Raw genomic sequence first — 72,089 nt, 5'->3', positions numbered from 1 at the left:
CACGATGTTTGTAGGTAGAAATAAAAATAAAAGATCCCGCAAAAAAAAATCCCCACAATGTTTGTAGGTAGAAATAAAAGATCACCGTGATGACCAATGTCTCTCTTATAGATAGCTGTAGAGATGCAGGGAACCCTCGTGTGAAGGCAAGCGCCAGATGGGCCAGCCCAACTACACGCCAGATGGGCCAAATATTCTAAATATACATATTATAAAAAAACAATCGGCATAAAGCCTTCGAAAAAAATTAACCACACATTTAAAAAATGTTAAATATGTATAAAGAAAATGTTTCTCATGTATCCGAAAAAATTATGAAAAATACAATGAGTATAAAAAAGATCATGTATTTTAAAAAATTGACAGTGGTTTAAAAATGTCAAAATTTTATATATAAATTTTTAACCATGTATTAAAAACAATGCTAATTTTTTATTTGACAAATGTTAATAAAGCAGTTGAAAAAATGTTTAAAAGTATAGAAAAAATGTTGGCCATGCATTAAAAAAATTAGTCTTGTATTTAGAAAATATTAATCAAATATTTGAAAAAAAATAAAATGTGCAAAGAAAAAATGTTGACAATGTACTAAAAAATGTTAAACTTGTATCTTGAAAATGTCAAGCATGTACTAGGAAAATATACTGGTTATATAAAAAATGTATAATATGTACGAAAAAACTAGACCTAGAAATATAAGAATTAAAATAATGATAATCATGTATTCCAAAAAATGTGAAACTTGCATATAGAAATGTTTCTGATGTACACAGAAAATTTCGAGTGTATACTAAAAACCGAGAGAAACTAAAAATAGCTAAGTAAAAAAAGAACAAGAAAAAACAAAGAAAACCGAGAAAGAAGCAAAACAAATGAAGGAACTGAAAGTGCTAGTGATCGACTAGAGGGGGGTGAATAGGCGATTTTTATGAAAGTCTTCAAAACATGTAAGTTTCGAAGACAAACGATAGAAAAAAACCTATTATCATGCAGCGGAAGATAGACTACACTAGACAGACAATAGTCAAGCATTCAATGAAGTGAAACCACAATGACTAATAGTAGCTAGGCAGTGAGGATCAGGTACACAGTGAAGACAAATAGATAAAGCAAATAGACACTGACTTTACAAGAGCCAACTGTAAATAAATAAAGAGATGAGAAGGATAGAACCAGTGTGCGTGACGAAGACAAAGGTTTGGTAGACCAGTTCCAACTGCTGTGATAGTTGTACGTCTGGTTAGGGCGGATAGGTATTTAAACCTGAGGACACTCAGTCCCGGACACTTAGTCCTGAGCACGCAGCTCAGAACACTTAGTCCTCACCGTATTCCCCTTGAGCTAAGGTCACACAGACCTCGCGCCAATCACTCTGGTAAGTCTTCAAGGTAAACTTCCAAACCTTCACAGACTTCGTTCACCGGCGATCCATAATGATTGTTGGATGCTCAGAACGCGACGCCTAACCGGCTGGAGGATTCACAGTCCTCAAGTGTAATAAGTCTTCAGATCACACAGACAAGAAGACTTAAGTGATGCCTAACACTCTTTGGCTCTGGGTGGTTAGGGCTTTATCCTCTCAAGGAATTCTCTCTCAAAGGCTTCGAGGTGGGTTGCTCTCAAACGACAAAAGCCGTACTTTAACTCTGAGCAGCCAACCGTTTATGGTTGTAGGGGGTGGGCTATTTATAGCCACTAGGCAACCCGACCTGATTTGTCCGAAATGACCCTGGGTCACTAAGGAACTGACACGTGTTCCAATGGTCAGATTTCAAACACACACGGCAACTTTACTTGGGCTACAAGCAAAGCTGACTTGTCCAACTCTGAACAAGATTCACTCTCATAGTCTTCACTCGAAGACATAGGATTTTGGTTAAGCATCACTTCAGTCATTATGACTGGTTTTCTTGGACCCCACTTAATAGTACGATGGTTCCTGTGACTCAACAAAGAAGAAAAAGAACTACGAAAGATCTAAGTCTTCGCGCTCCTTAGTCTTCATGCGATGTCTTCTCTTGTCATAGTATTCAAGGTGAATGTCTTCACATACCACCTTTGACTTCAATGTCTTCATACATTTTTAGGGGTCATCTCTGGTAGGAAAACCGAATCAATGAGGGACTTCTACCTGTGTTATCCTGCAATTCTCACAAACACATTAGTCCCTCAACTAGGTTTGTCATCAATACTCCAAAACCAACTAGGGGTGGCACTAGATGCACTTACAATCTCCCCCTTTTTGGTGATTGATGACAAACTAGTTGAAGTTTTCAACGGGGAATATAATATGTGAAATTGTAAAGGATAAGGAATTGTCTTCATAAGTTGCAAGGGCTCTCCCTGAAGATGTGCATATAAGTAATTTACTTTTGGAATGCAAATGCACATGGCAGGTTGTACTCGTGGAGATCCTCTTCAACTTATGATGACAATTTATCATGCATGAAAGGTACGTGAAGATAATGACATGCATAATGAAAAATGGACGTCTGCAAAATGATCTGAGTGCGGAATTTATTGTCGCACATGCGGAATTTATCATCGCATCACAAAATAGCAAATAAGTAGCAGACGGCCATCGAGTTTAAGTGTTACAACTCAAAGAACCAAATGTATCAAAACGAGAGTTGTAAACACTAGGCAAAACATAAATTAACCGCCCATATGGACCCGCTTGAAGACTATCAAACTCATATGCTTCTCCCCCTTTTGTCAGTGAGGACCAAGAAGGTTTGAAGACATAGAGCATCTACTCGTTCCCATGAAGAGTAGGTGAAGCAGCAGGGTCGTCGGTGGTGTTCGGCGGTGCAGAAGAACTTGGGGCAGTGTCGAGGCGTGCAGAAGTAGGGGGCGGTGAAGTGGCATCATCTTCGTCCTCGATCACTTTGGCATTCACAGTTGTCGCAGAGGAAGAGAACTCAACTTGAAACGTTCAGAGAAGCCATCCTCTTGAAGATCATCCTCAGAACACATAACGTCAGCCCTTTCCATGTACGCCGACAGGTTTCATAGGCAACAAAGGCATTCTTGGTGGCAAGATTGCAAATGCGGTTGACATCCACCAAGAGGCTGTGCATTTGGCGCTTCAGCCAATCATGATGCCTATCCTGTTTCTGATGAAGAGCAACCAGAAGCTCTCAGTCATTGAGAACACGAGATCGCTTCTTGGGTCGTTGGGCAATAGTGCTCTCAGTGGCTTCAGTAAGGGCATGATGAGGTGCACGTGTAGTACCAGCCAGAGGATAAACACGAGTGACTGCTTCAACTCCTTCAATGTTCTAAGTGAAACTTTGATGCTCCACATTCTGAAGACTACGAGGTTCCTTGGCAGGCTCTGGATAAATGGCTTCAACGGACATATCCACATCAGGCAGAAAGATTCGATGATTGCGAGCAGATGGCTGATATGAGATAGCTGAGTGGAGTTTAATCAGCCGCATTATCCATGGAGCGTAGAACTTCAAGCCAAAAAGATCAGATCCTGATGCAGCAAGTTGGCGGATGAAGAAGTCTTGTGCATTGAAGCATTTGCCATGAAGAATATAGAAGACCAAAGTCTTCATTGCACCTTCCAGCTTTGCATGTGGAGAATGTCCTTTGATGGGCCAGAGAGTTCGCCTTATAATGTGATAGATAGTCCTTGGTAGATACTCAAGGTCTTCAACAAAGAACTCCTTAGGATATGCAGCATCTTGTGGCAAAGGCTTCATCATACTGAGCATCTGACTCATGTTCGGTTCAGACTTCTGAAAGATGCTTTCCATAGCTTCACTATGAAGTTGACATCCAAGTTCATAGAGATCTCCAGAAGTGGAAAGACCAGTGAGCTCAATGATATCAAAGGCTTTGGCTTCGTGATGAATATTTCCTGTCATCCACTCAAGGACCCAGGTCTTCGGATCTCTGTTGTAACCACGTATGTGAAGTGTGGCATAAAATTGGAGCAGCAACTCTTCGTTCCAGTGCTCTTGGTCGGTGACGAAAGGCAGCAATCCAACCTCTTTAAAGCAATCCAGAGCTTCTTCCAAATAGGGCAGACCAGCTATTGCTTTGGTGTCAAGACGCATATGTGGGAAGATGCGACCTTGATTGTACAGAATGCAGGAGTAATAGCTTCGCTGCGGATAGCTCCAGAACCGATCAGAAGATATTCGTTCCCTTGAGTAGGGGTTCTTGGAGCTATTGAAGAAGGTGTTGTCTGCTTTGAAGCCGTTGACATTGAAGGATCCAGGTGCTGATGCAGGACCTGGAAACCTGGGCAACCTTGGCATTGGCTTCTGTACCTGAGGCCTATGCTCAATATGATAGTCAAACTGAGGACCAGCAGCAGGCGCAATAACAGAAGCAGTAGCATCATTGGCTTCGCTGACTTCTGGTTCTTGGGTTGGTGTAGGCTCCACATTTGCTTCAGCCATGACAATGTCAGTGGCTTCATTGGTGTTGGTGGTGGCAGCCTCAAGATTTTCTACCTCCACTTGATGAGCTGGAGGGTCGGGCACAGACACGTTTTTCTCGAGAACAGCTTCTTCAGTAGTTGGGGGAGTAGGGACACGTTCTTCTTCTTGGGTGTCATCGGCTCATGCAACCGGAATGTCTTCAGCAGTTTTAGCCTCAGACTCGGAGACTTGAGACCTTGGTCCTTTGCGAAGCCTGCGTAACGCTGGCGACGCCTTTGGAGATGGAGTTGGCTGGGTCTCAAAGTCATCTTCTTCTTCTTGCCGAGGTGGTGTGACTTGTTGTTGTGGGTGATCAGCCCATGATGCATCCTAAGCAATTGGCGTTAGAGGACGACCAATGCTGATGAGTTCGCTGTGCGTAAGCACAGGCGATGATACCTGTTGGTGCTCGATCTGAGGAAGAACTACATCATCTTCAACATGGTCATGGTGACCAATGTCTTCAGCTGCGGTGGGATCCGCTGCTGGAGTGTCTTCAGCTTCACGAGCCTCTGTGAAAGCAGGCTCATGGACAGTCAGTTGGCGCTCTTGATGTTCAGCGACAGGGCGAACCATGGATATAGGTTCAACAATTAAGGGCTCTGTGGGAGCAGCCCGTTCCTTCTTGGTCTTTCGCTTCTTCTTGGAGGGAGCAGCAGCAGAGGCTTCAGGATGTTTCCTCTTTCTGGCTTCAGCCTCAGCAGTCCTCGTCTTCTTCAGTTCTGAAGCAGTAGACCTGGCTTTTGGCTTTGAGCCAGTCATGCTGGTTGGGAAGACAATGGGATGTGCTTCCTGCCTTGTTGCGTCGGGTTCGGCCATAGCGGGCTTCTTCTTCTGCTTTGCAGCCATCCGGGGGTCGATGCCAGGATGCCCAAGGGCCTTGCGCTTCTCGGCCTCATTGTAGGCTTGCACACACGTGTCAGCCAGGCTCTTCATGCGCTCACGAGAACCTTGAGCTTCTTCACGCTTCTTGAGAAAGGCTTCTTTGAGCTCGTGCAGCATGATCTTGAAGTTCTTGACCTCTTGCACGCTGAGCTTGGCCATATGCTTCTTGAACTGAGCTTTCTCAAAGTCAATCTTCTGCTTCAGTTCAACGATGCGCTGAGCTATAGCTAACTCTAAAGCAATGGCGCCATGGAAGGCGACACTGACGCCAATGGGAAGTTGCAGATCTTCAAAGCTGAGGTTGGGCGTGTCAAACCACTCATCGATCAAGTCGTGGATGATTGCCACGTCAAAGAGAGGCAAATTGTTGAAGATTTCTGCTTCTTCTTTGCTCTTGATCAGTTGCTCAAGAGCGTCATCTGCAAGATCTTCATCACTGGACAGATCAATGATATCGTTGCGCAAAATAGCAGCAGCAGTCAGTTCTTGGCTGGTATGTGGTAGAGGCATCTTGACTCTCGGGGGCTTGGAGATGCGTGACAGATCTTCAGATTGCACACTGTCTTCAGGAGGTGCAGTAGCCAGTGGCTTCGCCCGTGAGATTTTTGGTGCTGAGGCAGGCTTTGAAGCTTTAGGCTGCTTTGGCTTCTACAGCTTTGGAGTAGGAGCTGGGGCTTCATCAGTGTCAGCATCATCATCAGAATGATCCACTTTGGCACCTTGAACTGAGATGTGAGTGATTAGGCCATCCAGGTTGTAGAAGGGCCCAACAAGATTGGGTTCAGCTTCACGGGTGCCATCGGCACGGGGAGCAGAGGGACCAGGATTGAAGTCTAGTCCCAATGACTTCTTGTTCTGCTTCGCTGAATTCTGGGCAAACTGGAAGTTGCGCTTGAACAGATTGTTGTCACGGCACCATAGCAGTAACGATGGGTCAGCATCCGCAGGTTGTGGTCCACGGACCATGCAGGGATAGAAGCCTTGTTCAATGGCTTCATCTCTGGACCTGGGTTGAAGATTTCTGTATAGGATGTCTCCCCATGGTCGCTTGATGGCATTCTTCTCAGCATATTCCTTTGTTACAAACCTGTACTTGAACCACTGTTCTGCCCAATATCATCGAATCCATTGGATTCGTGTCTTGCGCTGATTGTAATCCTCTTCTGGATCTGTCTTGTACAGTTCTGAGAGGTCATCGGGCAGATCTCTTGACGTTTCACCTCGACGCTTTCTGCCACCCTTCCTTGCTGATTTCTTTGTAGTCATGAACTTTAAACTGAATGGCTTCAATACGTTCAAAGGCTTCAAGGGCTTTCGCTTGCTGGACAAACAGGAACTGGCTTCGGGAGAATTGATATGATACTGTAAGAATTCTGCAAATGAATGCAGACTATGAGAACCAAGGGATTCTCCCACGGACATGTACCTGTGACAGCATTAAGGTGCGAGGGAAGGGGAAGAGGTCATATGCATTCTCAGAAGATTTTGAAGATAAATCAGTTTAGAAGACATTGACCTCATCATGCGAAGACATTCACTCATAGATAAGGAGTTGGTTCCAGATTTGTACGAATCCATAGATCAGTACAAGTGAGGAATCTAACTACTTTGTGAAGCATAAGTGAATATATTAGGCATAATATGAGATGCAGTATGAAGTGGATCCAACTTGTGTGAACAGAAACTGCTTGTGGTAGAAAGTGATGAATCTATAGGATCAAAGGGGCCGTAAAAAAATAAATTTTATTTACCGCACACGGAACTGCTAGACGGAGTGGAAGAGGAGGCCGAGCAGTTCAATCGTCCGTGCCCTAACTTGACGACGGAGGACACGTACGGCGACGGCGGAGAAGACGATGTCCGCGGCCGGCGTGAAGACGGCGTCGGAGAGGTCGCGACAACTAAGCGCTTCGTCGCCGGTGTCGTCGAGGGCTAGCGGTGGCGCTAGGGTTCGTGCGAGAGTGGAAGAAAGGATAATGACTGTGGTAAGGCGTGTATTTATAGGGACAGGGACGGCACAACGTTATTACACAGGTGCCCCTAGCGATTCACATCTGAAGAACATGTGGCCATCATGCAACATATCGGAGGTTGTTCCACGTTCCCACGCACGCCTGGATTGTCGGGTGGTCGTTCCCACTTCTCCGGGTTTCAGGTGAAGGAATCAGCATTGAAAACGGACTTAATGTTTGTCTCTGTATCTTCTGCTGACAAGGACGCAGAGAAGATATTCGACAGTTTCAATAGAATGCATATGATTTGGAGAGATAGAGTTTGAGATAGAAAGCATAGAGAGGTTAGGGTCCGATCACATTCACTTAGTTCAAAAGATTCAACAAGAAGACATAGCTATAAGTGAATGCTGTAGAGGACAGAACACTAGTATATATATATGATCAACATAATGAAGATAATCATGAAGACATGTTGAGATTGAAGCCAAACCAAATGTGAAGACACAGCAAATGTAACACCATGGGTAAAACACTTCAAACAGATGAATTTTGTGGTGACGTTACCCACCGTATAGGAAGTATTAGACCCAGACACGGCGCACAATTATCGTGGCGCTCCGAAGTCAAATTCCACATTAATGTATTCACACTTAGAATGTATGTCTTCATTGATTGAAGATATACTTTACTTCGTGTGTTGCACATCTAAGTCATCAATATGCATAAGTGTTAGGATGTGTGCCTGATCACAGGACGTTTGAGGATTCCAAGATATTTAGCTCACACCGTAACTTGCAAAATCTCTTCTCATCCAAGGGCTTGGTGAAGATATCTGCCAATTGCTCTTTAGTGTTGATGTGTATGATATCAATATCTTCCTTCACAACATGATCTCTGAGAAAGTGATGACGAATTTCAATATGCTTTGTCTTCGAGTGCTGAACTGGGTTGTTGGTGATCTTGATGGCGCTTTCGTTGTCGCAGTAGAGTGGCACTTGCTTCAGATGAGTGCCATAGTCTTTGAGTGTTTGCTTCATCCACAGAAGCTGAGCGCAGCAAGATCCAGCAGCAATGTATTCAGATTCAGCAGTGGAGAGAGATACACAGTTTTGCTTCTTTGAAGACCAACATACAAGTGATCGTCCCAGAAAATGACATGTGCCTGATGTAGACTTGCGATCCACCTTGTCACCAGCATAATCAGCATCCAAGAATCCAACCAGATCAAACTCTGAGCCCTTTGGATACCATAATCCTAGAGTTGAGGTGTAAGCCAAATATCGAAGAATTCGCTTCACAGCTAAGTGATGCGATTCCTTTGGTGCCGCTTGGAATCGAGCACACATGCAAACACTAAGCATAATATCTGGCCTAGATGCACATAGATAAAGTAAAGAACCAATCATGGAGCGGTATACCTTTTGATCGAACTCTTTACCATTGTCGTCGGGACCCAGATGATGTTTGGCTGGCGTTGGCGTCGTGAAGCCTTTGCAGTCTTACATACCAAACTTCTTCAGGCAATCTTTGAGATACTTCTGTTGAGATATAAAGATGTTGTTGCGTTGCTGATGTATTTGAAGACCAAGGAAGAACTTCAGCTCACCCATCATGGACATCTGATATTGCTCTTGCATCATATATCCAAACTCTTCACTGTATTTCTGATTGGTGCAGCCGAAGATAATGTCATCCACATATATTTGGCACACAAACAGTTCACCGTCATATGTCTTCGTGAAGAGAGTGGGGTCGAGGGAACTAGATTTGAAGCCTTTGCTCTTCAGGAAGTCTTTGAGTGTGTCATACCAAGCCCGAGGGGCTTGTTTGAGGCCATACAGTGCCTTGTTGAGCTTGTATACCATGTCAGGATGTTTTGGATCTTCAAAGCCAGGCGGTTGTGCAACATACACTTCTTCTTCAATCTTGCCATTGAGAAAAGCGCTCTTCACATCCATTTGATATAGAAGTATGTTATGATGATTTGCATAGGCCAGCAGTATGCGTATGGCTTCAAGTCTAGCCACAGGAGCAAATGTTTCATCGAAGTCAATCCCTTCAACTTGAGTGTATCCTTGAGCAACGAGACGAGCTTTGTTTCTGACAACTTGACCATGCTCATCTTGCTTGTTGCGATATATCCATTTGGTGCCTATTATATTGTGCTTCCAAGGATCAGGACGCTTAACCAGTTCCCATACATTATTCAGCTCAAACTGTTGAAGCTCTTCTTGCATAGCTTGAATCCATTCAGGTTCCATGAAGGCTTCTTCAACTTTCTTGGGTTCTGTTATTGAGACGAATGTGAAGTGCCCACAGAAATTTGCTAGCTGTGTTGCCCTTGAACGAGTGAGTGGACCTGGTGCGTTGATGCTATCGATTATTCTCTCAATCTGCACTTCATTTGCAACACGAGGATGTACATGACGAAGATTTTGCTCTTGCTGATCATTGTCATTGTTACAGGGATTGTCTTCAGGCTGAGCATTATCTTCAGGTTGATCAGGTGCATAGATGATAAGTTCTTCTTCGGGTTGAGCTTCAGAAGGTATGATTTCTCCAGTTCCCATAAGTTTGATTGATTCACTGGATGGAACTTCATCTAGCACATTTGGCAAGTGCTCTCTTTGTGAGCTGTTAGTTTTATTGAACCGCACACCCACTGTTTCAACCACTTTGTAATGAAAGATATTGAAGACTCTGTAGGACTGCGAATCCTTTCCATATCCAAGCATAAAACCCTCATGTGCTTTTGGTGCAAACTTTGAAGTGTGATGTGGATTCTTGATCCAGCACTTGGCGCCAAATACTCTGAAGTAACTGACATTTGGCTTCTTGCCAGTAAGGAGCTCATAGGATGTCTTGTTCAGAAACTTGTGAAGATAAACACGGTTGATGATATGGCATGCAGTGTCAATGGCTTCAGGCCAGAATTTTCTTGGAGTCTTGTATTCATCAAGCATCGTCCGAGCCATCTCAATAAGTGTTCTGTTCTTGCGTTCGACGACGCCATTCTGCTGTGGCGTGTACGGAGCTGAGAATTCGTGTGTGATGCCCAAAGTATCAAGATATGTATCTAGGCCAGTGTTCTTGAATTCAGTGCCATTGTCACTTCTGATGTGCTTTATCTTGGCGCCATAGTTGTTCATTGCTCGATTGGCGAAGCGTCTGAAGACATCCTGCACTTCAGTCTTGTAAAGGATTATATGCACCCAAGTATATCTTGAATAATCATCAACAATGACAAAGCCATAGAGACAAGCAGTAGTAGTAAGAGTTGAGTAATGAGTGGGACCAAAAAGATCCATGTGTAGCAGTTCGAAGGGTTGAGTCGTGGTCATGATTGTCTTCGAGGGATGCTTGGCCCTCGTCATCTTTCCTGCTTCACAGGCACCGCATAAGTGATCCTTCTTGAACTTGATGCCCTCGATTCCTATGACATGCTTCTTCCTTGTAAGGGTGTGGAGGTTCCTCATGCCAGCATGCCCTAGCCTTCGATGCCAGAGCCAGCATTCAGAAGCTTTTACTAGAAGACATACTACAAGTTGTGGTCCTGCTGAGAAATCTACAACATACAAATCATCTTTTCGATACCCTTCAAACACTAGAGACTTGTCAGATTCCATTAGTGCAAGGCAACGATATTTTCCAAACATCACAATCATGTTTATATCACAAAGCATTGAGACAGACATTAAGTTGAAACCAAGGGATTCAACAAGCATGACTTTATCCATGTGTTGATCCTTTGAGATTGCAACTCTACCTAGACCCAATACTTGCTTTTACCAGTGTCAAAAAATGTGATGTGACTTTTGTCTGATGGACGTCAAGTTGAGTCCATGAGAAGGCTTCGCTTGCCAGTCATGTGATTTGTACACCCACTATCAATAATCCATTCTGAAGCAGCTGGTGTTGTACCCTACAGTGCAGTTAGGGGGATAGGCTTCATGAAGAGAATTGTGAAGCAAAAACATTTGACGAACCAGTGGATTATTAAAGCTTAGATCGAGATTAGGACTGATAGGGCAAGTTGCAAGTGATTCGAAAACAAAGTACATAGTAAGACCATTTTGGGCATTTGATCTTGCACCCTACAAGATGTTTAAGGTCCCCAGCAATAGTGTCAGACGATTTTGGTTTTCGGCTGGAGACCTTTCCCTGCAAAAGAGAGTTAAGCTTTCTTAGCCACCCACATCTTCATGGGTGGCTTCGAAGCAATAAGTCTAAGTGCAGCATCTGAGAACTTTGGCTTTGGAGCCCTAGCAAAAAGTCTTGCAGGTGGACAATAGTATTCATAAGAATAAGCAGAATAGTTCTTGGTCTTATGAACATGGCAGTTTGATGAACCGCGCTCATATTCATAGGCGTGAGTATGGCTTCCCTGCAAAACATTTGCGTTAGTATGACTCAGGTGAGTCCTCTGTCTGTATGAAGCCTTTGGACCGTATGAAGCCTGTGGTCTGGGGTTTGTCTTCTTCACCTGTGGTGTCATGATGACATTCACAGGAAGATTCTCCAAATACCTTTTCGGCACCCAGATCTTCTTCATAGGCGGTCCATTCTGCAGTTAGTACCAATGTACCTGGCAAACACTTCACCATTCTGATTCTTAAATAGTTTATAGTTTGCATCAAAGGATTCATCAATAACAATGGGGTTAGCACAAGTGAAGCCAGATAGAGTGGATGGATCTACTGAAGGTTCCTTTGTAGCAACCCATGTGGTTTTGGGGTACTGCTCAGGTTTCCAGTAAGAGCCATCAGCATTCATTTTCCTTACGAACCCAACACCCTCTTTCCTAGGGTTTCGGTTCAGGATCTGCCTTTTGAGGACATCACATAGTGTCTGATGCCCTTTGAGACTTTTGTACATCCCTGTTTCAAGCAGTGTCTTCAACCTAGCATTCTCATCAGCAATAGCAGTGGTGTCCTCAGCAGAGGGGTTAGTTTCCACATCAACAGTTGAAGATATTGCAACAGTAGCAGCAGTAGAACATTCAGCACCAGAAGTAGCGTTATCACGCTCAATACATTTAAGACATGGTGGTTTAAATCCTTCCTGAGCTGAACTGATCTGTTCGGTGCAAAGTGACTCGTTTTCTTTTTGAAGATCTTCATGAGCCGCTCTCAATTTTTCAAGATCTTGCTTCCTTTGAAGATAATCATAGGAAAGCCTTTCATGAGCTGTTGAGAGCGTTTCATGACGACTTTCAAGTTCCTCATACTTAACATGAAGATTTTTTATGTCTTCAATTAAGGACTGAGATTGAGTCATTTCAGCGTCTAACAGATCATCACTTTCGTCTAACAGTTTTTGAATGTGTTCCATGGTTTTCTGTTATTTAGTTGCAATTTTAGCAAGTGTTTTGTAGCTGGGTCTGGAACCACAATCAGAGTCATCATCACTAGATGTTTGATAGTGAGTAGTGCGTGTGTTTACCTTGGCACCACGTGCCATGAAGCAGTAGGAAGGAGCGGAGTAGTCCTTGTCATTTGCATCGGTGTCGGTGATGAAGTCATTTTCTTCAGTGTTGAAGATGGAATTGGCAACGTATGCTGTAGCTAGACTTGCAATGCCAGAATCGGACTCCTCCTCAGACTCCACCTCCGCCTCCTCAGAAGCGGACTCATCCTCAGAGTCCATTTCCTTGCCAACAAACGCACGTGCCTTACCAGATGAGCTCTTCTTGTGTGATGAAGACTTGTAGGAAGACTTGGAGGAAGACTTGGAAGAAGATTTTAAGTATTTATTCTTCTTCTTGTTGTCAGAGTCATACTCCTTGCTCTTCTTCTTGTTGTTGTTCTCATTGTCCCACTGTGGACACTCAGAGATGTAGTGGCCATGTTTCTTGCACTTGTGACATGTTCTCTTCTTGTAGTCATGAGCAGAAGGTTCATCATTCCTTGAGCTTGATCGTGATGACTTTCCGAGGCCTTTCTTCTTGGTGAATTTTTGGAACTTCTTCACAAGCATAGCAAGCTCCCTTCCAATGTCTTCAGGATCATCAGAACTGCTGTCAGATTCTTCTTCAGATGAGGAGACAGCCTTTGCCTTCAGGGCACGAGTTCGCCCATAGTTGGGACCGTAGATGTCTCTTTTCTCAGAAAGCTGAAACTCGTGTGTGTTGAGCCTCTCAAGTATGTCAGACGGATCGAGTGTCTTGAAATCAGGACGTTCTTGAATCATCAGGGCTAGGGTGTCAAACGAACTGTCAAGTGATCTCAGGAGTGTCTTGACGACTTCATGCTTGGTGATCTCAGTAGCGCCGAGGGCTTGAAGTTCATTTGTGATGTCAGTGAGTCGATCAAACGTGAGCTCGACATTCTCATTGTCATTTCTCTTGAAGCGGTTGAAGAGGTTGCGAAGGACACTGATTCTCTGATCTCTCTGGGTTGAGACGCCTTCGTTGACCTTGGATAGCCAGTCCTAGACTAGCTTAGATGTTTCCAAGGCACTCACGCGGCCATACTGTCCTTTGGTCAGATGACCACAGATGATATTCTTGGCAGTAGAGTCCAGTTGAACGAACTTCTTGACATCAGCGGCAGTGACACCTTCTCCAGCCTAGGGAACACCGTTCTTGACGACATACCATAGGTCAACATCAATGGCTTCAAGATGCATGCGCATCTTATTCTTCTAGTAGGGATATTCAGTTCCATCGAAGACGGGGCACGCAGCGGAGACTTTAATTATCCCTACACTCGACATAGCTAAAACTCCAGGTGGTTAAACCGAATCACACAGAACAAGGGAGTACCTTGCTCTGATACCAATTGAAAGTGCTAGTGATCGACTAAAGGGGGGTGAATAGGCGATTTTTATGAAAGTCTTCAAAACATGTAAGTTTCAAAGACAAACGATAGAAATAAACCTATTATCATGCAGCGGAAGATAGACTACACTAGACAGACAATAGTCAAGCATTCAATGAAGTGAAACCACAATGACTAATAGTAGCTAGGCAATAAGGATCAGGTACACAGTGAAGACAAATAGATAAAGCAAATAGACACTGACTTTACAAGAGCCAACTGTAAATAAATAAAGAGATGAGAAGGATAGAACCAGTGTGCGTGACGAAGACAAAGGTTTGGTAGACCAGTTCCAACTGATGTGACAGTTGTACGTCTGGTTAGGGCGGATAGGTATTTAAACCTGAGGACACTTAGTCCCGGACACTTAGTCCTGAGCACGCAGCTCAGAACACTTAGTCCTCACTGTATTCCCCTTGAGCTAAGGTCACACAGACCTCGCCCAATCACTCTGGTAAGTCTTCAAGGTAAACTTCCAAACCTTCACAGACTTCGTTCACCGGCGATCCATAATGATTGTTGGATGCTCAGAACGCGACGCCTAACCGGCTGGAGGATTCACAGTCCTCAAGTGTAATAAGTCTTCAGATCACACAGACAAGAAGACTTAAGTGATGCCTAACACTCTTTGGCTCTGGGTGGTTAGGGCTTTATCCTCTCAAGGAATTCTCTCTCAAAGGCTTCGAGGTGGGTTGCTCTCAAACGACAAAAGCCGTACTTTAACTCTGAGCAGCCAACCGTTTATGGTTGTAGGGGGTGGGCTATTTATAGCCACTAGGCAACCCGACCTGATTTGTCCGAAATGACCCTGGGTCACTAAGGAACTGACACGTGTTCCAATGGTCAGATTTCAAACACACACGGCAACTTTACTTGGGCTACAAGCAAAGCTGACTTGTCCAACTCTGAACAAGATTCACTCTCATAGTCTTCACTCGAAGACATAGGATTTTGGTTAAGCATCACTTCAGTCATTATGACTGGTTTTCTTGGACCCCACTTAATAGTACGATGGTTCCTGTGACTCAACAAAGAAGAAAAAGAACTACGAAAGATCTAAGTCTTCGCGCTCCTTAGTCTTCATGCGATGTCTTCTCTTTTCATAGTATTGAAGGTGAATGTCTTCACATACCACCTTTGACTTCAATGTCTTCATACATTTTTAGGGGTCATCTCTGGTAGGAAAACCGAATAATTGAGGGACTTCTACCTGTGTTATCCTGCAATTCTCACAAACACATTAGTCCCTCAACTAGGTTTGTCGTCAATACTCCAAAACCAACTAGGGGTGGCCCTAGATGCACTTACAGGAACAAAGAACAAAAAGAAAGGAAACCAAAGAGATAAGAAAACAAAAAATAAAACCAAAGAAAACCAATGAAAAAGAATGGAAAACAGTGAAAGCAAGAAAGAAAAACAAATGAATGTTGGGTTTCATAGTAATTTCAAAAAAAAATCCGACGTGCACGCAAGATCATGGTGATGCATAGCAACGAGAGGGGAGAGTGTGATCTACGTACCCTTGTAGATCGACAACGGAAGCGTTTGGTTGATGTAGTCATACGTCTCCACGGCCCGACCGATCAAGCGCCGAAACTACGGCACCTCCGAGTTCTAGCACACGTTCAGCTCGATGACGATCCCTGGACTCCGATCCAGCAAAGTGTCGGGGAAGAGTTTCGTCAGCACGACGGCGTGGTGACGATCTTGATGCACTACCGTTGCAGGGCTTCGCCTAAGCACCGCTACAATATTATCGAGGACTATGGTGGAAGGGGGCACCGCACACGGCTAAGAATATGATCACGTGGATCAACTTGTGTGTCTAGGGGTGCCCCCTGCCCCCGTATATAAAGGAGCAAGGGGAGGAGGCCGGCCGGCCCTATAGGCGCGCCAAGGAGGAGTCCTCCTCCTAGTAGGAGTAGGACTCCTACTAGGAGGGGGAAGGAAGTGGGGAGGGAGAGGGAAAGGGGGGGGCCTAGTCCAATTCGGACCGGGGGGGAGGAGGCGCGCGGCCCACCTCTGGCTGCCCCTCTCTCTTTCCACTAAGGCCCATATGGCCCATTACTTCTCCCGGGGGGGTTCCGGTAACCCTCCGGCTCTCCGGTTTTCTCGGAAATCACCCGGAACACTTCCGGTGTCCGAATATAGCCGTCCAATATATCAATCTTTATGTCTCGACCATTTCAAGACTCCTCTTCATGTCCGTGATCACATCCGGGACTCCGAACTAACTTCGGTACATCAAAACTCATAAACTCATAATATAACTGTCATCGAAACCTTAAGCGTGCGGACCCTACGGGTTCGAGAACAATGTAGACATGACCGAGACACGTCTCCGGTCAATAACCAATAGCGGAACCTGGATGCTCATATTGGCTCCTACATATTCTAGGAAGATCTTTATCGGTCAGACCGCATAACAACATACGTTGTTCCCTTTGTCATCAGTATGTTACTTGCCCGAGATTCGATCGTCGGTATCTCAATACCTAGTTCAATCTCGTTACCGGCAAGTCTCTTTACTCGTTCCGTAATACATCATCTCGCAACTAACTCATTAGTTGCAATGCTTGCAAGGCTTATGTGATGTGCATTACCGAGAGGGCCCAGAGATACCTCTCCGACAATCGGAGTGACAAATCCTAATCTCGAAATACGCCAACCCAACATGTACCTTTGGAGACACCTGTAGAGCACCTTTATAATCACCCATTTACGTTGTGACGTTTGGTAGCACACAAAGTGTTCCTCCGGCAAACGGGAGTTGCATAATCTCATAGTCATAGGAACATGTATAAGTCATGAAGAAAGCAATAGCAACATACTTAAACGATCGGGTGCTAAGCTAATGGAATGGGTCATGTCAATCAGATCATTCTCCTAATGATGTGATCCCGTTAATCAAATAACAACTCTTTGTTCATGGTTAGGAAACATAACCATCTTTGATTAACGAGCTAGTCAAGTAGAGGCATACTAGTGACACTCTGTTTGTCTATGTATTCACACATGTATTATGTTTCCGGTTAATACAATTCTAGCATGAATAATAAACATTTATCATGATATAAGGAAATAAATAATAACTTTATTATTGCCTCTAGGGCATATTTCCTTCAGTCTCCCACTTGCACTAGAGTCAATAATCTAGATTACACAGTAATGATTCTAACACCCATGGAGCTTTGGTGCTGATCATGTTTTGCTCGTGGAAGAGGCTTAGTCAACGGGTCTGCAACATTCAGATCCGTATGTATCTTGCAAATCTCTATGTCTCCCACCTGGACTAGATCCCGGATGGAATTGAAGCGTCTCTTGATGTGCTTGGTTCTCTTGTGAAATCTGGATTCCTTTGCCAAGGCAATTGCACCAGTATTGTCACAAAAGATTTTCATTGGACCCGATGCACTAGGTATGACACCTAGATCGGATATGAACTCCTTCATCCAGACTCCTTCATTTGCTGCTTCCGAAGCAGCTATGTACTCCGCTTCACATGTAGATCCCGCTACAACGCTTTGTTTAGAACTGCACCAACTGACAGCTCCACCGTTTAATGTAAACACGTATCCGGTTTGCGATTTAGAATCGTCCGGATCAGTGTCAAAGCTTGCATCAACGTAACCTTTTACGATGAGCTCTTTGTCACCTCCATATATGAGAAACATATCCTTAGTCCTTTTCAGGTATTTCAGGATGTTCTTGACCGCTGTCCAGTGATCCACTCCTGGATCACTTTGGTACCTCCCTGCTAGACTTATAGCAAGGCACACATCAGGTCTGGTACACAGCATTGCATACATGATAGAGCCTATGGCTGAAGCATAGGGAACATCTTTCATTTTCTCTCTATCTTCTGCAGTGGTCGGGCATTGAGTCTTACTCAACTTCACACCTTGTAACACAGGCAAGAACCCTTTCTTTGCTTGATCCATTTTGAACTTCTTCAAAACTTTGTCAAGGTATGTGCTTTGTGAAAGTCCAATTAAGCGTCTTGATCTATCTCTATAGATCTTAATGCCTAATATGTAAGCAGCTTCACCGAGGTCTTTCATTGAAAAACTCTTATTCAAGTATCCCTTTATGCTATCCAGAAATTCTATATCATTTCCAATTAGTAATATGTCATCCACATATAATATCAGAAATGCTACAGAGCTCCCACTCACTTTCTTGTAAATACAGGCTTCTCCAAAAGTCTGTATAAAACCAAATGCTTTGATCACACTATCAAAGCGTTTATTCCAACTCCGAGAGGCTTGCACCAGTCCATAAATGGATCGCTGGAGCTTGCACACTTTGTTAGCTCCCTTTGGATCGACAAAACCTTCTGGTTGCATCATATACAACTCTTCTTCCAGAAATCCATTCAGGAATGCAGTTTTGACATCCATCTGCCAAATTTCATAATCATAAAATGCGGCAATTGCTAACATGATTCGGACAGACTTAAGCATCGCTACGGGTGAGAAGGTCTCATCGTAGTCAATCCCTTGAACTTGCCGAAAACCTTTTGCGACAAGTCGAGCTTTGTAGACAGTAATATTACCGTCAGCGTCAGTCTTCTTCTTGAAGATCCATTTATTCTCAATTGCTTGCCGATCATCGGGCAAGTCAACCAAAGTCCATACTTTGTTCTCATACATGGATCCCATCTCAGATTTCATGGCTTCAAGCCATTTTGCGGAATCTGGGCTCACCATCGCTTCTTCATAGTTCGTAGGTTCATCATGATCTAGTAGCATGACTTCCAGAACAGGATTACCGTACCACTCTGGCGCGGATCTCACTCTGGTTGATCTACGAGGTTCAGTAGTATCTTGTTCTGAAGTTTCATGATCATCATCATTAGCTTCCTCACTAACTGGTGTAGGTGTCACTGAAACAGTTTTCTGTGATGCACTACTTTCCAATAAGGGAGCAGGTACAGTTACCTCGTCAAGTTCTACTTTCCTCCCACTCACTTCTTTCGAGAGAAACTCCTTCTCCAGAAAGTTTCCGAATTTAGCAACAAAAGTCTTGCCTTCGGATCTGTGATAGAAGGTGTATCCAATAGTTTCCTTTGGATATCCTATGAAGACACATTTCTCCGATTTGGGTTCGAGCTTATCAGGTTGAAGCTTTTTCACATAAGCATCGCAGCCCCAAACTTTCAGAAATGACAACTTTGGTTTCTTGCCAAACCACAGTTCATAAGGCGTCGTCTCAACGGATTTTGATGGTGCCCTATTTAACGTGAATGCGGCCGTCTCTAGAGCGTATCCCCAAAACGATAGCGGTAAATCAGTAAGAGACATCATAGATCGCACCATATCTAGTAAAGTACGATTACGACGTTCGGACACACCATTACGCTGTGGTGTTCCGGGTGGCGTGAGTTGCGGAACTATTCCGCATTGTTTCAAATGTACACCAAACTCGTAACTCAAATATTCTCCTCCACGATCAGATCGTAGAAACTTTATTTTCTTGTTACGATGATTTTCGACTTCACTCTGAAATTCTTTGAACTTTTCAAACGTTTCAGACTTATGTTTCATTAAGTAGATATACCCATATCTGCTTAAGTCATCTGTGAAGGTGAGAAAATAACGATATCCACCACGAGCCTCAATATTCATCGGACCACATACATCTGTATGTATGATTTCCATCAAATCTGTTGCTCTCTCCATAGTACCGGAGAACGGTGTTTTAGTCATCTTGCCCATGAGGCCCGGTTCGCAAGTACCAAGTGATTCATAATCAAGTGGTTCCAAAAGTCCATCAGTATGGAGTTTCTTCATGCGCTTTACACCGATATGACCTAAACGGCAGTGCCACAAATAAGTTGCACTATCATTATCAACTCTGCATCTTTTGGCTTCAACATTATGAATATGTGTGTCACTACTATCGAGATTCAACAAAAATAGACCACTCTTTAAGGGTGCATGACCATAAAAGATATTACTCATATAAATAGAACAACCATTATTCTCAGATTTAAATGAATAACCGTCTCTCATCAAACAAGATCCAGATATAATGTTCGTGCTTAACGCTGGCACCAAATAACAATTATTTAGGTCTAATATTAATCCCGAAGATAGATGTAGAGGTAGCGTGCCGACTGCGATCACATCGACTTTGGAACCGTTTCCCACGCGCATTGTCACCTCGTCCTTAGCCAATCTTCGCTTAATCCGTAGTCCCTGTTTCGAGTTGCAAATATTAGCAACAGAACCAGTATCAAATACCCAGGTGCTACTGCGAGCATTAGTAAGGTACACATCAATAACATGTATATCACATATACCTTTGTTCACCTTGCCATCCTTCTTATCCGCCAAATACTTGGGGCAGTTCCGCTTCCAGTGACCAGTCTGCTTGCAGTAGAAGCACTCAGTTTTAGGCTTAGGTCCAGGTTTGGGTTTCTTCTCTTGAGTAGCAACTTGCTTGCCGTTCTTTTTAAAGTTCCCCTTCTTCTTCCCTTTGCCCTTTTTCTTGAAACTAGTGGTCTTGTTGACCATCAACACTTGATGCTCCTTTTTGATTTCTACCTCCGCAGCTTTCAGCATTGCGAAGAGCTCGGGAATAGTCTTATTCATCCCTTGCATATTATAGTTCATCACGAAGCTCTTGTAGCTTGGTGGCAGTGATTGGAGAATTCTGTCAATGACGCAATCATCCGGAAGACTAACTCCCAATTGAATCAAGTGATTATTATACCCAGACATTTTGAGTATATGCTCACTGACAGAACTGTTCTCCTCCATCTTGCAGCTATAGAACTTATTGGAGACTTCATATCTCTCAATCCGGGCATTTGCTTGAAATATTAACTTCAACTCCTGGAACATCTCATATGCTCCATGACGTTCAAAACGTCGTTGAAGTCCCGATTCTAAGACATAAAGCATGGCACACTGAACTATCGAGTAGTCATCAGCTTTGCTCTGCCAGACGTTCATAACATCTGGTGTTGCTCCAGCAGCAGGCCTGGCACCCAGCGGTGCTTCCAGGACGTAATTCTTCTGTGCAGCAATGAGGATAATCCTCAAGTTACGGACCCAGTCCGTGTAATTGCTACCATCATCTTTGAACTTTGCTTTCTCAAGGAACGCATTAAAATTCAGCGGAACAACAACACGAGCCATCTATCTACAATCAAGCATAAACAAGCAAGATACTATCAGGTACTAAGTTTCATGATAAATTTAGGTTCAATTAATTTACTTAAAGAACTCCCACTTAGATAGACATCCCTCTAATCCTCTAAGTGATTACGTGATCCAAATCAACTAAACCATGTCCGATCATCACGTGAGATGGAGTAGTTTTATTGGTGAACGTCACTATGTTGATCATATCTACTATATGATTCACGCTCGACCTTTCGGTCTCCGTGTTCCGAGGCCATATCTGTATATGCTTGGCTCGTCAAGTATAACCTGAGTATTCCGCGTGTGCAACTGTTTTGCACCCGTTGTATTTGAACGTAGAGCCTATCACACCCGATCATCACGTGGTGTCTCAGCACGAAGAACTTTCGCAACGGTGCATACTCAGGGAGAACACTTCTTGATAATTAGTGAGAGATCATCTTATAATGCTACCGTCAATCAAAGCAAGATAAGATGCATAAAAGATAAACATCACATGCAATCAATATAAGTGATATGATATGGCCATCATCATCTTGTGCTTGTGATCTCCATCTTCGAAGCACCGTCGTGATCACCATCGTCACCGGCGCGACACCTTGATCTCCACCGTAGCATCATTGTCGTCTCGCCAATCTTATGCTTCCGCGACTATCGCTACCGCTTAGTGATAAAGTAAAGCATTACAGCACGATTGCATTGCATACAATAAAGCGACAACCATATGGCTCCTGCCAGTTGCCGATAACTCGGTTACAAAACATGATCATCTCATACAATAAAAATCATGTCTTGACCATATCACATCACAACATGCCCTGCAAAAACAAGTTAGACGTCCTCTACTTTGTTGTTGCAAGTTTTACGTGGCTGCTACGGGCTTAAGCAAGAACCAATCTTACCTACGCATCAAAACCACAACGATAGTTTGTCAAGTTGGTGTTGTTTTAAGCTTCGCAAGGACCGGGCATAGCCACACTCGGTTCAACTAAAGTTGGAGAAACTGTCACCCGCAAGCCACCTATGTGCAAAGCACGCCGGGAGAACCGGTCTCGCGTAAGCGTACGCGTAATGTTGGTCCGGGCCGCTTCATCCAACAATATCGCCGAACCAAAGTATGACATGCTGGTAAGCAGTATGACTTATATCGCCCACAACTCACTTGTGTTCTACTCGTGCAAATAACATCAACATATAAAACCTAGGCTCTGATACCACTGTTGGGTTTCGTAGTAATTTCAAAAAAAATTCCCACGCACACGCAAGATCATGGTGATGCATAGCAACGAGAGGGGAGAGTGTGATCTACGTACCCTTGTAGATCGACAACGGAAGCGTTTGGTTGATGTAGTCGTACGTCTCCACGGCCCGACCGGTCAAGCGCCGAAACTATGGCACCTCCAAGTTCTAGCACACGTTCAGCTCGATGACGATCCCCGGACTCCGATCCAGCAAACTGTCGAGGAAGAGTTCCGTCAGCACGACGGCGTGGTGACGATATTGATGCACTACCGTTGCAGGGCTTCGCCTAAGCACCGCTACAATATTATCGAGGACTATGGTGGAAGGGGGCACCGCACACGGCTAAGAATATGATCACGTGGATCAACTTGTGTGTCTAGGGGTGCCCCCTGCCCCCGTATATAAAGGAGCAAGGGGAGGAGGCCGGCCGGCCCTATAGGCGCGCCAAGGAGGAGTCCTCCTCCTAGTAGGAGTAGGACTCCTACTAGGAGGGGGAAGGAAGTGGGGAGGGAGAGGGAAAGGGGGGGCGCCGCCCCCCCCCCTCTCCTAGTCCAATTTGGACCAGGGGGGAGGAGGCGCGCGGCCCACCTCTGGCTGCCCCTCTCTCTTTCTACTAAGGCCCATATGGCCCATTACTTCTCCCGGGGGGATTCCGGTAACCCTCGAGCTCTCCGGTTTTCTCCGAAATCACCCGGAACACTTCCGGTGTCCGAATATAGCCGTCCAATATATCAATCTTTATGTCTCGACCATTTCGAGACTCCTCGTCATGTCCGTGATCACTTCCGGGACTCCGAACTAACTTGGTACATCAAAACTCATAAACTCATAATATAACTGTCATCGAAACCTTAAGTGTGCGGACCCTACGGGTTCGAGAACAATGTAGACATGACCGAGACACGTCTCCGGTCAATAACCAATAGCGGAACCTGGATGCTCATATTGGCTCCTACATATTCTACGAAGATCTTTATCGGTCAGACCGCATAACAACATACGTTGTTCCCTTTGTCATCGGTATGTTAATTGCCCGAGATTCGATCGTCGGTATCTCAATACCTAGTTCAATCTCGTTACCGGCAAGTCTCTTTACTCGTTCCGTAATACATCATCTCGCAACTAACTCATTAGTTGCAATGCTTGCAAGGCTTATGTGATGTGCATTACCGAGAGGGCCCAGAGATACCTCTCCGACAATCGGAGTGACAAATCCTAATCTCGAAATACGCCAACCCAACATGTACCTTTGGAGACACCTGTAGAGCACCTCTATAATCACCCATTTACGTTGTGACGTTTGGTAGCACACAAAGTGTTCCTCTGGCAAACGGGAGTTGCATTCATGGTCATAGGAACATGTATAAGTCATGAAGAAAGCAATAGCAACATACTAAACGATCGGGTGCTAAGCTAATGGAATGGGTCATGTCAGTCAGATCATTCACCTAATGATGTGATCCCGTTAATCAAATAACAATTCTTTGTTCATGGTTAGGAAACATAACCATCTTTGATTAACGAGCTAGTCAAGTAGAGGCATACTAGTGACACTCTGTTTGTCTATGTATTCACACATGTATTATGTTTCCGGTTAATACAATTCTAGCATGAATAATAAACATTTATCATGATATAAGGAAATAAATAATAACTTTATTATTGCCTCTAGGGCATATTTGCTTCAATGAAAACCGATCAAAAACATGAAAGAAACAAAGAAACCCTAAAAAATGAAGAAACTAAGAAAGAAGACAAAAAACCAGTGAAAACCAGGAAAACAAAGAAAAAAAGGAAAAAGTGTTGAAACCACTAGAGAACACGAAGAAAGCAGGTGATTTTTTTCTGAAAAAACCAGAAAAACAGAGAAAGAAACAAATATAACTAAAGAAAACAGAAAAACAAAACAAAATGAAATGAATGAAACCAACGATGCCAGCGATCGAACTAACAATACGAACCAACGATGGGTCAGCCGGTTACTCTGGCGATCTGGGAAAAACTTTGGACGAGGGGATCTTACATCTCGCTATATTTGAGATATGGCTCCCGCATACCGATGAATATCTTAGGGCATGTACAATGGTTGATAAGATAGTCTTATCTTAAGTTTTGCATGTAAATTAGATATGACAAAAAACATGTCTACAATGGGTCATCTCTTAGCCTTATCTTCAATAATTAGTTGTTCCTAAAAATATGGTGAGACAAATTGTGCTAAGAGATCATCTCTTGTCTTCTCTTAAATAAGAAAAGACAAGCCTTCTCTTATGATTTCTCTCTCCTTCACCTCATCATTTATCCTATGTGGCACTCTTAAGATAGAACCATTGTACATGCCCTTAGGTAGCTCCTGACTTTGGGCTGGCCTCTCAGGGAGGGCGGTTTTAGAGGGAGCGACTTTCTCGGGAGCAACTAAATGAGGGGTACCCCTTGCGGAAGCCCTTCAACGGTCACTTTTTGGTGGGCTGAGAACGGTTGTCAGCAGTCGCCACATGTCGCGTGCTGGGCGCTTGATACGTCTGCAATGTATCTATAATTTTTGATTGCTCCATGCTATATTATCTACTGTTTTGGACTATATTGGGCTTTATTTTCCACTTTTATATTATTTTTGTGACTAACCTATTAACCGGAGGCTCTGCCCAGAATTGCTGTTTATTTGCCTATTTCAGTGTTTCGAAGAAACGGAATATCAAACGGAGTCCAAACGGAATGAAACCTTCGGGAACGTGATTTTCTCACTGAGCGTGATCCAGGAGACTTGGACCCTACGCCAAGACATTAAAGAGGCGGTGACGAGGGTGGGGGGCGCGCCCCCCTGCCTCGTGGGCCCCTCGGAGCTCCACCGACGTACTCCTTCCTCCTATATATACCTACGTACCCCAAACGATCAGAACAGGAGTCAAAAACCTAATTCTACCGTCGCAACTTTCTGTATCCACGAGATCCCATCTTGGGGCCTGTTCCGGAGCTCCGCCGGAGAGGGCCGTCATCACGGAGGGCTTCTACATCACCATAGCCTCTCCGATGAAGTGTGAGTAGTTTACCTCAGACCTTCGGGTCCATAGTTAGTAGTTAGATGGCTTCTTCTCTCTTTTTGGATCTCAATACAAAGTTCTCCCCTCTCTTGTGGAGATCTATTCGATGTAATCTTCTTTTTGCGGTGTGTTTGTTGAGACCGATGAATTGTGGGTTTATGATCAAGTCTATCTATGAATAATATTTGAATCTTCTCTGAATTCTTTTATGTATGATTGGTTATCTTTGCAAGTCTCTTCGAATTATCCGTTTGGTTTGGCCAACTAGATTGGTAGTTCTTACCATGGGAGAAGTGCTTAGCTTTGGGTTCGATCTTGCGGTGTCCTTTCCCAGTGACAGAAGGGGCAGCAAGGCACGTATTGCATCGTCGCCATCGAGGATAACAAGATGGGGTTTATTTCATATTGCATGAATTTATCTCTCTACATCATGTCATCTTGCTTAAGGCGTTACTCTGTTTTTAACTTAATACTCTAGATGCATGCTGGATAACGGTCGATGAGTGGAGTAATAGTAGTAGATGCAGAATCGTTTCGGTCTACTTGTCACGGACGTGATGCCTATATACATGATCATGCCTAGATATTCTCATAACTATGCTCAATTCTGTCAATTGCTCAACAGTAATTTGTTCACCCACCGTAGAATACTTATGCTCTTGAGAGAAGCCACTAGTGAAACCTATGGCCCCGGGTCTATTCTCATCATATCAATCTCCATCACTTTAATCTTGTTTTGCTTTTTACTTTGCCTTTACTTTTTACCTTGCATCTTTATACCAAAAATACCAAAAATATTATATCTATCGGATCTCACTCTCGTAAGTGACCGTGAAGGGATTGACAATCCCTAATCGCGTTGGTTGCGAGTAGCTATCGTTTTGTGCAGGTACGAGGGACTTGAGCGTGGCCTCCTACTGGATTGATACCTTGGTTCTCAAAAGCTGAGGGAAATATTTACGCTACTCTGCTGCATCATCCCTTCCTCTTCGGGGAAAACCAACGCAAGCTCAAGACGTAGCAGCGCTCTGTTCAATTTTAAAAAAAGTCTGTATATGTTTTCATACTTTTGATAGTTTTTTTGGCTTAGTTTTCTCCCGGTTTTCCTGAGATTTCGGAGAGAAAATTTTCACTTATTGCGCGATAAAATGTCCTTTTTTGCTTCCGTGAGACACACAGATTTGCTTCTCACCGCAGCACAGGTTTACTTCCGTGAGAAGCACCTCTCGGAATGGGAAAACAACCTGTTTATTTCTTCCACGAGAGGCATAGGCTGGTTTGCTTCCGATGTGCCTCTCGAAAAAAAACATGTTTTCTTTTGCTTCTGCGAGAGATACAAATTTTCTTCTCGTGGAGGCAAAGGTTTGTCTTGCGAGAGGCGCAATTGTGCCTCCCGGAAAGGAGAAAAAACACTTCTTTTTTTCATGAGAGGCATAGATTTGTTTCTCGTGAAGGCATAGGTTTTCTTTTGCGAGAGCCACAGTTGTGCATCTCGAAAAGGGAAAAAGCACATTCTTTATGCTTCTGCGAGAGGCATAAATTTGTAGGCAAAAAAGGCTCGGTTTATTTTTCTTCCTGTTTATTTTTCTTTTTTTTCATGAAAAAACTTTTCGAAACCTATTAACATAGGATTTAATTTCGAAGATCTCGATGTGAGAAATCCAATAGTGAAAACGGTTCAGGATTTGAACTCACGGTTTAAGAGATAAAACATTTTGAATAAACAAATCTTAAAAAAAACTATCTGGTTGCGACAAGTGGCGCGAGAGAAGGTGGGTGTGACTTTTTCTTTTCTTTACTAGAGGTACCCCTTAACTAGTGATTTCAGCCTTTGTGTTTATTCGGGCACTTCCAAACTGGGCCAGCCCCATAACAATGCACACAAAACTTTCTTCTAGGGTACCATGCGCACACACATAGATGTCACACACAAAGACACAGTACACATGTAGCTTGCTATTAGTTTTTTATATACTTTTATTTATAATTCAAAATATTCTATATACATATGCTTTAGAAAATTAATTTATTGAAATTTGAATTTAGAAAATAATAGTGAAGTGTAATCTTTTATTCATGTAATTAGAAAAATGTTCGCACCATTCAAAAAAATCATGGCATTTAAATATCTTCCTGCATTTAAAACCATGTTTTGTGGTATTTTATAAAACAATTATATAATGTGATCTTTTGGGGGAGATTTTAAAAATGTTTCACACCATTCAAAAATGTGGTCGTGACATTAAAATAATATTCACATGTTTTGAAAATAAATGTTTGTGACATTTAAAAAATCTTTATATAATTTAAGCAAAATGTTCGTGTAAATTTAAAAAAACATTCCGTGCCAATAAAAATAATATAGTTGATAGTTAAAAAATGTTCATAGTTTTGGAATATATTTGCAACATTTCAAAAGGTGTTAATATGATGTATTAAATATTAACATAATATACAATAATAGTCTCATACCATTCAAAAGAGATGTTCGACGTGTATTTCAGAATATTTAGTGCTTATTCGTAAAAATTCTTAAAAACATAGTTGATAAAATGTTCATCATTTATTTCAAAATGTTCAACTTGTATAATTTTTTTAATGAGAATTGGAAAATTTTACAACTTGTATTGAATAAAGTCAAAATGTATTTGAAAAAATAAAAATACAAAATACAAACAAAAAGCCAATAAACTGATAAAAATACATGTGAACAAACGAAGTAGGAAAAAACATATGGAAGGTTTTTAAGGGAGCAACTAGTTAACCCGCGCTCCTTCGAGAGCCCCGCAACGATCAGCGCCACTTGGCACGCTCTCAGCCATTCGCCACGTGTCGCGCACTGGACGTTCCCTCCGGATTTTGTTTTTTATTTTATTTTTCCACACGCGTTTTCGGCTTTTTAAACAGTTTTTTTCGGTTTTTTTCGATGTTTTGGTTTTCCCCAGTCTTCCTTAGAAAAAACGCATTTTTTCACGAAAGTCATGTTTTTCCCGCGAGAGGCACGGTTGTGCTTTAGCGAGAGTCACGTCCGTGCCTTTCAGAAACGGAAAAAAACGTGTTTTTTTCTTTCGCGAGAGTCACAATTTTGCTTCCGCGAGAGGCACAGTTGTGCTTTTGCGAGAGTCATGGCCGTGCCTCTCGGAAAGGGAAAAACAAAACCCGTTTTCTTTTTTTTCTTTCTCGAGAGTCATGATTTTGCTTCCGCGAGATGCACGATTGTGCTTTCGCGAGAGTCACGGTCGTGCCTTTCAGAAAGGGAAAAAATACGCGTTTTTTGTTTTTTTCTTTCGCGAGAGTCACGGTTTTGCTTCTGCGAGAGGCACGGTTGTGCTTTCGCGAGAGTCACGGCCGTGCCTCTCGGAAACGGGAAAAAATGCATTTTCTGTTTTTTTCCTTCCACGAGAGTCACGGTTTTGCTTCCATGAGAGGCACGGGTGTGATTTCGCGAGAGGCACGGGCGTGCCTCTTTCGGGAAGGGAAAAAAACCGTACTCCTGATTCGGTTTTTCGCCCGGTTTTTTTGTGAAAAAAAAGTTCGTCAAAACCTATCAACATAGGATCTAGTTTGAAGATCTCGACGCGAGGAATCTAATGATGTAAATGGTTCGAGATTTGGACGCACGATTTAAAACATAAAACGTTTTGAATAAACGGATCTATGAAAAAAAAGGAAAATCCTCAGGTTGCGACAAGTGGCGGGCTGCATGTGCGCCACTTGTTGCGACCTAGGAAAGTTAAGTGTTCTTTGCAACGAGTACTCCTTAATTAGTGATTTCGGGTTTTTAAACTTGTCCATAGAACTTTCCCAAAACCGCTCCAGGGAGCTACAGTATTGGGCTGGCCCGTTTAGTGCAGCTCCACTAGCGATGCGGCGCTATTTCGCGCATCGTGCGAGATATAGCCTTCTCGGGAACTGTAATCGCGAACCCGGTATTAGGAAGCTTATGGCCCGCTTTTTTTTTCTCTGGTTTCCATTTTTTTTCGTTTCTTCTGAGTATTTTTTTAAAATATTTTTTCGTTTTTATTCTATCTTTTTTATTTTCTTAAATTCTTATGTTCAAAATCATTAAAATTTGGGAATATTTTTTCAAACTATTGAATATTTTTTTAAAATAGTGAATGTTTTGAAACATTGTAGGAAAATAACTCTATCATTTTTATAATGCATGAACATTTATCAAATTTACAAAGAATTTTAAATCAGTTGAACACTTTTTTGGGGGGAACTGGCAGGAGCACTGCCTTTTCATTTAGTAAAGGGAATTATGTACAGTGTGGCATGTTTTGAAAGGGGACATGCCAGAAACCCCAAGATCCGAAGGATCATAGTAAGTGTTGCATGCTAACTACTCATGGATTTGGGCCGCTCTTGGCCGGAAGGCCAGATCGCGCTGCATGATCTTCTCGAAGGTTAGGTGCGCAACCTCGATGCAAGTCAATCTTGTGCCTTTGAAGATTCGCCGATTCCTCTCCTTCCATGCATTCCAATTCGTCGTATTCTCAAATTGTTGTCGGAGTTTTTGAGGGTAGCATCCCACCAGGCATCGATTGAGGGGGAAGCGGCAACTGGAGCAAACGTAAGTGGCTCCCCTACCCAATTCAGGACAAGGGTGCGGACTGCGGAAGTGAACGGGCAGGTCTTCCAAGGATGTTATGCATTCTCGTTGGTGTGGAGGCATAGTTGGCAGAGGAGGTTATGTGGCCAGCCTCGCAAGGCGAGTCGGTCAGCTGTAAGGATCCGATTGTGGAGGACCAGCCAGGAGAAAAGCTTGCACTTTAGCACTGCATGCGCCTTTCAGATTTTGTCGCTGAAGAATCTCGGATACGATCCGAGGAATTGCTCCCCATATGTTGAGCTAGCCGAATATTCGTCGTTGGGATTCCAGTTCCAGGAGATGGCGTCTAGAGTGTTAGGGTCGAGGGAGGTCAAGGTGACGGTCAAAGCTAGCTTGATGAATTCATGTAGTTGGGCCAGTGTATTCATTTTGGCGACATCACGGATCCAGGCCTCCTCACGGAGCTCATCGTGCACCGACCTATTTTTCCTCGTTGTAATGGCAAATAGACCAGGGCACAGGTGCCGTAGGGCCCCCTTTCCTGACCAGTTGTCGTGCTTGAAGGAACACTTTTTAAATAGTTTTTACAATTCGTGAATATTTTTTTCAAATCTGTGAAATTTTCCAAATTCTTGATGATCTTAAAATTCATGAATATCTTTTAAAAATTGCCCTAATTTGCGCATGTTTTTTATATTTATGAATATTTTCAAACACATGAACATTTTTTCAAATTATTGATATTTTTTAAAATTCATGATTTTTAAATTAAATAAACCACCTCAAATAAAACGTGAATTAAAAAATATAAAAGAAGCTGGGAGACTTTGCTACAGGAGCGTACAACTTAGGTGGGCCGGGCCACCAAGTGGAGTGACGTGAGCGATGTGATTTTCTATCACCCTCCCGACTTGCGTTAGAGCATGATTGATTTAATACGAAAAATTGGCAAATGCGAAGTATTAGCTAGTGGTTGGTTTGTTTCCAACTTTTCTTAACAAGCTCACAAAAATTTATCAAATTTTAGCAACTTCGTTTTTGCCAATTGTTGGCTTACAATATATTGACAATGCCAAATGTTGGCATCAAGCAAATGAGGCTCTTAGCAACTTCGACGGGCTGAAGCGAAAGCATCCAAGCTGAGCTCAACTGAAGTGCTCATGTTGGCTTGTTGCCAACTTTTCTTATCAAGCTCTCAAAAGGTTAGCAAATTATAGAAACTTTGCTTTTCGCCAATTGTTAGCTTACGAAATATTGACAATGTCAAATGTTGGCATCAAACCAATTAGCGTCTTAGCAACTTCAGCTTGATTGAAGCGAAAGCATCCAAGTCGGGTAGCATGACACAGATCAATGGTGAGGGACGATGTGGGTGCTCCTGTTTGTTTTCCGTACTAGTATTGTGTGAGTGTGACGATTGTTGACTAGAAATTTGTTAGAACAAGCAGACATTTACGGGTCCTAAGAGGCAAAGCAAATTAGGGCAGTCACTGCACATTTTTGTTTCCACAACTTTGTCTCTGCTAGGAGGAAGGAAAATACATCTAAATAACAGAGGAATAAAAAAATTACTTATCAAAGGTCTGAAAAATTACAAACTATTTTAGAGTATGTTTGGTTTTGTCACTGGTTTTGCCATAATTTACCACACTTGGCTTACCTTAGTTGCTCGAATTCTTAGCCACATTGTAGATGAAGGTGGCAGTTGCCCTGTCTCTAGTCCAAACCTCCCATCACGTTGTAGGGTCATGGACCGAGCTGATTGACCGATGATATAACCAACCTAGCGGGCCCATGCAGACTTCCGGTAAGGTGAGGCACCCCTGGGCTGTAACACCGTCAGCATTGCCAAAGAATTGATTGTAACTTTTTTTAATGCCTTTGTAAGGATTAATATATGACCGCGTTTTCAAAGAAAGAAGAGGGAATCGTCGGCAACTAAAAGATACGCCGTCTTCAGAAGTTGGCTAGTGGCACGGTTGGTGCCTCCCTCGCAGAACACTTGGGAAATCTTTTATCAGCGATCTTGGAACCGGGACCAGACCTGAGATTCCCAAAGCCTCAAGCGTCACCAGTCTACCAAACTTACCAACCGCACTGGCATCAGGTCGTTCGATTCTGTCGTGTGTACAGATGGCAACCATTTTCAGGGTTTCCACATTTCAGTGGTTCAGATATACAAGGAGCATACTCAGCAGATAAGTCAATAAATAGAAACTTCCGTAGTACAGTACTAACATGGCACAGTGCATTAGAGAACAATATTTGCAGTTCGGCTCAGAATGATGCACACACACCAAACATGGGACGAGTAGCATCGAAAGCCAAAATGAGGAAATGGGGTATCAACAATCATGGCCACCCTAACAACAACTTCAGTACATTACAAGAAAAGGAAACACGCATAACAGCAATCAATATGTAACGCAATGGAACCATACTTACTGAGTATACAGATCAAAGCCAATCATTAACCAGCCAACTACTTATTAACCAGCTACTTAGTAGTCATCCCCCTCGTCGCCCTCATCGTCTGCGCCTTCGGCGCCAACCTCCTCGTAGTCCTTCTCGAGAGCGGCCAAGTCCTCACGGGCCTCCGAGAACTCACCTTCCTCCATGCCCTCGCCGACGTACCAGTGCACGAACGCGCGCTTGGCGTACATCAAGTCGAACTTGTGGTCGATGCGCGAGAACACTTCGGCAACGGCAGTGTTGTTGCTGATCATGCACACGGCCCGCTGAACCTTTGCCAGGTCGCCGCCGGGGACAACGGAGGGTGGCTGGTAGTTGATGCCACACTTGAACCCGGTAGGGCACCTTTGTGATGGCAGCATAAATATGTTAGTTAGACAATCAAGTGTCATCTTTTTAAGTGGATAGTTGCTCGAGATAAATAATACAAGTGCAACTAGTAACGCGATAAAGACAGCTTACCAGTCGACGAACTGGACAGTTCTCTTGGTTTTGATGGTTGCGACTGCGGCATTGACGTCCTTGGGAACAACATCACCACGGTACATCAAGCAGCAGGCCATATATTTGCCATGCCTAGGGTCACACTTGGCCATCATGCTTGAGGGCTCAAAGACAGCATTGGTGATTTCAGGCACAGAGAGCTGCTCATGGTAAGCCTTCTCGGCAGAGATAACAGGGGCATACGACGAAAGCATGAAATGGATACGTGGGTAAGGGACGAGGTTGGTCTGGAACTCTGTGACATCCACATTGATGGCACCATCGAACCTCAGCGAGGTGGTAAGTGAGGATATGATCTGTGATATCAGCCTGTTCAAGTTGGTGTAGGTTGGCCTCTCGATGTCAAGAGACCTCCGGCATATGTCATAGATAGCCTCGTTATCTAGGAGGACCGCAACGTCGGTGTGCTCAAGCAAAGAGTGAGTGGAGAGGACACTGTTGTATGGTTCCACAACAGCTGTCGAGACCTGAAATACAGAGTGGCATAAGATAAATGGATAATGATAAGGTGAACTGAAAATAACGTACTAACAACATATCTGCCTATACTGTCCCCACAACAGCTAAGATGCAGATAACCTACTCACATGAACAGCCTGAATGGTCCACAGTCCAGTCACATGGACAGGTAGGTACAGTGCTATGGAATAATGTTGGCTCATAAGTAGTGCATTGCTTTACAGATACCATCTATAATCAGGGCTCTAAAAGTAAACTAACTCTACGCCAGCATTAGCATTTTAGCTTTTCAGATATTCTATTGAAAATATCTAAAAATGATGGAAGAGCTAGCTTAAAGACAACATCCTCTCTCAGAATACAAATTAAAGCAGACTAAATAATACACTCAATTTTTCTGAAATAACAAACACATTAACAGGACAATGTATATGAACAAGTTATACCTGCGGGGAAGGGTAAATGGTGAAACCAAGCTTAGATTTCTTGCCATAATCAACCGAGAGGCGCTCCAACAACAGAGAGCCCAGTCCTGATCCAGTTCCACCACCGACAGCATTGAACACCAAGAATCCCTGCAGCCCGGTGCAATTGTCTGCCAATTTGCGTACACGATCCAGACATAGATCTACAATCTCCTTTCCAACTGCATTACACAAGCACAATCAGAACTGGATGCATTCATAATCGCAGTAGACTAGAATTTCAATAACAATCACATAAATGCAAGATGAATTACCAGTGTAGTGGCCACGGGCGAAGTTGTTAGCGGCATCCTCCTTGCCAGAGATGAGCTGCTCCGGGTGGAAGAGCTGGCGGTACGCACCGGTGCGCACCTCATCGATGACAGTGGGCTCAAGGTCGACAAAGATGGCCCTCGGCACATGCTTGCCCGCACCGGTCTCACTGAAGAACGTGTTGAACGCATCGTGTGCAACCCCGACCGTGGTATCACTGAATCATCAACCAAAACGCAGCGTTAATACATGGATTGGAAGAGCTCTAGTCACCGATCTGTGAACTAACTTCTCTACAGCCAGGTTCCAATCAAGACTTATTCTGAGACAATACAGGCATGGCAAGAGTCTTCGTATTTATGAATGGTTCTGGAATAAGGATTAGACCAAATCAACAAAACAAATCCTCCAGGAGGACGCCTTTATTAGTCGCTTAGTCAGATTAAACTCTTCAATCCGTGGTCAGTCCGGCACTCATAGCTCCACTGTTACAATATTTATGAAGCACCACGTTTCCAAAAATACTACGTAATTAAGCATCGTACCATTGCCAAATTTTCAGATCCCGCGGGATAGGAACTCGCAACTGTCTCATGGTACGTGCATACCAACTTCAGTACAGTCTACAAAGAACACGACGCCTGTCCGGTCTAGTAGTTAACAGAAACAGAACATTCTTAGGGAGGGTGGGCGACAGCCTCCTTCGGACAGAAACGGAACAAATGCATGAAGTAAAAGAGTACGGAAGACTCGGGAGAACTTGTGATCCGAAACGTCGATTGTCTCGTCCTCTTCTTGCCGATCTCTCGACAACCAGCAACACGAAAAAATATTCCTGCCCCATAATCCCATCGCAATGTCCAAACGGGAAGTACAGACCAACGGAACACGGTGATGATTCAGAAAAGGAATTTTCCACCGGGACTACCGCAATCCCCATTCGCAATTCATAGGATTTACGGGTAAAAAAGAGGCAAAAAAAGGCAAAACACAAGATTACGAGATGCATTCAGGGATCGGGATCACGTACCTGGGCATGGTGCCATCCTGCTGGATGCCGTGCTCGAGGCAGTAGAGCTCCCAGCAGGCGTTGCCGACCTGGATCCCGGCCTGGCCGATGTGGATGCTGATGATCTCCCTCATCTCGTCTCGCTTTCCTCCGTCTTGCTCGCCTTCTCCTCCTCCTCCTCCCGGCTCTTTTCCCAGGAAGGCGTAAAGAACGGCCTCCTCTGCTTCTCTCTCCCTTGTCTTGCCAAAATGTGTGAGATCGGGAGATAAAAGGGGGCGGGGGCAGAGGAGGGAGGGGCAGAAGCGGAGGAGATGGGGTAGTTTGCGGGCGCAGCGACGGGGAGCGGTTGCCTTTTACGTGAGCCGGTGCTCCGTGGACGTGATGCACGTGAACCGGCTCTGCTCTTTTCAGTTACCGATGGTACTACAGGGAGTAAATGCCGCTCACGAATGGAAACGGGTCGACGAGCCAGGATAACTGCTGCGCATGCATAAAACTAAAACTAAAAATGAATGGATACGACCGACAAAGGAATCGGATGCTACCATTTTGTTTTTCTTGAAAGTGGATACTGCCATTTTCATGAGACATCTTTCCCTATTTTCTTTTTTAGAAACATGTTCGCATGAGGATCTATTAACCAAACCAGCAACACGCACCTCTTAAAGAAAATACAAAATGATCATAGTTCTTTCGATCTGGAAGGGGCAATATAGCGGTACTCAAAGCCACAGATGGCGAAGACTGATGCAGGCGTGTTGGATGAACATGTGTGTCCTTATTTTTTCGGCGCCGGAGCAAAGAAGTGGGGGAACAGCATGGTGATGATTATGCTGTGGTTAAAGATGAGGACCTGCTAGGGTCTGGATGCAGATTACTGTGTTGTAGGAGTCTCCTCGTAAGATTCATGAATGATGACATAGAGCTCCGGAGGTCTTCATATTTTGTTGGTTGTTTTAAAGTGCTCTTTGTTATTCTGGTTGTTTATGCGTGTGCTAGGGTGTGCTTGTTAAGGTTAAGAACTTTGTATTATGTCATGATTTGAATACAAGCATACTTTAAAAAAATGATAATAAGAAAAGGTTCGCTCTCTAGTATGTACGTTCTGGCGCGAACACAACGCCACCTCGCCGATGATGTAATTGTTCGCTCCAGATCCCTCAAGGAGCGAACGGCTCCGATTCTAGTCTTTGTACTACATAGCATGCATCCTCTTGGCATATTCACTTTACTATCTCCCCTCGGACCCATATTTTCAGATGGCAACTTCTTGTGTTTTTGTCCAATTGAATCCTAAACAAGTGGCTATCTAGAACACGACAAATTCTATTTTTTTACATGTCAAGTATATCAGCTATAGCATGGCATTTTGTGTGTGTTTTTGTTAGACTTTTACAAATACCAACTCGCTTGTATTATGACAGTTCTCTATGTTGTACCATGACAGTTTCATGTTCAGAAAGTGAGTCGATGACAGACAACCGCCGCTGCCTCCATCGCCGAATCCAGCCAGTGGGTTTTATCACAGTTGGGAAGTCATCAAGGCCATGGTCCCGCCGAACTAACTTTCAAAAGAAGAAACCATCGAAGTCGTTAGCGCCGAAAGATCCACAAATACAAGATCACAACCTCTGAAAAAGCTTACACGCTTCACGCTAGCACTCGAGGGTGCATCAAGTCGATGAAAGTACATAATGCAACTTATAAAGCTTGCCTCTATTATCCAAATATGCTCAATAAAATAATTAAAATCACAAAAACATATACTATACCATAGAAAATATTGTGGGGAAAAAGAAGACATTATTGGTGTCCACTTTTGTAGAACTAAGAGGGCATAGTACGAGATTTATCATGAAAGTGAGGATAACTTTTAAAGGCCTAACCAAATTCACGAGCCATCCAGGGGTGGAGCTAGGCTAGCACCGGACCCCGGGCCTGCTTCATTACTACAATGCTTAACAATGTACAAAATGCTACGGTTAACAAAGGAATAAATCCTCACGACGAAGTAGCTTCCTTTACAGTCATCAACCAAACCGAATCGAGATATGCCCATTACGTTCCCGTTACAAGCGTAATGTAATTCCCTTACCGTTTACATTACCACTCTCTAACCAAACACCTCCTTAGTGACAAGTTAGATGTTAGTACAAGTTTTTTTCTTATCAATCATGTTAGTGCAAGCTTGGTTTGTAGGCTATATAAAAGTGACTTAAAAATGTTTCCATTTTTGTTGTAAGGCATGAAAGCAAAAGTGTTATTTGATTGAGCTATTCAGATGCTAAGCTAGGAGCCTATGAACTTGACCAAGTTGAAAGAGAAATTCAAAAGGCTTACCAACCTCAGGGCGCTGTGATGAGTTAAGGGCATGTACAATTGTAGCATATGGGTACGGATGCCCCATGAGAAAAAATAGTTTGAGACATTTATATTAAATTTTTCTCTCCAATGCAAGTTACCACTAGTGAACATCATCAAAGAATAGAAAAAAAAACTCTAGTACACATGTATCTCTACTCTTCACTTCAACCTTTTTAGCTTTTACAGCGGACCACATTTTTTCTCTCCAAACACCCGCCTTCCGCAGAGGATCCCGCTTTTTCATCTGAACCTATTTTTCATGGCATCCGATCTTACAAGGCATGCGAAGCATCAATCTGAGGCTATGCATTGTACATGCCCTAATAAAACTTGGCATAATTGTCTCAAAAAAGAAAAGCATCCCGTAGGGTAGTAGTACTTTATGCGTTTTGATTACGCTCGGACGCTAAATTTAAAATTAACCAGTTGATCCGGATGAAGTGCAACATCACAGGGTTCGCCATTTGCCATCATCTGGCTGCGCCCCTGTCCACGTCGCCGGCGGTGTTAGTACTTTGTCCCACGAAGACCGGGCGCACGACGGAACGAAAGCAGGGCCGGGTCCGGGGCGCCACCACGGCCACGCCCATACGCCGGGGTGTCCGTCCCGCGCCGGCACGTGGGGAAGCCCCTTTGATTAGCTGTTTCGCGTGCAAACGCCAGCGCGCCTCCGTCCGTCGACTTCCACCGAAGGGCGCCGGCCGGTAAAGCAGCCGATCCGTGCGTCCCCAAAAATAGCCGTGCTTTCACTAGCACCGTTGCTACTCTCGGGTCGGTTATATCTGAGATCAGTAGCTGCTACACTACGGATCCACTCTAACCGCATAAGATGGCGAGCTTGATCATCTTTCCTCAAAAGCGGAAAGTTTCGGCTTTTGAGCTGGTACGGATGGCGAGCTACTAACCACCGTGGGGCGGGGCAGCACCGCACCGCACCGCACCTAGATTACTTGTTGCCGGCCAGCGTCAATCATCACACGAGGATCGTAGTATCCCGTCAGCCGCCGGCGAGCGGTGGACGGTCGCCACCACGGACAGCTGCGATCCAGCCCGGAGAAATCCGACGACCGACGACAGGCGACCCGAGCCCATCGACGCACCACATGTCTACTCTACCACGACGGGCCAGCTCCGTTAACCTCCGCCATTGCTGCCGCCTGCACACGAGATCTGAGGCTTTACTAGTAGAGTACTCCATCCTTTCCGGTTTATAAAACTCAATTAAAAAATCTCATCAACCAAGATAGATGATGAGTCGTGAAATATTTTTTGTAGTTTGCAAAACACTGAATTAATGCTCTTGTTTTCCTTAAAAAATTATGTTTACAAATGCATTAATTGCAATGCATGCATGCATAAAGTGCATGCATTGGTCAGTTTTCTCTTAATACTTGCATGCAATGATTTAATGCACCTTGAAGTCTGAACATATGATGGAGAACAACCAAATTGAGCCTTATAAAATAAAAAAACTAAAATTTTGAGATAAACTCTATAAACCGGAAAGGAGGGAGTACTAGCTAGGCGCCACTGGAGATTAGTTAGTGAGAAGCTTCATTGGTTAATCGGCATGGATATTTAATCCTGATGGATGGCTGCCTGGCCAGTGGCCCGATCAGTGCAGTACGACAGGACGGACAGTGAGGCTGCCGCCAGTGACAGCTGCGGAGGCTTCGGCCCCAAGCCTGCTGATCGACCTCGATTATTATTCCCCCGGGGCCGGCCAGGCCGGACGGATCATTGCGTTCGCGATGCCGCTAGCCGCTGCTGCTGCAACTTGGCAGTATTTAAACTAGCCAAGAAAGTTCGTTTGGTGGCTATAATTGCACTACATCATCCACTAGAGGGTTCTTGACCGGGCAATTCGCGATGGGGACGACGGATTCCTTCCTCGCGGGCACTTGTTTATGCACAAGGGGCGGCGTCGGCCGCTCTGCTCCGGTGGATTTCTGGATTGCTGCACTGGCCCTACTCCTGTAGCTCACGCTGTGGGGGTCTCTAGGGATCCTTTCATGCATGTGCGCAGGGTCGATCGAGATTCGAGAGGCGGCTTGTATCTGGCATTTTGGGCAACAAATGAGTGCGTCGCTCTTCAGATTATGTACATTTTTTAATTTCACAAAGATTTATTTATTTATTTTGCAAGGAAACAAGACTAAAGATTTAACTGTTGGTCGCGGACATATTTTCCTTTCCATCACGAAAATGCGGCCATTGTTAAACCCTTGAATAAATCCGACGACTAAGTTTCTACTCTCTTCCAAGATCCACCAGCCCGTGGCTTCTCTTCCCCTCTAGTGGCTGGTGGCACGGAAGAGAATCTCAGTATCTTGACTTTGACTAGTAGTTTAAGTTAGGTTCTTTTCCGGGCTTCAATCCTCCTTGAATTCGTCCATCGGGACAGAGTCGCCGGGTCTCCGGCGTAGACTCGTACCGTCTCCTTGGGACGAGGATGTTAGAGATTCTCGCCGTGCGTGTGCGACGGTTAGGGTGCCCATGTGCTTTGGATTGATTCAAGGGTTTAACGACGACGACTAAGGCTCCATGGCGCTGGTCCTTAGGGACACGTGCACAAAGACTTTCCAGATGTCATTTTTTTCATTGACAAGATCGAGACGACCCCGTATGGAAGCGGCTACAACGGTGCATCAGTGGCTCATTATGATGGCGGTAGTGGTCGTTCAGTGGTCTAGAGACTTCAATGTATTTTTTTATGTTTGGAGTGCTTGTACTTCCAGTGGACATTTATAGTAGATCACAATATTCTGCAGAGAAAACCAAGACTAAATATTTGTATTTATCATTGATACCGATGAAGTATGAAAGAAAAATAATGTTACAGATTGATGTCACTACGCAACTCATGCACTCTAGCAATGCAAACTAGGGAAACCAACAAGGGCTTTGATGTGAATGATTGTCGCGGAAGAGGGAGATAGAGATATCAGAAGGGAGGGCAACACTATGACCAAGAGGATAATTGTGTCTCATCCACAACTGAAGTGGATCATCATCTAGGACACACCAAAACCATCACAAGTCTTGGGACCCATGTCATGTGCAAAAACTCACGCCAACCCCAATGCCACGCTCAACCTGAGTCTATGGCTCTTACCACCCTACGGTCAAAATTCAAAACCTTATGGCACCATGATGTGCTCAGTGGCCTATGTCGCAACTTCTACTCATTGATCATCCACATGCAACACTGATATGTTCATTTTGCACGATAAATCCAGAATGTAAAGTTGTCAATTCACATTGCTATTGGATCATCATTGAGCATATTTTATTAAGGATTTGCATTCAGTTGTAAATTACATTGGGCGATTACTAGAGCACTGCAAAACAGAGAAATAATGAAGATTGTACATTTTCTGTTTTTTCTAAAAAGAGGGATGGTGTTGAAAACGAGCCCCATGGTAAGGACCATGGTACCTCGCGCCCAATGGCACACCCAATGAAGGGTGTGCGGATACCAAGTGCCCCCCTTTGAACCGGGGTGTCCTTTTTGCCTACGTGCATGTCTCCCTCGAAAACTTTATGTTTGCTTTCGACGGATTTCCTAAGGCAGTGGCAGAATGAAGGATCCCTTCCTTTGTCACGGAGGAGTTGTTGCCGTTTCCGCCATCTCGGTGGGGGAATTCGTCATTGTCATTGTCGCCACCAACACCAAGGCAATGTGGGGGAGAATCTTCTCCATCCCCATCTTCATCAACAATGCCATGTCCACCTCCATCTTCAATGCCATACATATAATGCAACCATTATAGATCGAAGTAATCACTTTCTGGTTGTTATGTCTTTGTAATTGATAGGTGACATGTGTTTATTTGGTGGAGTATATATACATTCATGTTGTATCACATACCAGCACGTCCATGTACATGCTTACGCTTGTGAATGGTGAGTAATTACATTCTTGAGGACATATAAGAGCTCCAGTTGATGTATATCATGTGAATTTGCTAATAGAACTGTGGTGCGTTTAAATGTTATGGTGTAAGTCTCTAGTGGTAGTGTGATAACGATGACTTCATGCTACTTCATCATGTATGGGCCTATAGGATACACTATGTTGTAATGAAATGAGGAGCGACGGGCAGAGTGACAAAAAATGTTTTCCAAATCTTGGATTTACAACACAGGTGGCAAATGGGATACTGCACTACTAAAACTATGATTATGTTTTACCTTAATTATTTCCAATAGATAGCCGGGTTGGACATTGGTATATAATCTAAAGAACATACGAATGAATGGTTTTGTGGCAAGTTAATCTTTGGCTCCACTCATGTGAGAACAAGCAAACTACCTTCCAAAAATAAATTATTACGAAATTTATTAGCTAGGTACTCTAACCATCCATGAGAATGTATGTAGTTTATTAACGTGATCACTGACTTATCCTTAAAGCTACGCCAAGAACTAGACAATCTCTAAACTCAATTCACATTAATCGTTATTTATTTATTTATTTGCAGCCACCTATTATACTAAAAATAAACTATTACTTTATCCATCAATTGTAGTTGTTCTGTGATGTTTTCGTAAACCAAATCATTCTCGCTCCTTGTTATGTTTGACACTATTACTTACTAGCTACAAATGACCCCTACACTTGTGGGTATCGCACTACGACGAGTAGGAAGGACCAAGATCCGAATATAAGGTTTGCAAGGAGTTCATGACATCAAAGTGCCACTATCTCCCCGCCCGAAGATGAACCCTAGGGAGTTCCCTTGGGAACAAAGGGAAGGGCTAAAATAATGACACCTTGGAAGATACGATGCTTGTAGGCATCACCCTCATAGTAGTCGGCCAATGCAGAGCAAAGCCTTTCACTAGGGCCCAAACTTCCCATAACCAAGATGGGGTGGCTGAAGGAAATATGCCCTAGAGGCAATAATTAAGTTGTTATTTATATTTCCTTATATCATGGTAAATGTTTATTATTCATGCTAGAATTGTATTAATTGGAAACTTAGTACATGTGTGAATACATAGATAAACAGAGTGTCATTAGTTTGCCTATACTTGACTAGCTCGTTGAATCAATGATGGTTATGTTTCCTAACCATAGACATGAGTTGTCATTTGATTAACGGGATCACATCATTAGATAATGATGTGATTGACTTGACCCATTCCGTTAGCTTAGCACGATGATCGTTTAGTTTGTTGCTACTGCTTTCTTCATGACTTATACATGTTCCTCTGACTATGAGATTATGCAACTCCTGAATACCGGAGGAACACTTTGTGTGCTACCAAACGTCACAACGTAACTGGGTGATTATAAACGTGCTCTACAAGTGTCTCCGATGATACTTGTTGAGTTGGCATAGATCGAGATTAGGATTTGTCACTCCGATTGTCGAAGAGGTATCTCTGGACTCTCTCGGTAATGAACATCACTATAAGTCTTGCAAGCAAAGTGATTAATGAGTTAGTTGCGGGATGATGCATTACGGAACGAGTAAAGAGACTTGCCGGCAACAATATTGAACTAGGTATAGAGATACCAACGATCGAATCTCGAGCAAGTAACATACCGATGACAAAGGGAACAATGTATGTTGTTATGCAGTTTGACCGAGAAAGATCTTCGTAGAATATGTGGGAGTCAATATGAGCATCCAGGTTCCGCTATTGGTTATTAACCGGAGACGAGTCTCGTTCATGTCTACATAGTTCTCGAACCCGTAGGGTCCGCACGCTTAACGTTCGATAATATGAGTTTATGTTTTTTGATGTACCGAAGGTAGTTCGGAGTCCCGGATGAGATCGGGGACATGACGAGGAGTCTCGAAATGGTTGAGACGTAAAGATCGATATATTGGACGACTATATCCGGACATCGGAAAGGTTCCGAGTGATTCGAGTATTTTTCGGAGTACCAGAGAGTTACCGGAATTCGTCGGGGAGTATATGGGCCTTATTGGGCTTTAGGGGAAAGAGAGAGGGGATGCTGCACGCCCCCCAAGGCTTAGTCCGAATTGGACTAGGGGGAGGGGCGGTGCCCCCTCCTTCCTTCTCTTCTCTTTTCCCTTTCCTTCTCTCCTACTCCTACTACATGGAAGGGGGGGGGGATCCTACTCCCGGTGGGAGTAGGACTCCCCTTGGGGCGCGCCTAGGAGGGCCGGCCTCTCCCCCTCCTCCACTCCTTAATATATGTGGCCAGGGGGCACCCCATAGACACACAAGTTGATCAGTTGATCTTTTAGCCGTGTGCGGTGCCCCCCTCCACCATGATCCACTTCGGTCATATCGTAGCGGTGCTTAGGTGAAGCCCTGAGTCGGTAGCATCATCATCACCGTCATCACGTCATCATGCTGACGGAACTCTCCCTGGAAGCTCTGCTGGATCGGAATTCGTGGGACGTCAGTAAGCTGAACGTGTGCTGAACTCGAAGGTGCCGTACGTTCGGTACTTGGATCGTGAAGACGTACGACTACATCAACCACGTTCTCATAACGCTTCCGCTTACGGTCTACGAGGGTACGTAGATGATACTCTCCCCTTTCATTGCTATGCATCACCATGATCTTGCGTGTGCGTAAGAATTTTTTTGAAATTACTACGTTCCCCAACAGTGGCATCTGAGCCAGGTTTATGCATAGATGTTATATGCACGAGTAGAACACAAGTGAGTTGTGGGCAATACAAGTCATACTGCTTACCAGCATGTCATACTGCTTACCAGCATGTCATACTTTGGTTCGGCAGTATTGTTGGATGAAGCGACCCGAACCAACTTTACGCGTACGCTTACGCGAGACTGGTTCTACCGACGTGCTTTGCACACAGGTGGCTGGCGGGTGTCAGTTTCTCCAACTTTAGTTGAACTGAGTGTGACTACATCCGGTCCATGTTGAAGGTTAAAACAACACTAACTTGATGAAATATCGTTGTGGTTTTTGATGCGTAGGTAAGAACGATTCTTGCTTAGCCCGTAGCAGCCACGTAAAACTTGCAACAACAAAGTAGAGGACGTCTAACTTGTTTTTACAGGGCATGTTGTGATGTGATATGGTCAAGACATGATGAGATATAAATTGTTGTATGAGATGATCATGTTTTGTTAAAGTTATCGACAACTGGTAGAAGCCTTATGGCTGTCTCTTTATTGCATAAGATGCAAGTGTCATGTAAGTGCTTTACTTTATCGCTATGCGATAGCAATAGTTGCAAAAGCAATAGTTGGCGAGACGACCATGTGACGACACATTGATAGAGATCAAGATGATGGAGATCAAGGTGTCATGCCGGTGACGATAGAGATCATGACGGCACTTTGGAGATGGAGATCAAAGGCGCAAGATGATCATGGCCATATCATGTCACATATTTTGATTGCATGTGATGTTTATCCTTTATGCATCTTATTTTGCTTGGTTCGACGGTAGCATTATAAGATGATCTCTCACTAAATTTCAAGGTACAAGTGTTCTCCCTGAGTATGCCCCGTTGCCAAAGTTCGTCGTCCGGAGACACCACGTGATGATCGGGTGTGATAAGCTCTACGTTCACATACAACGGGTGCAAACTAGTTTTGTACACGCGAAATACTCGGGTTAAACTTGACGAGCCTAGCATATGCAGATATGGTCTCGAAACACTAGAGACAAAAGGTCGAGCGTGAATCATATAGTAGATATAATCAACATAGTGATGTTCACCATTGAAAACTACTCCATCTCACGTGATGATCGGACATGGTTTAGTTGATTTGGATCACGTGATCATTTAGATGACTAGAGGGATGTCTATCTAAGTGGGAGTTCTTAAGTAATATGATTAATTGAACTTTAATTTATCATGAACTTAGTCCTGATAGTATTTGCATAACTATGTTGTAGATCAATAGCTCGCGATGTAGCTCCCCATTTATTTTTGATATGTTCCTAGAGAAAATAAAGTTGAAAGATGTTAGTAGCAATGATGCGGATTGGATCCATGATCTGAGGATTATCCTCATTGCTGCACAGAAGAATTATGTCCTTGATGCACCGCTAGGTGACAAACCTATTGTAGGAGCAGATGCACACGTTATAAACGTTTGACAAAGCTCGATATGATGACTACTTAATAGTTTAGTGCACCATGCTTTATGGCTTAGAACCATGACTTCAAAAATGTTTTTGAACGCCACGGAACATATAAGATGTTCTAAGAGTTGAAATTGGTATTTCATACTCATGCCCGTGTCGAGAGGTATGAGACCTTTGACAGTATTTTTCCTACAAGATGGAGGAGAATAGCTCAGCTAGTGAGCATGTGCTCAGAATGTCTGAGTACTACAATCACTTGAATCAAGTGGGAGTTAATCTTCGAGATAAGATAGTGATTGATAGAGTTCTCTAGTCACTATCACCAAGTTACTAGAACTTCGTGATGAACTATAATATGCAAGGTATAATGTAAACGATTCCCAAAGCTCTTTGCGATGCTGAAATCGGCGAAGCTAGAAATCAAGAAAAAGCATCAAGTGTTGATGGTTGACAAGACCACTAGTTTCAAGTAAAAGGGTAAGGGAAAGAAAGGGAACTTCAAGAAGAATGGCAAGCAAGTTGCCACTCCCATGAAGAAGCCCAAAGCTAGACCCAAGCCTGAAACTGAGTGCTTCTACTGCAAAGGAAATGGTCACTGGAAGTGGAACTGCCCTAGATACTTGGCGGATAAGAAGGATGGCAAAGTGAACAAAGGTATATTTGATATACATGTTATTGATGTGTAATTTACTAGTGTTTATAGCAAACCCCTCGATATTTGATACTAGTTCAGTTGCTAAGAGTAGTAACTCGAAACGGGAGTTGCAAAATAAACAAAGACTAGTTGAGGACGAGGTGACGATGTGTATTGGAAATGATTCCAAGGTTGATAAGATCACCATCGCACACTCCCTTTATCTTCGGGATTAGTGTTGAACCTAAAATAAATGTTATTTGGTGTTTGCGTTGAGCATAATATGATTGGATCATGTTTATTGCAAAACAATTATTCATTTAAGTCAAATAATAATTGTTATTCTGTTTACATGAATAAAACCTTCTGTGGTCATACACCCAAGGTGAATGGTTTATTAAATCTTGATCATAGTGATACACATATTCATAATATTGAAGCCAAAAGATGCAAAGTTAATAATGATAGTGTAACCTATTTGTGGCACTGCCGTTTAGGTCATATTGGTGTAAAGTGCATGAAGAAACTCCATGTTGATGGACGTTTGGAATCACTTGATGCTTGCGAACCATGCCTGATGGGCAAGATGACTAAGACTCCATTCTCCGGAACAATGGAGCAAACAACTGACTTATTTGAAATAATATATAGTGATGTATGCGATCCGATAAGTGTTGAGGCTCGCGGCGGGTATCGTTATTTTCTGACCTTCACAGATGATTTGAGCAGATATGGGTATATCTACTTGATGAAACATAACTCTGAAACATTTGAAAAGTTCAAAGAATTTTAGAGTGAAGTGGAAAATCATCGTAACAAGAAAATGAAGTTTCTACGATCTGATCACGGAGGCGAATATTTGAGTTACGAGTTTGGTCTTCATTTGAAACAACGTGAAATAGTTTCGCAACTCACGCCACTTGGAACACCACAACATGATGGTGTGTCCGAATGTTGTAATCGTACTTTATTAGATATGGTGCGATCTATGATGTCTCTTACCGGTTTACCACTATCGTTTTGGGGTTATGCATTAAAGACAGCTGCATTCACGTTAAATAGGGCACCATCTAAATCCGTTGAGATGACACCGTATGAACTATGGTTTGGCAAGAACCAAAGCTATCGTTTCTCAAAGTTTGGGGTTGCGATGCTTATGTGAAAAAAGTTTCAAACTGATAAGCTCGAGCCCAAATCGGAGTAGTGCGTCTTCATAGGATACCCAAAAGAAACTGTTGGGTACACCTTCCATCACAGACCCGAAGGCAAGATATTTTGTTGCTAAGAATGGATCTTTCTAGAGAAGGAGTTTCTCTTGAAAGAAATGAGTGGGAGGAAAGTTGAACTTGATGAGGTAATTGTACCTTCTCCCGAATTGGAAAGTAGTTCATCACAAAAATCAGTTCCAGTGATTCCTACACCAATTAGTGAGGAAGCTAACAATGATGAACATGAAACTTCAGATCAAGTTACTACCGAACCTCGTAGGCCAACCAGAGTACGATCCGCACCAGAGTGGTACAGTAATCCTGTTCTGGAAGTCATGTTACTAGACCATGACAAACCTACGAACTATGAGGAAGCGATGATGAGCCCAGATTCCGCAAAATGGCTCGAGGCCATGAAATCTGAGATGGGATCCATGTATGAGAACAAAGTATGTACTTTGATTGACTTGCTCGATGATCGGTGAGTCATTGAGAATAAATGGATTTTCAAGAGGAAGACGGACACTGATAGTAGTGTTACTATCTACAAAGCTCAAATTGTCGCAAAAAGTTTTCGACAAGTTCAAGGTGTTGACTACGATGAGATTTTCTCACTCATATCGATGCTTAAAAGTATGTCTGAATCATGTTAGCACTTGCTGCATTTTATGAAATCTGGCAAATGGATGTCAAAACTGCATTCCTTAATGGATTTCTTAAAGAAGAGTTGTATATGATGTGACAATAAGGTTTTGTCAATCCTAAAGGTGCTAACAAAGTGTGCAAGCTCCAGCGATCCATGTATGGACTGGTGCAAGCATCTCGGAGTTGGAATATATACTTTGATAAAATGATCAAAGCATATGGTTTTATACAGACTTGCGATGAAGCCTGTATTTACAAGAAAGTGAGTGGGAGCACTACAACATTTCTGATAAGTATATGTGAATGACATATTGTTGATCAAAAATAATGTATAATTTTCTGGAAAGCATAAAGGAGTATTTGAAAAGTGTTTTTCAAAAAAAGACCTCAGTGAAGCTACTTACATATTGAGCATCAAGATCTATAGAGATAGATCAAGACGCTTGATATATTTTCAATGAGTACATACCTTGGCAAGATTTTGAAGTAGTTCAAAATGGAACAGTCAGAGAAGGAGTTCTTGCCTGTGTTGAAAGGTGTGAAGTTGAGTAAAGACTCAAAACCCGACCACGACAGAAAATAGAAAGAGAATGAAAAGTCATTCCCTATGTCTCAGTCATAGGTTCTATAAAGTATGCCATGCTGTGTACCAGGCCTATTGTGTACCTCACCATAAGTTTGGCAAGAGGGTACAATAGTGATCTAGGAGTGGATCACTGGACAGCGGTCAAAAATGTCCTCAATGGAATAAGGAAATGTTTCTCGGTTATGAAGGTGACAAATAGTTCGTCGTAAAGAGTTACGTCGATGCAAGCTTTAACACCGATCTGGATGACTCTAAGTCTCGATCTAGATACATATTAAAAGTGGGAGCAATTAGCTAGAGTAGCTCCGTGCAAAGCATTGTCGACATAGAAAATTTGCAAAATACATACGACTCTAAATATGGCAGACCCGTTGACTAAATTTCTCTCACAAGCAAAACATGATCACTCTTTGGGTGTTAATCACATAGCGATGTGAACTAGATTATCAAATCTAGTAAACCCTTTTTGGTGTTAGTCACATGGAGATGTGAACTAATCACATAAAGATATGAACTATTTATGTTAAATCACATGACGATGTGAACTACATTATTGACTCTAGTGCAAGTGGGAGACTGAAGGAAATATGCCCTAGAGGCAATAATAAAGTTGTTATTTATATTTATTTATATCATGATAAATGTTTATTATTCATGCTAGAATTGTATTAACCAGAAAATTAGTACATGTGTGAATACATAGACAAACAGAGTGTCACTAGTTTGCCTCTACTTGACTAGCTCATTGAATCAATGATGGTTATGTTTCCTAACTATAGACATGAGTTGTCATTTGATTAACGGGATCACATCATTATAGAATTATGTGATTGACTTGACCCATTCCGTTAGCTTAGCACGATGATCGTTTAGTTTGTTGCTACTGCTTTCTTCATGACTTATACATGTTCCTCTGACTATGAGATTATGCAACTCCCGAATACCGGAGGAACACTTTGTGTGCTATCAAACATCACATAACTGGGTGGTTATAAAGGTGCTCTATAGGTGTCTCGGATGGTACTTGTTGAGTTGGCATAGATCGAGATTAGGATTTGTCACTCCGATTGTCGGAGAGGTATCTCTGGGCCCTCTCGGTAATGCACATCACTATAAGCCTTGCAAGCAATGTGACTAATGAGTTAGTTGCGGGATGATGCATTACAGAATGAGTAAAGAGACTTGCCGGTAACAAGATTGAACTAGGTATAGAGATACCAACGATCGAATCTCGGGCAAGTAACATACCGATGACAAAGGGAACAATGTATGTTGTTATGCGGTTTGACCGATAAAGATCTTCGTGGAATATGTGGGAGCCAATATGATCATCTAGGTTTCGCTATTGGTTATTGACCGGAGACGAGTCTCGGTCATGTCTACATAGTTCTCGAACCCGTAGGGTCCGCACACTTAACGTTCGGTAATATGAGTTTATGTGTTTTGATGTACCGAAGGTAGTTCAGAGTCCCGGATGAGATCGGGGACACGACGAGGAGTCTCGAAATGGTCGAGACGTAAAGATCGATATATTGGACGACTATATTCGGACATCGGAAAGGTTCCGAGTGATTCAGGCATTTTTCGGAGTACCGGAGAGTTACCGAAATTCGCCGGGGAGTATATGGGCCTTATTGGGCTTTAGGGGAAAGAGAGAGGGGAGGCTGCGTGCCTCCCAAGGTTTAGTCTGAATTGGACTAGGGGAAGGGGCGGCGCCCCCTCCTTCCTTCTCTTCTCTTTTCCCTTTCCTTCTCTCCTACTCCTACTACATGGAGGGGGGGGGGGATCCTACTCCCGATGGGAGTAGGACTCTCCTTGGGGCGCACCTAGGAGGGCCGGCCTATCCCCCTCCTCCACTCCTTTATATACGTGGCCAAGAGGCACCCCATAGACACACAAGTTGATTAGTTGATCTTTTAGCCGTGTGCAGTGCCCCCTCCACCATAATCCACCTCGGTCATATCGTAGCGGTGCTTAGGCGAAGCCCTGCATCGGTAGCATCATCATCATCGTCATCACGCCGTGGTGCTGACAAAAGTCTCCCTCGAAGCTCTACTGGATCGGAGTTCATGGGACGTCACCGAGTTGAACGTGTGATGAACTCGGAGGTGCCGTACGTTCGGTACTTGGATCGGTCGGATCGTGAAGACGTACGACTACATCAACCGTGATCTCATAACGCTTCCGCTTACGGTCTACAAGGGTACGTAGATGATACTCTCCCCTCTCGTTGCTATGCATCACCATGATCTTGCTTGCGCGTAGGATTTTTTCTGAAATTACTATGTTCCCCAACAGTGTCCATGGACAACAACACCTAGGTATGACAGCCAACTCGTCGCCCACATGAACAAGGAGGACACCTGACATCCTTGCCCACTGCCAATGCGAAGCAACAAACTCTTTACAAGGTCCTCCTTCCCGACACATAACTGTTATCAATCACAACACACGTTGATCGAAAATCCCACTAGACATGCAACCACTATGGCTCATCCACAACCAGCAGACATTGACGCCTCCTCGTCTGATAGCGATACACACCATCACATATTTGGGTGTAGAGGCCCTACATTTTGCCAAATCAAGTTTTCATGCACCCCAAACTCACTGTTGGAAATATGCCCTAGAGGCAATAATAAAAGGATTATTATTGTATTTCCTTGTTCATGATAATTGTCTTTTATTCATGCTATAATTGTGTTATCCGGAAATCATAATACATGTGTGAATACATAGACACCAACATGTCCCTAGTAGGCCTCTAGTTGACTAGCTCGTTGATCAACAGATAGTCATGGTTTCCTGACTATGGACATTGGATGTCATTGATAACGAGATCACATCATTAGGAGAATGATGTGATGGACAAGACCCGATCCTAAACATAGCACAAGATCGTATAGTTCATTTGCTAGAGTTTTTTCAATGTCAAGTATCTTTTCCTTAGACCATGAGATCGTGTAACTCCCGGATGCCGTAGGAGTGCTTTGGGTGTACCAAACGTCACAACGTAACTGGGTGACTATAAAGGTATACTACGGGTATCTCCGAAAGTGTCTGTTGGGTTGACACGGATCAAGACTGGGATTTGTCACTCCGTATAACGGAGAGGTATCTCTGGGCCCACTCGGTAATGCATCATCATAATGAGCTCAAAGTGACCAAGTGTCTGGTCACGGGATCATGCATTACGGTACGAGTAAAGTGACTTGCCGGTAACGAGATTGAACAAGGTATTGGGATACCGACGATCGAATCTCGGGCAAGTAACGTACCGATTGACAAAGGGAATTGTATACGGGGTTGCTTGAATCCTCGACATCGTGGTTCATCCGATGAGGTCATCGAGGAGCATGTGGGAGCCAACATGGGTATCCAGATCCCGCTGTTGGTTATTGACCGGAGAGCCATCTCGGTCATGTCTACATGTCTCCCGAACCCGTAGGGTCTACACACTTAAGGTTCGGTGACGCTAGGGTTGTAGAGATATAATATGCAGTAACCCGAAAGTTGTTCGGAGTCCCGGATGAGATCCCAGACGTCACGAGGAGTTCCGGAATGGTCCGGAGGTGAAGAATTATATATAGGGAGTGCAGTTTCGGCCATCGGGAGAGTTTTGGGGGTCACCGGTATTGTACCGGGACCACCAGAAGGGTCCCGAGGGTCCACCGGGTGGGGCCACCCATCCCGAAGGGCCCCATGGGCCAAAGTGGGGAGAGGAACCAGCCCATAGTGGGCTGGTGCGCCCCCTTGGCCCACCCCATGCGCCTAGGGTTGGGAACCCTAGGGTGGGGGGGGGGGCGCCCCACCTGGCTTGGGGGGCACTCCACCCCTTGGCCGCCGCCCCCCTAGGAGATCCCATCTCCTAGGGCCGGCGCACCCCCTAGGGGGCCTATATAAAGGGGGGGAGGGAGGGGGCAGCCACACCCGTTGAGTCTTGGCGCCTCCCTCTCCCCTGCTACACCTCTCCCTCTCACAGTAGAACGGCGAAGCCCTGCTACGGTGACCCCTGCATCCACCACCACGCCGTCGTGCTGCTAGATCTTCATCAACCTCTCCTTCCCCTTGCTGGATCAAGAAGGAGGAGACGTCACGCTGACCATACGTGTGTTGAACACGGAGGTGCCATCCGTTCAGCGCTAGGATCTCCGGTGATTTGGATCACGTCGAGTACAACTTCCTCATTCCCGTTCTTTGAACGCTTCCGCGCGTGATCTACAAAGGTATGTAGATGCAATCTGATCACTCGTTGCTAGATGAAATCATAGATGGATCTTGGTGAAACCGTAGGAAATTTTTTGTTTTCTGCAACGTTCCCCAACAGTGGCATCATGAGCTAGGTCTATGCGTAGTTCTCTTTGCACGAGTAGAACACAATTTGTTGTGGGCGTAGATGTTGTCAACTTTCTTGCCGCTACTAGTCTTATTTTGCTTCAGCAGTATTGTGGGATGAAGCGGCCCGGACCAACCTTACACGTACGCTTACGTGAGACCGGTTCCACCGACTGACATGCACTAGTTGCATAAGGTGGCTGGCGGGTGTCTGTCTCTCCCACTTTAGTTGGAGCGGATTCGATGAAAAGGGTCCTTATGAAGGGTAAATAGAAGTTGACAAATCACGTTGTGGCTTTCACGTAGGTAAGAAAACGTTCTTGCTAGAACCCTATTGCAGCCACGTAAAACTTGCAACAACAATTAGAGGACGTCTAACTTGTTTTTGCAGCAAGTGTTTTGTGATGTGATATGGCCAAAGTTGTGATGAATGATGAATGATATATATGTGATGTATGAGATGTTCATGCTATTGTAATAGGAATCACGACTTGCATGTCGATGAGTATGACAACCGGCAGGAGCCATAGGAGTTGTCTTTATTTTTTGTATGACCTGCGTGTCATTGAGAAACGCCATGTAAATTACTTTACTTTATTGCTAAACGTGTTAGCCATAGTAGTAGAAGTAATAGTTGGCGAGCAACTTCATGGAGACACGATGATGGAGATCATGATGATGGAGATCATGGTGTCATGCCGGTGACAAGATGATCATGGAGCCCCAAGATGGAGATCAAAGGAGCTATGTGATATTGGCCATATCATGTCACTATTATTATTTGATTGCATGTGATGTTTATCATGTTTTTGCATCTTGTTTACTTAGAATGACGGTAGTAAATAAGATGATCCCTCATAATAATTTCAAGAAAGTGTTCCCCTAACTGTGCACCGTTGCGACAGTTCGTTGTTTTCGAAGCACCATGTGATGATCGGGTGTGATAGATTCCAACGTTCACATACAACGGGTGTAAGACAGATTTACACATGCAAACACTTAGGTTGACTTGACGAGCCTAGCATGTACAGACATGGCCTCGGAACACAGAAGACCGAAAGGTCGAGCATGAGTCGTATAGAAGATACGATCAACATGAAGATGTTCACGATGTTGACTAGTCCGTCTCACGTGATGATCGGACACGGCCTAGTTAACTCGGATCATGTTATACTTAGATGACTGGAGGGATGTCTATCTGAGTGGGAGTTCATTGAATAATTTGATTTAGATGAACTTAATTATCATGAACTTAGTCTAAAATCTTTACAACATGTATTGTAGATCAAATGGCCAACGTTGTCCTCAACTTCAACGCGTTCCTAGAGAAAACCAAGCTGAAAGACGATGGCAGCAACTATACGGACTGGGTCCGGAACCTGAGGATCATCCTCATAGCTGCCAAGAAAGATTATGTCCTACAAGCACCGCTAGGTGAAGCACCTGTTCTCCCTGCAGAACAAGACGTTATGAACGCTTGGCAGACACGTACCGATGATTACTCCCTCGTTCAGTGCGGCATACTTTATAGCTTAGAACCGGGGCTCCAAAAGCGTTTTGAGAGACACGGAGCATATGAGATGTTCGAAGAGCTGAAAATGGTTTTTCAAGCTCATGCCCGGGTCGAGAGATATGAAGTCTCCGACAAGTTCTTCAGCTGTAAGATGGAGGAAAATAGTTCTGTCAGTGAGCACATACTCACTATGTCAGGGTTACATAACCGCTTGACTCAGCTGGGAGTTAATCTCCCGGATGACGCGGTCATTGACAGAATCCTTCAGTCGCTTCCACCGAGCTACAAGAGCTTTGTGATGAACTTCAATATGCAGGGGATGGAAAAGACCATTCCTGAAGTATTTGCAATGCTGAAATCAGCAGAGGTAGAAGTCAAAAAGGAACATCAAGTGTTGATGGTGAATAAAACCACTAAGTTCAAGAAAGGCAAGGGTAAGAAAACTTCAAGAAGGACGGCAAGGGAGTTGCCGCGCCTGGCAAGCAAGCTGCCGGGAAGAAGCCAAAGAATGGACCCAAGCCCGAGACTGAGTGCTTTTATTGCAAGGAAAGTGGTCACTGGAAGCGGAACTGCCCCAAATACTTAGCGGACAAGAAGGCCGGCAAAATGAAAGGTATATGTGATATACATGTAATTGATGTGTACCTTACCAGTACTCGTAGTAGCTCCTGGGTATTTGATACCGGTGCAGTTGCTCACATTTATAACTCAAAGCAGGAGCTGCGGAATAAGCGGAGACTGGTGAAGGACGAGGTGACGATGTACGTCGGGAATGGTTCCAAGGTCGACGTGATTGCTGTCGGCACGCTACCTCTACATTTACCTACGGGATTAGTTTTGAACCTCAATAATTGTTATTTAGTGCCAAGTTTGAGCATGAACATTGTATCAGGATCTCGTTTAATACGAGATGGCTACTCATTTAAATCCTAGAATAATGGTTGTCCTATTTATATGAGAGATATGTTTTATGGTCATGCTCCGATGGTGAATGGTTTATTCTTAATGAATCTCGAGCGTAATGCTACACATATTCATAGTGTGAGTACCAAAAGATGTAAGGTTGATAATGATAGTCCCACATACTTGTGGCACTGCCGCCTTGGTCACATAGGTGTCAAACGCATGAAGAAGCTCCATGCAGATGGACTTTTAGAGTCTCTTGATTACGAATCATTTGACACATGCGAACCATGCCTCATGGGTAAAATGACGAAGACTCTGTTCTCAGGAACAATGGAGCGAGCAACCAACTTATTGGAAATCACACATACTGATGTGTGCGGTCCAATGAGTGTTGAGGCTCGCGGTGGTTATCGTTATGTTCTCACCCTCACTGATGACTTGAGTAGATATGGGTATGTCTACTTAATGAAACACAAGTCTGAGACCTTTGAAAGGTTCAAGGAATTTCAGAGTGAGGTTGAGAATCAACGTGACAGGAAAATCAAGTTCCTGCGATCAGATCGTGGAGGAGAATATTTGAGTCACGAATTTGGCACACACTTATGAAAATGTGGAATAGTTTCACAACTCACGCCGCCTGGAACACCTCAGCGTAATGGTGTGTCCGAACGTCGTAATTGCACTCTATTAGATATGGTGCGATCTATGATGTCTCTTACCGATTTACCGCTATCCTTTTGGGGCTATGCTTTAGAGACTGCCGCATTCACTTTAAATAGGGCTCCATCAAAATCCATTGAGACGACACCGTATGAGTTATGGTTTGGGAAGAAACCTAAGCCGTCGTTTCTAAAAGTTTGGGGATGCGATGCTTATGTCAAGAAACTTCAACCTGAAAAGCTCGAACCCAAGTCGGAAAAATGCGTCTTCACAGGATACCCTAAAGAAACTATTGGGTATACCTTCTACCTCAGATCCGAAGGCAAGATCTTTGTTGCCAAGAATGGATCCTTTCTAGAGAAGGAGTTTCTCTCGAAAGAAGTAAGTGGGAGGAAAGTAGAACTTGATGAAGTATTACCTCTTGAACCGGAAAATGGCGCAACTCAAGAAAATGTTCCTGAGGTGCCTGCACCGACTAGAGAGGAAGTTAATGATGATGATCACGAAACTTCAGATCAAATTTCTACTGAACTTTGTAGGTCCACAAGGACACGTTCCGCACCAGAGTGGTACGGCAACCCTGTCTTGGAAATCATGTTGTTAGACAACGGTGAACCTTCGAACTATGAAGAAGCAATGGCGGGCCTGGATTCCGACAAATGGCTGGAAGCCATGAAATCCGACGTAGGATCCATATATGAAAACGAAGTATGGACTTTGACTGACTTGCCCATTGAGCGGCGAGCCATATAAAATAAATGGATCTTTAAGAAGAAGACAGACGCGGATGGTAATGTGACCATATATAAAGCTCGGCTTGTCGCTAAGGGTTTTTGACAAGTTCAAGGGGTTGACTACGATGAGACTTTCTCACCAGTAGCGAAGCTGAAGTCCGTCCGAATCATGTTAGCAATTGCCGCATTCTATGATTATGAGATATGGCAAATGGACGTCAAAACGGCATTCCTTAATGGTTTCCTTAAGGAAGAATTGTATATGATGCAGCCGGAAGGTTTTGTCGATCCTAAGAATGCTGACAAGGTGTGCAAGCTCCAACGCTCGATTTATGGGCTGGTGCAAGCATCTCGGAGTTGGAACATTCGCTTTGATGAGATGATCAAAGAGTTTGGGTTTATGCAGACTTATGGAGAAGCATGCATTTACAAGAAAGTGAGTGGGAGCTCTGTAGCATTTCTCATATTATATGTAGATGACATACTTTTGATGGGAAATGATATAGAGCTTTTGGACATCATTAAGGCCTACTTGAATAAGAGTTTTTCGATGAAGGACCTTGGAGAAGCTGCTTATATATTAGGCATCAAGATCTATAGAGATAGATCAAGACGCCTCATAGGTCTTTCACAAAGCACATACCTTGATAAGATATTGAAGAAGTTCAATATGGATCAGTCTAAGAAGGGGTTCTTGCCTGTGTTGCAAGGTGTGAAATTGAGCTCAGCTCAATGTCCGACCACGGCAGAAGATATAGAAGAGATGAGTGTCATCCCCTATGCCTCAGCCATAGGTTCTATTATGTATGCCATGCTGTGTACAAGACCTGATGTAAACCTTGCCGTAAGTTTGATAGGTAGGTACCAAAGTAATCCCGGCACAGAACACTAGACAACGGTCAAGAATATCCTGAAGTACCTGAAAAGGACTAAGGAAATGTTTCTCGTTTATGGAGGTGACGAAGATCTCATCGTAAAGGGTTACGTCGATGCTAGCTTCGACACAGATCTGGATGACTCTAAGTCACAAACCGGATACGTGTATATTTTGAATGGTGGGGCAGTAAGCTGGTGCAGTTGCAAGCAGAGCGTCGTGGCAGGATCTACATGTGAAGCGGGGTACATGGTAGCCTTGGAGGCAGCGCATGAAGCGATTTGGGTGAAGGAGTTCATCACCGACCTAGGAGTCATACCCAATGCGTCGGGGCCGATCAAACTCTTCTGTGACAACACTGGAGCTATTGCACTTGCCAAGGAGCCCAGGTTTCACAAGAAGACCAGGCACATCAAGTGTCGCTTCAACTCCATTCGTGAAAATGTTCAAGATGGAGACATAGATATTTGTAAAGTACATACGGACCTGAATGTAGCAGATCCGTTGACTAAACCTCTCCCTAGAGCAAAACATGATCAACACCAGAATTCCATGGGTGTTCGATTCATCACAATGTAACTAGATTATTGACTCTAGTGCAAGTGGGAGACTGTTGGAAATATGCCCTAGAGGCAATAATAAAAGGATTATTGTTGTATTTCCTTGTTCATGATAATTGTCTTTTATTCATGCTATAATTGTGTTATCCGGAAATCGTAATACATGTGTGAATACATAGACACCAACATGTCCCTAGTAAGCCTCTAGTTGACTAGCTCGTTGATCAACAGATAGTCATGGTTTCCTGACTATGGACATTGGATGTCATTGATAATGAGATCACATCATTAGGAGAATGATGTGATGGACAAGACCCAATCCTAAACATAGCACAAGATCGTATAGTTCGTTTGCTAGAGTTTTTTCAATGTCAAGTATCTTTTCCTTAGACCATGAGATCGTGTAACTCCCGGATGCCGTAGGAGTGCTTTGGGTGTACCAAACGTCACAACGTAACTGGGTGACTATAAAGGTATACTACGGGTATCTCCGAAAGTGTCTGTTGGGTTGACACGGATCAAGACTGGGATTTGTCACTCCGTATAACAGAGAGGTATCTCTGGGCCCACTCAGTAATGCATCATCATAATGAGCTCAAAGTGACCAAGTGTCTAGTCACGGGATCATGCATTACGGTATGAGTAAAGTGACTTGCCGGTAACGAGATTGAACGAGGTATTGGGATACCGACGATCGAATCTCGGGCAAGTAACGTACCGATTGACAAAGGGAATTGTATACGGGGTTGCTTGAATCCTCGACATCGTGGTTCATCCGATGAGGTCATTGAGGAGCATGTGGGAGCCAACATGGGTATCCAGATCCCGCTGTTGGTTATTGACCGGAGAGCCATCTCGGTCATGTCTACATGTCTCCCGAACCCGTAGGGTCTACACACTTAAGGTTCGGTGACGCTAGGGTTGTAGAGATATAATATGCAGTAACCCGAAAGTTGTTCGGAGTCCCGGATGAGATCCCGGACGTCACGAGGAGTTCCGGAATGGTCCGGAGGTGAAGAATTATATATAGGGAGTGCAGTTTCGGCCATCGGGAGAGTTTCAGGGGTCACCGGTATTGTACCGGGACCATCGGAAGGGTCCCGGGGGTCCACCGGGTGGGGCCACCCATCCCGGAGGGCCCCATGGGCCAAAGTGGGGAGGGGAACCAGCCCATAGTGGGCTGGTGCGCCCCCCTTGGCCCACCCCATGCGCCTAGGGTTGGGAACCCTAGGGTGGGGGGGGGGCGCCCCACCTGGCTTGGGGGGCACTCCACCCCTTGGCCGCCGCCCCCCCTAGGAGATCCCATCTCCTAGGGTCGGCGCACCCCCTAGGGGGCCTATATAAAGGGGGGGAGGGAGGGGGCAGCCAAACCCATTGAGTCTTGGCGCCTCCCTCTCCCCTGCTACACCTCTCCCTCTCGCAGTAGAACGGCGAAGCCCTGCTGCGGTGACCCCTGCATCCACCACCACGCCGTCGTGCTGCTGGATCTTCACCAATCTCTCCTTCCCCTTGCTGGATCAAGAAGGAGGAGACGTCACGCTGACCGTACGTGTGTTGAACACGGAGGTGCCGTCCATTCGGCGCTAGGATCTCCGGTGATTTGGATCACGTCGAGTACGACTTCCTCATCCCCGTTCTTTGAACGCTTCCGCGCGTGATCTACAAAGGTATGTAGATGCAATCCGATCACTCGTTGCTAGATGAACTCATAGATGGATCTTGGTGAAACCGTAGGAAAATTTTTGTTTTCTGCAACGTTCCCCAACACTCACATCCTCATGTTAGATCTCATTTTTATCACGATATGGAAGCCATTCGTTTGCCACATTTAGGAACCAGGGGCACTGCAGCCATCATGACATGGCGGATGATAGCTACGCCAAGTGAAACAGGGGCCGGTCCGCTTTAGGTGGAAAGGGATTCTCCCCTGAGTCGTCGAACACCCATGTATAGTAACAGAAAATTTGCATTTGCTTTTGTGTACCAATAGGCTTGGTGAAAAGCTCAATTATCTTTCCTTTTCTTTCTCCCCTTTTTGCAAAACATCATCATGATATTTCCATTGAATCTTTCTTAGATCAAGTGTTTCCGTACTAAACCTTTCCGTCACTGGTGTTCAGAATAACACTTCACGGTCTCCCTGCCCTTAGCCTCTCCGTGGCTCGTTCTCCATGATACTGGGTACTTGCATGGATGAAGAATACGAACGAGACAAGATACAACTATGAAGCAATTTTATTTCACACATACGAGACGTTAATTCAAAGTACTTCCATTGATCCCTCCAAAAAATGCCTCGGGTTGCAAGGCTCTTGCCTCAACCCATACCTTACCAAATTCACATATGGAGATCAGATCATACGAAGAACACATCATTAAGATTGATTGATAATATGTCTTACAATGGATGCCATGTGTGATACACATTACAAGTATGACTAGGTTGTGCGAACTATGGTGGTGGTGAAGATGGTGGCTATGGAGATGGGAAAATGGCGACGGTTAGGGTTGATAGAGATGGTTGTGGTGGTGATGACGAAAAATGGCTTCTTCCACGCTCCGCTCTCGATCTTCTGTTAGTCACTTGGTGTCGGCCCCTTATGAAGGTTGTTCAGGTGGACGAGGAGCCTTGGTCTTCACGCCATATGACCACTCATACGAGCGGGTGTGGTTGTATGAAACGTTGTCTTTACTCTATTTCTTTTAGCGTGCCTCCCACTTGATCTCCTCTATCTCCACTTTACTCCTTCCCATGTATTGGCTTGATTTCGGCCATAAATTGCTCGTTTCCCGTGGAAACAAAATAAAGATAGGATATTTTGAATCCTATGCATTCATTAGTCATCAGTGACAATATCAGAGCGAATATCTCAGTTTTAATGAAATATATCAGTTTAAACTTAGGATAGAGGAGTGTAAAAATAACACTCATCAACATCAACCTTAAACAAATGGATGAATAAGAGGCACGAGCATACACAATGGGACACACACTTCTTTCAACTAAATAAATCCAAATCACTACACGACTAGGATAAGAGAAAGATTGAGAAAGCAAGATCAAACTTACCGTCGGTGTCAAAACCGGCGGATCTCGGGTAGGGGGTCCCGAACTATGCGTCTAAGGCGGATGGTAACAGGAGGCAGGGGACACGATGTTTTACCCAGGTTCGGGCCCTGTTGATGGAGGTAAAACCCTATGTCCTGCTTGATTTATTCTTGATGATATTAGTATTACAAGAGTTGATCTACCACGAGATCAGAGAGGCTAAACCCTAGAAGCTAGCCTATGGTATGATTGTATGTTGTCCTACGGACTAAAACCCTCCGGTTTATATAGACACCGGAAGGGGCTAGGGTTACACAAGGTCGGTTACAAAGGAGGAGATATACATATCCATACTGCCTAGCTTGCCTTCCACGCCAAGTAGAGTCCTATCCGGACACGAGACGAAGTCTTCAATCTTGTATCTTCATAGTCCAATAGTCCGACCAAAGGATATAGTCCGGCTGTCCGGAGACCCCCTAATCCAGGACTCCCTCAGTAGCCCTTGAACTAGGCTTCAATGATGATGAGTCCGGCGCGCAGTATTGTCTTCGGCATTGCTAGGCGGGTTCCTCCTCCGAATACACCACGGAAGAATTTGAATACAAGGATAGTGTTCGACCCTGCAAAATAAGTTCCACATACCACCATAGAGAGAATAATATTTCCACAAATCTAATCTGCTGACTTGTTTTGGCAACATGACATTATGCCATGGCCCGGTGATTATTCGAACCGTTTCCTTTAACTAGCCTCGCACATAACGCGAGGCAGTTTCTTGACACATCTTGTCAAAGCAGAGATCGTGTTCCCCTTATTACGGGATTCTCATCAATACGGGCGTGGGTAACCCAACCGCGCCATCGATTACGACACTTCGGGGATAAGCGAGTTTTATCAGGCTAGTGGGGGCGCATAGTTTCGACTGCCCTTATAAAGGGACAAGGTTTAGCCTTTTTCTACCCACGCCTTCTTCCTCCTTGCTCATCCATTCTTGCGCACTCGAGCTCCAACGCCCAAGTCCACATCCTTCCCCTCAACCTTCTCCAACCATGTCCGGAGCAGGAGGGAAATGGATGGCTTCCTCCATTACGGAGGGACACATCAAGAAGCTGCACGGAGCCGGATACTTAGCCGTGAATATCGCGCATCGGCTGCCCGTTGCGGGGCAGATCGTTCCTACCCCTGAACCTCATGAGAGGGTAGTTTTCCTCCACCACTTCCTCCGCGGACTGGGGTTTCCCCTCCATCCATTCGTCCGTGGTCTCATGTTCTACTATGGGCTGGACTTCCATGATCTGGCCCCGAACTTCATCCTCAACATTTCGGCGTTCATAGTCGTGTGTGAGGCTTTCCTCCGCATCCGGCCCCACTTCGGCCTATGGTTAAAGACCTTCAATATCAAGCCAAGGGTGGTGGGAGGCCAACAAGCAGGATGCGGCGGAGCCATGGTTGGCAAGATGCCCAATGTTATATGGCTCGAAGGCTCCTTCGTGGAGACCATAAAGGGGTGGCAATCGGCGTGGTTCTACATCACCGAGCCGCGCGACACCAACTGGGTGGCTGCCCCCGAGTTTCGATCCAGAATCCCCACGTGGCTCACCTCCTAGAAAGAGAAGGGCCTGTCCTGGGGTTCATCGGTGGAGCTGGACGGACTCCAGAAATGTATCCAGAATATGGCAAGCAAGAAGCTCAAGCTTGTCAACATAGTCCAGGTCATGCTCATCCGCTGGATCCTCCCGTGTTAACAATGGGATTTCAACCTGTGGGAGTTTGACCCGGCCCAGCACCAGACTCTGAGCGAGCTCTTCGACACGACGCACAAAGACGTCTGGAGGGTGCTGTTCAAGGGCGCCGAGGTCCCTCCCTCTCTCATCGAGGTCCTTCCAAAAGGGGCAAGACGCCTGTGCCGGTGACCTCTGTCCATCCAGAGGCACCAGACACTCAGCTGGGAGCGCTTCGCAGCGCTTCCATCGACGAAGAGCACCGCACTATTTATGAGTGCGGTGATCCAGAAGGTTCAGTCCGCCAAGAGCGGACTGACTGAAGCCTGTGCCAGCCTTCTGATAGGCTTTGAGGTAAGTATATAGGAAAAATATTACCGCATAGACAGTAGCCCTTGATGCTCTGTTCGCTGTTCACAAAGAAAAGCCGAACAGAGGATCAAATAATATCGCAGGAGTCTAATATAAGTATGTCAATATGCGTATGCAGGCTTCGCTACTGGCCTCTACCGCACTGACTGCGGAGGTCGCCGCACTGAAGCAGGACCTTGAAGGGTCCAAGGAAGAGCTCGGCCTTGCCAAGAGGAAGCTCAAGGAGAACAAAGGTAAGTAGTACCTAGTCCATGGAAATATATAAAAAGAATGCGATTGCAAAATGACAGGATCATCATAAATTTGCCAGGGGCCACGACCGAGGTGGCGACCCTGAAGCAAGCGCCATCCGAGGCCGAAAACAAAGCGGCCAAGGAGTGCACCAAGCGGGAAAGGCATGAGGCACGGGTGGGCGAGGTGTAGCAAGAGCTCCACGCTCTCATGACGAAGCACGAGGCGTTGGAGCTTGACTTGAAGACGCGAGAGTCCGAGCTTGCCACCGCCCTTGAAAGTGCAAAGAGTGCCAAGGCCGAAGCACAGAAGGCCCTCCAGGAGATTGATGCGATGAATAATATAGCAACGGGTAAGGCATTCTGTATGCAAAGCAAGCATGCGAAAGTGAATTACTTGTTACTTACCCGAATCCGGAGCTCTCCACGAGCATTCGCAGATTTGCCCCGCAGCGTGTCGGATGCCGCATAGTTTTACCAGGCAGAGGAGGGAAGCTCAACGGAGAAGCTATTCTGGTCTCAGTATACTGGGACTGAACACCCGATGCCTCTGAGCGACCAGCTGAAGCAACTGGCCGAGCTGCACAAGGTGGCCGAACAGGCCATGAAGGGCTTTATAGTCCGGATGTGGCCTGGCGACGCCCTTCCCAACAGCTACTTCGGCCTGGTGAGGCGGTTTGTGGATTCCTACCCACGGCTTGAAGTCATCAAGCGGCCCGTCTACATCGAAGGTGCACGCCGGGCTTTCGCCCGTGTGAAAGTGCAATGGGCCAAGATGGACGTCGTGAAGCTGGTGAAGGAAGGGCTGCCGCAGGGCAAGGAGCATCACCACCCCGAGATGTACTATGAGGGTGTCCTGAAGGGTGCCTGTCTCGTAGCGGACGAGTGTATGAAAGATGTAATATTTGAGTAAACTTGCTCGTGTGATCCTGTATTATGAAAACTTGTTCATATGCGCTATGCAGCGCTTGTCTGAATTTAAAATATTACCTTCTGTTCGGCTGTTTATCAAATCTGAGAGATGGCTAGTCGTCGGCTTCTGCCCCCATGCCACGAGTGCTGGGGTGTTTGGGATAAACCTGAGCACTCTTGTTCCCATTGTTGGGTCCTTCGAGGGAGGTGCTCAGCACAACGAACAAGGCAATCGAACCATAATGCGTTATCACTCTCACTTAGTCATAGAATTCTATAATTTTAAATTTCGGCGAAGCTGAAAGTGCAACTATCCCTAGGTGGTTTTGGTAATTCATAACAACATATAGCTCATTGAGCTAATGCTATTCCAAGATGATTATTTCAGGAAAGCTCAATGATTGGCATGGCATGGATGTGAAAGTGGAACCCTCAAAATGCTAAGGACAAAGGATTGGCTCAAGCTCAAAAGCTCAAGACTCTTCATTTTATATTTTAGTGATCCAAGATCACATTGAGTCTTTAGGAAAAGCCAATACTATTAAGGAGGGATGAGGTGTTGCTTAATGAGCCTCTTGCTTCATGTGCTTAGTGATATGCTCCAAAACCCTCAACTACTTTCCCATATCCACATATGACCTAAACCCTAAGCCAAACTCGGTCCTACCGATTCTTCCTATCCGGCGCCACCGAGTTTCACTTGTCATTAGCCACTGCCAAACCCTAGCAATTCGGTTCTACCGATAAGGATCTCGGTCTCACCGAGATGGGGTTGCAAACTCTCTGTTTCCCTTTCGTAACTTCTCGGTCCCACCGAAAGAGCGAATCGGTCCCACCGAGATTGCAATGTAAACTCAGTGTTTCCCCTTTGTAATCTTTTTGGTCTCACCGAGTTCCACTCGGTCTCACCGAAAGAGCAAAACGGTCCCACTGAGTTTGCCTGACCAACTCTCTGGTTAGCTAATTACCAAATTCGGTCCCACCGAATTTGTGTAATCGGTCTCACCGAGATTACGTTATGCCCAAACCCTAACCGAATCGGTCCTACCGAGTTGCATGTCAGTCCCACCGAAATTCCTAACGGTCACTAGGTTTACATTTTCGGTCCGACCGAGTTTATTGATTCAGTCCCACCGAGATTGGAAAACTGTGTAACGGTTGGATTTTGTGTGGAGGCTATATATACCCCTCCACCTCCTTCTCATTCGAGGAGAGAGCTATCAGAACACACACACCATTCCAACTCATATGTTTTGAGAGAGAACCACCTACTCATGTGTTGAGATCAAGACATTCCATTCCTACCATATGAATCTTGATCTCTAGCCTTCCCAAGTTGCTTTCCACAAAAACCCTCTTTCTACCAAATCCAAATCCTATGAGAGAGAGTTGAGTGTTGGGGAGACTATCATTTGAAGCACAAGAGCAAGGAGTTCATTACCTACACACCATTTGTTACTTCTTGGAGAGTGGTGTCTCCTAGATTGGCTAGGTGTCACTTGGGAGCCTCCGACAAGATTGTGGAGTTGAACCAAGGAGTTTGTAAGGGCAAGGAGATCGCCTACTTCGTGAAGATCTACCGCTAGTGAGGCAAGTCCTGTGTGGGCGATGGCCATGGTGGGATAGACAAGGTTGCTTCTTCGTGGACCCTTTGTGGGTGGTTGCTTCTTCGTGGACCCTTCGTGGGTGGAGCCCTGTGTGGACTCGCGCAACCGTTGCCCTTGGGTGGAGCCCTGTGTGGACTCGCGCAACCGTTACCCTTCGTGGGTTGAAGTCTCCATCAACGTGGATGTAGGATAGCACCACCTATCCGAACCACGGGAAAAACATCCGTGTCTCCAATAGCGTTTGAATTCTCCAAACCCTTCCCTTTACATTCTCGCAAGTTGCATGCTTTACTTTCCGCTGCCCATAAACTCTTTGCATGCTTGCTTGAGTGATGTGATGATTGCTTGACTTGTCCTAAATTAGCTAAAATCTGCCAAGAACTAAAATTGGGAAAAGGCTAAGTTTTATTTGGTCAAGTAGTCTAATCACCCCCCCTCTAGACATACTTTCGATCCTACAGAAGCCCCTAGTATTCAGAAGGCCAAATTCGTGGCGCGATACATGCCTTAAGCTGGACAGGGCCGACTCCTCGCTCTAAGCGGCATAAGTCAGTTTTAGCTTTCTCTACTAAGGTGCTTAGCCTAGCAGAACCGGGGCACAATCGCAGTAGTTCCCCCAGTGCTACCTTAGCCGATATAGCGGAACGTAAGGTACCAAAACATGGGGGGCGGGCAAAGCCAACTATTGACCCAAGACATGATTCGGAGCTGATGCACATAATGCTATAAGTTCGGGGTGCCGCACTATCGAAAGTGTTCGGACTTCTCATGCCATATTATGGGGTATGCTTAAGCCCCTAGCGTATTGGCCGTACCAGAGTGTACGGGTGCTAGATGTCGTGAATGAACATATATATATAAAGGAGGAATGCAATAATAGTCTTAATGCTATGCATTGTTTATTCAAAAAGGTGCATTAAAGCAGAATGATACAAGTAGTGCAATAAGCAAAAAGTAGGACTGTTTGACATGTCCCTTCCAAGGGCAAGCTGAGGAATAGTATTAAAGCAAATAGTTCACTCGTTATCGTAACCCACCTGGGAGTTCTGTGGTGTGACGTAGCTTTCTGCCTCCTTGGTTGCTGCATCATGTGTTCGGCAATCATGCTGCCGGACAGGGTTTCCAGAGATTGAAGTCCTGAAAGAGAAAAATAACAAAGCGGGAAGCCCCTAGTGCGGTTTAAGCCGCGTATTGGGGCGTGCTGTAGTTGTGCCCCCCTCCCCACCTGTGCCCATGGTATTTTTAATGCGTAATTATGTACGCGTGGCACGAATTTTGCCGGGGTGGGGGCCGCATTGCTATGCGAGCTCGGGACGTGCCAGGCGGTCCAGTAGCCGATTACTCTGGGCGCGCTTGAAGTTGTCCGGGTCCTTAATCGCCGAACTAGTGGATTGCCTTAAGAGGCTGCTTTGCGCTTCTGCTGCGATGGCCGCGGTGTGCTCCTCTGTGCGGAGAGAGCACTTTGTGTTTCCATTGACTGTGATGACCCCCCGAGGTCCTGGCATCTTGAGTTTGAGATATGCATAATGCGGTACCGCATTGAATCTTGCAAATGCGGTTCGCCCGAGCAGTGCATGGTAGCCACTGCGGAACGGGACTATGTCGAAGATTAATTCTTCGCTTCGGAAGTTATTCGGAGATCTGAAGACCACTTCCAGTGTTACTGAGCCTGTGCAATGGGCCCCTACACCTGGTATGATGCCTTTAAAGGTCGTTTTAGTGGGTTTGATCCTTGAGGGGTCTATACCCATTTTGCGCACTGTGTCCTGATAAAGCAGGTTCAGGCTACTGCCGCCGTCCATTAGGACTCGAGTGAGGTCAAATCCGTCAATGATTGGGTCTAGGACCAGTGCGGCGAATCCGCCATGATGACTGCTAGTGGGGTGGTCCCTGCAATCGAAGGTGATCAGACAGGACGACCATGGGTTGAACTTGGGGGCGACTGGCTCCAACGCATATACGTCCCTGAGCGCACGCTTCCGCTCCCTCTTGGGGATGTGGGTTGCGTATATCATGTTCACCGTCCGCACTTGTGGGGGGAACCTATTTTGTCCTTCGGTGTTCGGCTGCCGGGGCTCCTCCTTGTCATAGCTATGTTACCCCTTATCTTTGTTTTCGGCATTTAACTTGCCAGCCTGCTTGAACACCCAACAGTCCCTATTGATGTGGTTGGCTGGCTTATCGGGGGTGCCGTGTATTTGACACGAGCGATCGAGTATACGGTCCAAACTGGACGGGCCCGGAGTGCTTCTTTTGAATGGCTTTTTCCGCTGACCGGGTTTAGAGCCTTTGAATCCGGCATTGACTGTCGTATCCTCGGTATTGTCGTTGTTAATGCGGCGCTTATGCTTGTTGCGACGTGACCTGCCATTGCCGTCCTTGGTATCTGAAGTACCATGATTATTTGATATGTTATTACTGCGAGCCAGCCAGCTGTCTTCTCCCGCGCAAAAGCGGGTCATGAGTGTTGTGAGGGCTGCCATAGATTTCGGCTTTTCCTGACCAAGGTGTCGGGCTAGCCACTCATCGCGAATGTTGTGCTTGAAAGCTGCTAGGGCCTCTGCATCCGGACATTCGACAATTTGATTTTCTTTGTTAGGAACCGTGTCCAGAATTGCCTGGCCGATTCCTATGGCTGCCGAATTATGTGGCTCAAGTCATCAGCATCTGGTGGTCGCACGTAAGTGCCCTGAAAGTTGTCGAGGAATGCGGCTTCCAGATCTTCCCAATAGCCAATGGACTCTACTGGCAAGCTGTTGAGCCAATGCCGAGCTGGTCCTTTGAGTTTGAGTGGGAGGTATTTGATGGCGTGTAGGTCATCACCGCGGGCCATGTGAATGTGCAGGAGGAAATCCTCGATCCATACCACAGGATCTGTTGTGCCGTCGTATGATTCTATATTTACGGGTTTGAAACCCTCTGGGATTTGATGATCCATTACTTCGTCTGTGAAGCATAAGGGGTGTGCGGTGCCTCTGTACTGGGCTATATTGCAACGCAGCTCGAATGAGTCTTGCCCGCTGTGTTTGGCCCAGCCGGACTTACTTCTAATGTATCCGGCGTGACGATTATCGTCTCGCATAGTGGCATGCCCTCGTGATCCGTAGATTGATCTTGCATGTTTTGCTTTGTCCTCCAATATGTCTCGCAGGTCTGGCGTATTTCCCCATGCCTTTTTATTTGAATGACGTCGGGGTGCGGGCTGAGCTTTTGGCTGGAATGTCTCTCTGTCGCGGCCACGAGGTGGCCGATCAGCCGCATCATACGCCGGGGATGTAGGTTTTGGTGCTTCCTCCTCCAGTCGGGGTAGCAACCTGCATTTTGGGTAACTCTTGGAGGGGCGTTCGAGTTTATACTCTTCGGCCGCCAGGACTTCAGTCCATCTGTCAGCTAGCAAATCTTGATCAGCTTGAAGCTACTGCTGCTTTTTCTTAAGGCTATTTGCCGTGGCTATAAGCCAGCGCTTGAAGCGTTCTTGTTCGACGGGATTCTCTGGCACGACGAATTCGTCATCGCCGAGGCTTGCCTCGTCTTAGGAGGGGGGCATGTAATTATCATCCTCCACCTCTCCATCTGCCGCTCTCTCAGGAGGGCTGGCTCCTCCATCCTCCTGCTCTAAATCTTGCCGGAGGGGATTGTTGTTGTCTTCGGCACTGTCTGGAGTGCTATTATCTCCGGTGCCGGTATCACCACTTTTGCCCTGGCGGGACTTACAGCGGCGCCGCTGATGCCGACGCTTGGGTTGCTTCTTGGAGGGGTCATCCTCCGTTGTCTCGTCGCCATTGCCTTCTTTGGGTGTGTCCACCATGTATATATCGTATGATGAGGTGGCTGTCCAGTGCCTTGTGGGCAGTGGTTCCTCTTCGACTCCCGCATCGTCGTCCATACCGTCGATGTCTTCGGAGTCGAAGTCGAGCATGTCAGTTAAGTCATCAACAGTGGCTACTAAGTGGGTGGTGGGTGGGCGGCGAATTTCTTCGTCATCCGCATCCCAATCCTGCCGGACGTAGTTCGTCCAGGATCCTTCTGACAAGGAAAGAGACCTTAATGAGTTCAGTATGTCGCCGAAGGGCGAGTGCTGAAAAATATCCGCGGAGGTAAACTCCATGATCGGCGCCCAATAGGATTCGATAGGAACGGGCGCAGGCGGTTCGGAGTCCATGGCCGGAGAAGGATCCGACAATTTGGCAACACGGCTCTTGTGAAGGGTAAGGTCGATATTCGGCTCGGTCGCCGCAGAGGGTACGGCCTCCGCGACGGGGTCTATCCACCCGTCCACGGATGGCGAAACTGGATCCGAATTGAGGGTCGGAGCGGCTGCCGGTGCGATCTCCTGAATACGGTCCGATGGTATAGCTAAATCGTAGTCATCGTGACCGCGTGGCGTACAAGGCAGGGGCTTGAATCCGTCGAAGATCAAGTCTCCGCGGATATCGGCCGTGTAGTTTAAGCTTCCAAACCTGACCTGGCGGCCAGGGGCGTAACTTTCGATCTGCTCCAAATTGCCAAGCGAGTTGGCCCGCAGTGCGAAGCCGCCGAACACAAAGATCTGTCCAGGGAGAAAAGTCTCACCCTAGACTGCATCGCTATCGATGATCGTAGGAGCCATCAAGCCTAACGGCGACGACATAGAGGAACTCTCAATGAAAGCACCAATGTTGGTGTCAAAACCGGCGGATCTCGGGTAGGGGGTCCCGAACTATGCGTCTAAGGCGGATGGTAATAGGAGGCAGGGGACATGATGTTTTACCCAGGTTTGGGCCCTCTTGATGGAGGTAAAACCCTACGTCCTGCTTGATTTATTCTTGATGATATGAGTATTACAAGAGTTGATCTACCACGAGATCAGAGAGGCTAAACCCTAGAAACTAGCCTATGGTATGATTGTATGTTGTCCTACGGACTAAAATCCTCCGGTTTATATAGACACCGGAAGGGGCTAGGGTTACACAAGGTCGGTTACAAAGGAGGATATATACATATCCGTACTACCTAGCTTGCCATCCACGCCAAGTAGAGTCCTATCCGGACACGAGACGAAGTCTTCAATCTTGTATCTTCATAGTCCAACAGTCCGGCCAAAGGATATAGTCCGGCTGTCCGGAGACCCCCTAATCCAGGACTCCCTCACCTACACTACTTTCACATCAATAGATAAAAATTTCCGAAGACATTCAAACTCATAGAAAGTGGACACAAGAAATGGCAAAAGTTATATTTCAACATTCTTTATTGGGGTCTAAAGCGAGTACCAGAAGTGAGTTGTGATTTATTCTTTCAAGTCAAACCAATGGATATCATACTCCTTTTTTCCTTTCTCAATCACTTGTTGGGTCATAGTTTATTCTAGCTGAGTTGCATGTTTAGATTATTTTTAAATAAAAAATCAGTTGTAAGAAATTTTAACGGAACATCCATATTATAAACTAATTTCAACATCACATTGCATTGATATCTTCAAAACTAGATCTTTCTAATTAGGGTATATATTTGATTCAAAGGATTTCTTTAAGGCCTCCTTTGGTTTGTAGGAATGTCATAGGATTTCTATAGGATAGGATTTGCATAGGAAAATTTCCTTTGAGGCCCTTTGGTTTGTAGGAATGGATTCCTATTCCTATATAGGATAGGAATCAATCCTTCACACTTTGGAGGAAAAAAACATTAGCTAAGATTCAATGGAAAAATTCCTATCCTATGCATCAAATGACCTCTCTTTCTCTATAGGAATTGAGATGCATGTTATCTCACTTCCTATGATTTTCCTATTCCTACAACATTTCTATCCTATGAACCAAAGGAGGCCTAAGAATTTTGGAGGATTGGAATCCTTAGGAGTTTTTCCTATATTGGTTGT

At 44.8% G+C, this 72,089-nt stretch overlaps 1 protein-coding gene across 1 annotated transcript; it reads right to left on the bottom strand.

Moving 5' to 3' along the window:
• Positions 1-32,312: 32,312 nt before the first annotated feature.
• Positions 32,313-35,593, bottom strand: LOC100049054 (tubulin alpha-1 chain). Its single transcript, XM_044600127.1, has 5 exons — positions 35,289-35,593; positions 34,261-34,475; positions 33,968-34,167; positions 33,021-33,529; positions 32,313-32,903 (listed from the first exon to the last, which is right to left on the bottom strand). Exons 1-5 carry the CDS (start codon positions 35,399-35,401, stop codon positions 32,588-32,590), a joined length of 1,353 nt encoding a protein of 450 aa, XP_044456062.1. The 5' UTR covers positions 35,402-35,593; the 3' UTR covers positions 32,313-32,587.
• Between the last annotated feature and the right edge of the window lie 36,496 nt (positions 35,594-72,089).

Source organism: Triticum aestivum, chromosome 2A (genome assembly GCF_018294505.1).
Source record: "Triticum aestivum cultivar Chinese Spring chromosome 2A, IWGSC CS RefSeq v2.1, whole genome shotgun sequence".
Taxonomy (NCBI): Eukaryota; Viridiplantae; Streptophyta; class Magnoliopsida; order Poales; family Poaceae; genus Triticum; species Triticum aestivum.
This window is presented reverse-complemented; position numbering and strand designations above follow the sequence as displayed.

What these genes read in the sequence shown, in the direction of transcription:
- LOC100049054 (XM_044600127.1), bottom strand. Translation starts at nt 35,401, where the DNA reads ATGAGGGAGATCATCAGCATCCACATCGGCCAGGCCGGGATCCAGGTC. An exon ending in CAGGATGGCACCATGCCCAG is followed by an intron (nt 34,476 to 35,288) that starts GTACGTGATCCC and finishes TTGATGATTCAG; the next exon opens with TGATACCACGGTCGGGGTTG. An exon ending in CGCCCGTGGCCACTACACTG is followed by an intron (nt 34,168 to 34,260) that starts GTAATTCATCTT and finishes TGTGTAATGCAG; the next exon opens with TTGGAAAGGAGATTGTAGAT.